The sequence below is a fragment of the Dryobates pubescens genome, chromosome 20, assembly GCF_014839835.1.
Source record: "Dryobates pubescens isolate bDryPub1 chromosome 20, bDryPub1.pri, whole genome shotgun sequence".
Taxonomy (NCBI): Eukaryota; Metazoa; Chordata; class Aves; order Piciformes; family Picidae; genus Dryobates; species Dryobates pubescens.
In genome coordinates, this window is record NC_071631.1 from 2,392,015 (window position 1) to 2,460,554 (window position 68,540).

The 68,540-nt window shown below is 51.7% G+C and overlaps 2 protein-coding genes across 4 annotated transcripts; one reads left to right on the forward strand and one right to left on the reverse strand.

Moving 5' to 3' along the window:
- Positions 1–4,509: 4,509 nt before the first annotated feature.
- On the reverse strand, positions 4,510–23,996 carry KHDRBS1 (KH RNA binding domain containing, signal transduction associated 1). Its single transcript, XM_054170915.1, has 9 exons — positions 23,472–23,996; positions 15,310–15,437; positions 14,584–14,700; positions 12,457–12,603; positions 9,535–9,671; positions 8,427–8,646; positions 7,455–7,522; positions 7,102–7,160; positions 4,510–4,628 (listed from the first exon to the last, which is right to left on the reverse strand). Exons 1-9 carry the CDS (start codon positions 23,794–23,796, stop codon positions 4,531–4,533), a joined length of 1,299 nt encoding a protein of 432 aa, XP_054026890.1. The 5' UTR covers positions 23,797–23,996; the 3' UTR covers positions 4,510–4,530.
- A 1,773-nt stretch (positions 23,997–25,769) lies between these two features.
- PTP4A2 (protein tyrosine phosphatase 4A2) lies at positions 25,770–52,254 on the forward strand. Of its 3 annotated transcripts, none has more exons than XM_054170912.1 (6): positions 25,777–26,038; positions 35,606–36,324; positions 39,477–39,569; positions 47,291–47,421; positions 49,839–49,913; positions 52,126–52,254. In XM_054170912.1, exons 2-6 carry the CDS (start codon positions 36,229–36,231, stop codon positions 52,232–52,234), a joined length of 504 nt encoding a protein of 167 aa, XP_054026887.1. In that variant the 5' UTR covers positions 25,777–26,038; positions 35,606–36,228; the 3' UTR covers positions 52,235–52,254. The 3 variants fall into 3 exon arrangements, with proteins under 3 accessions (XP_054026889.1, XP_054026887.1, XP_054026888.1); XM_054170913.1 differs by lacking the exon at positions 25,777–26,038 and adding an exon at positions 26,178–26,202; XM_054170914.1 differs by lacking the exon at positions 39,477–39,569 and having other exon boundaries at positions 25,770–26,038.
- Positions 52,255–68,540: the final 16,286 nt, after the last annotated feature.

A 68,540-nucleotide genomic window follows, 5' to 3' on the forward strand; every position in this document is an offset into this window, starting at 1 on the left:
CTTTTAAGAAGGACTTCCCCCTCGGAATCGCCCCCTTGCCACAAGCAGTTTGGCTCCTCCAGCTCTGTTTTTCAACCCTCTCCCTCCCCACCCCCCACCCCCCCCCCCCCCTAAAGCAGTTTTAATTCTCTTCCCCCTTTTCCAAATGGCCAGCCAGCTTCAGGAGCAGGTTTGCCCAGGGAGGGGGCAGAAAGCTCCATCCCTGGTGGGTTTTAAAGGCCAGGCTGGATGGTGGGGGGCTCTGAGCGACCTGATCTAGCGTGAGGTGGCCCTGCCTGGGGCAGGGGGGTTGGAACTGGGACCATCATTGAGGCCCCTTCCAACCCTAACAACTCTATGATTAATTTTTGGTGTTTGTTTTGTTCTGTTTTTCCTTTTTTAGTATACAAACCATTGCCCCTCTCCCCCATGTCCTTTCTTAAAAGCAGCAGTTTACTGTAGGAGACTCTTAAGAGCCAGCCACACGCACCCCTCTCAGAAGGATCTGAGGATAGGCAGCACCCTCCTCGAACACAAGAGACATTTTTTAAGTGGCTTTGCCAAAGGGAAAGCTACTGGAAACAAAATAAACCCCAAATATAGGAAAGGGCAGCAATTTAGCCAAAAGGGTTTGTTTTGGGGGGTGGTGGTGTTGGTGCAAGCTTCCTTCTCCTCCGCAGTGGCAGCTAAGCCTTAGATTTGATTTTTGTTTGGGTCTTTTGGTTTCTTTCCTCTCTCAGCCTTCATTTTGTCACCAGCCATTTCAGACTCAAAGCTGGAGCCTGGAATGTTCTGGGAGGCCTCCTGAAATCTGAATAATTCAACACAGAACCATCAACACTTTCCAGCAGGCTCAAGTGAGTAGTTGGCTTTGGTTTTTTTGCCATAGATCAGGGTTTTCTTTTTGCCCCATTCAGGCTGGGTTTTGCCACAGTTAACTTTCTTTATGCCACAGGCTGGGTTTTGACCCTAGATTAGGGTGGATTTTTTTTGGCCACACATCCAAGTTTTTTACCACAGATCAGTTTTTATTTTGCCACAGGTGAGACTTCTTACCATAGATCAAGTTTTTCTTGTGCTAAAACTACCACATTTTGTCACAGGTCAGGATTTGTTCCAATGGATCAGGCTTTTTTTTAACCACAGATCAGGGTTGGTTTTCCCACAGATTAGGTTGGGGGTTTTCTTTTTGCCACAAGTCAAGTTTTTTTTGCCACAGATCAGGGCTATTTTTTTTGCCCACAGAGCAGGACTTTTACCATAGATGAGGTTTTATTTCCCCACAGATGGGAGCTTTTCCCACAGATCAAGTTTTCCTTTTGCCACAGATCAGTTTTTTTTTTAACCATAGATTACTACTTTTTTGGGGCACAAATCAGGGTTTTTCTTTTTGCTTTTGGCCACAGGTCAGCATTTTTTTTACCCTAGATCAAGTTTTCCTTTTGCCACAGATCAGGGTTTTTTTTTTACCATAGAGCAAGTTTTTATTCCAACACAGATCAGGTTTTTAACCATAGATCAGTTTTCATTTTGCCACAGATCAAGTCTTTTTACCATAGATGAGTGTTCATTTTGCCACAGATGAGAGTTTTGACCATAAATCAGCTTTGACTTTGCTACAGATCAGCTTTTTAACCACAGATCAGTTTTGACTTTGCCACAGTGCAGCTTTTTTTTTCCATAGACCATTTTACTTTGCCACAGATCTTTTTTCCATAGGTCAGTTTTGACTTTGCCACAGATCAGCTTTTAAACCACAGTTCAGCTTTTTCCCCCATAAATCACTTTTTACTTTGCCACAGATCAGCTTTTAAACCACAGATCACTTTTGGCTTTGCCACAGATCTGCTTTTTAACCACAGATCACTTTTGGCTTTGCCACAGATCAGCTTTTTAACCACAGATCACTTTTGGCTTTGCCACAGATCAGCTTTTTATCATAGATCACTTTTGGCTTTGCCACAGATCAGCTTTTTATCATAGATCACTTTTGACTTTGCCACAGATCAGCTTTTTATCATAGATCAGTTTTGACCTTGCCACAGATCAGCTTTTTAACCACAGATCAGTTTTGACTTTGCCACAGACCAGCTTTTTAACCACAGATCAGTTTTACTATGCCACAGATCAGCTTTTTATCATAGATCACTTTTTCTTTTGCCACAGATCAGCTTTTTAACCACAAATCACTTTTTACTTTACCACAGGTCAGCTTTTTAACCACAGATCACTTTTTACTTTGCTACAGATAGATTACTACCTTTTTGTTTGTTTTTTTTTTTAGCCACAAATCAGAGGGTTTTGTCTTTTTTTTTTTGCCACAGGTCAGGATCAAACTGCTTGCATAACTTCCAGGGGGTGAAAAAAACCTTAATATCTTTTTCCTCCCCCTTTTTCTTATCTCAAAAGAAAGAAATCAAAATCCAGCTCATGCAGTGAGCTTGGTAGGAATCACCAAAAACCAAATAAAACCCCCACTTTCTGTTTTAACATCATCTTTTAAGAAGACAATTAGCTTTAGCATTAATGTAATAGTTATTTGGATCATACTACTACTACTACAAGTCACTATTTGTTTGGTTTTTTTTTCTTATTGCTCTACCAAATACTAAAAATTCACATAAAAATGACAATTCATCACATTTAATTTGATTAAAAAAGGACTAAACTTTATTGACAAACTGCAGCAGACACCTTTGACAAGTTTTTAGCTACCTATTTAGGCAGGCTTACACATGTAGCATTTAAACAGAGTGGGAGGACAGGGTAACAAATCCAATTAGGCCTTTATCCTATGTACAAAGTGAAGTTTGTTTGTTTGGGGTTTTATTTTTCCCCCCCCTCTATTTTTTTGCTTTGTCTGTCTGGTTTGCTTTTTGTTTTCAGCTGCAGCGTCCCTTTTTTAGGCAGAGCAAGTGTTGAGACACACTTGAACAAGCCAAGGTGGCTGAACAAGTCAAGGTGGGGTTGGTAATCCTGACAGTGCTGGCAAAAAACAGCTGGAAATTTGCACTGTTTTGACCTGCCCCCCTCCTCCCCTCATCCCTCCCCTCCCCCAAAATATTAGCAAAACAACGAAACCATTGAAGAGTTCAAACTTACTCACAGAACACTCTTGTTTTCTCAGAGCAAACATGAGGCTATTAAAGCCACACTTGAAATGTCAATTGATTATTATTGGTTTTTATAGGTTTTTTTTTTTCCCCCCCTTTTCCCCCCTCTCACCTTCCCCCCACATTAAAAAGTCCTTCAGAGAGCACCAACCTCAGACCCCCTCCCCCCCTTTTACAATGGGAACACAAAAGCACAAATCAGCTTCCCAAGCATCTCTCAACACTGCAAGCTCCTGGGCTAGATTTCAAAACCCACGTAAGGAAAAAGTCAATTTTTTTGTTGTTGTTGTTGTTTTGTTTTTTTTTTTTTAACCCCTCTAATTGTTTGGTTTTTAAGTCAATTATTTTTTTTTTTTGTTTTTGTTTTTTTTTTTTTAAAGAAGAAAAACAAAACTATTTAATTTGTTTGGAGGATCCTCTGTATTAAAATTTAAACTGAAGATTTCGCCAGCAATCGGTTTGGTTTGGTTTTGTTTTGGTGGTTTTTTGTTGTTGGTTTTTTTTTTTTCCTTTGTTTAAGGATGGTTTGACACCTTGAGGTTACTTCTAAGCAACTACTGTTAACATTATGATATTTTTTTTTTGGTTGTTTGGTTTTTTGTTTTGCTTTTTAATGCTTATAACCCCCCCCCCCCCCTCCTCCCCCACCACCACCACCCTGAATTTTGAAATGTAGCCTACTTTGGGATTCTGCAACTAGCAACTTTTAAGGGTTCCTCACCAAAAATAAACAAACAAACAAACAAATAAACCAAAAAGTAATAAAACAATATAATATCCAAACTTAAAAAGGTTAACAAACCCCTTAAATTTCTTAAGTGCTAAGCAAAGCATTGGAAACTAACATTTATTATGGTTTGGTTTTGTTGTTTTTGTTTTGTTTTGTTTTGTTTTTTTTAACTGTTTGCTTTTCTATTTTTTTTTTGTGGTTTTTTTTTTGTTTTTTTTGCTTTTTATTAAAAAAGGTACAGTTGATCTTTTGTGGGGTTTTTAGCTCAACAACAGAGAAAGGAGAGGCAAAAAAATAAAATAAGAAAGGCGATCTGCACACTTTAAAAAAAAAACAACAAAAAAAGGGAAAATAAAAAAAAAAGAGAGAAGGTTAAAAAAAAAAAAAAAAAGGAAATGAATTAAAAAGGCTGTCCTCTAAATCTCTATTTAACTCAGTTTTAAAACACTACAGACAAGAAGCCAGAATGCAGGGGGTAGGAGGGGTGAGGGGAGGTGAGGATGGACTGGGAGGGAGGGTGGGAAAAAAGAAAGAAAAGGGCCACAAAGAAAAACAGGGAGACAATTACTTGTCTGGTGTGGGTAAAGCAACAGGAATCCTGGGAGATACAAGAATCAGTAACAACCTGGGGGGTTGGGGTTTTGTTTTTTGCTCATAATTGATAGTTTGGGTTTTTTTTCTCCCCCCCTTCGTGTTATTTTTGTTGGTTCAATAACGTCCGTATGGGTGCTCTCTGTAGGCCCCTTTCACAGGCCGGGCTGGGGGGGCCTTCAGGGAGGGTCTGGTGCCATTCCAGTCATCTTGCCCTGTGGGAATAAGAACACAACAACAACACAAAAAAAAACCAAACCAAACAAACACCAAACCAAGCAAAGAAAGAGGGAAGAGGAGGGCAAAAAAACAGACAGAAAGAAGAGGGGAGAGGAGGGCAAAAAACACAGACAGAAAGAAGAGGGGAGAGGAGGGCAAAAAACACAGACAGAAAGAAGAGGGGAGAGGAGGGCAAAAAACACAGACAGAAAGAAGAGGGGAGAGGAGGGCAAAATCACAGACAGAAAGAAGAGGGGAGAGGAGGGCAAAATCACAGACAGAAAGAAGAGGGGAGAGGAGGGCAAAATCACAGACAGAAAGAAGAGGGAAGAGGAGGGCAAAAAGAAAGAAAGAAGAGAGAAGAGGAGGGCAAAAAAAGAGAAAGAAGAGAGAAGAGCAGAAAAAAAAGAGAAGAGGAGAAAAAAAAAGAAAAGAGAAGAAAAAAAAGAGAGAAAAAAAGACAAAAAGACAAAAGAAAATGAAAAGGGGAAAAAAAAAAAGAAGAGGTGTAGGATGGCAGCATGTCTGACTGGACTTCCAGACACCAGCCTGCTTCCAGATTTTTCTGTTCCTTCCCTTCTACAAGCACAGGAAAATATACAAGCAGACAGCAGCTGCTGCCTCTTCAGAGCAGATGCTGCTGGGGCTGGCCCTGCTGATGGGACACTACACACAACAGGACAACCCAAACCCTTCTGCTGCCACCAAAAGCCAATGAAGTTCAGTCCCCTCTTGACCCCTAGGTAGTTGATGTTCCAAATATCCAAACTCAGCTTTCATTATGGGCTTGTGCTTGCACCACTCATACTTCCACACCTGCCTTTCCCTCCAGGTCCACCAGCTCCTGAAAGCCAAGCCCAGCAGCCAGCCAAGCCTGTTCCTACCACCACAGAGCTCATTCCCATTCTCTCAGACCCAATCTCCAGCCTGGCTCAACAATTTAGTTCTCTAATTCTGTTTCTGTGAAAGCAGAGACCAAAAGGAAATGACTGTGGATAAACAGATTAGCTGTGGCAACTCCATGCCAAGTATACAAGGGAGCATTTTGGCCTTCACATCCCAGACACCACCACCACTCTCCTACCAAGTAGGAGGCACAAAGGCCTCTTTGTGCTGCCTGACGAACGCAGGCAACAAACCAAGCCATTGAAGGCAGGAAAGACAGCCAAGGGGAAAGACAGCAGCTGTCTGCTCCACTGCATCTTGGACTGGAAAAGCATCTCTGGTGAAGCACCTGAATGTGAACTCCTCATGACTTAACTGCTACGAGGACAGGCTGAGGGAGCTGGGGGTGTCCAGCCTGTAGAAGGCTCCAGGGGAACCTCAGAGCTGCCTTCCAGTAGCTGAAGGGATCCTGCAGGAAGGCTGCAGAGAGACTTTTCCTGAGGATGTCTAGAGACAGGAGAAGGGGGAATGGTTTGAAGCTGAGGGAGAGCAGGGTTAGACTGGAGCTTAGGAAGAAGCTCTTCAGTATGAGGGTGGTGAGACTCTGGAACGGGTTGCCCAGGGGGGATGTGGATGTCCCCTCCAAGGAGGTGTTCAGGGCCAGGTTGGATGAGGCCTCGAGCAACCTGGGCTGGTGGAAGGTGCCCCTGCCCATGGCATGGGGGGTGGAACTAGATGACCTTCAAGGTCCCTTCCAACCCAAACCTTTCTATGGATCTATAAAGTGCTCTCTCATAGCCCTAAGTTGACAGCTTCAGGCAATTCCAATCAGCTAAACCTCAGGGACTACTTGCAGATCTTGTTGACCCAAGCTGTTTCCCCCCCAGAGTGAGGCCTTTGTGTGACACTTAAATCCACTTCCCAAGCAAAGGTACAGTGTCAGTGAGCAGGTTCCAGAGCATAAGGAAGCAGATGGAACCATGTGCTCATCCAGCTCAACAAAACACAATCCCTGCAAACCAGATTCCAGCAAAAGCATCACTGTGGGTGGAAATCCAGAGCTCTTAAAATACTCTGAAGCTACAGAGGAAATGAAAAGATATTTCTATAGTGAAACAGGGAATTTGAAAAAGCAGCAACTTTGGACAATCAAGCTAGGTAAGAACCTCAAAACCACAGAGTGCCTTTGGGTGTTCAGACCTGGAGGGCAGATTTAGACTTGCTATTAAGAAATTCTCGACAGTGAGGGTGGGGAGACACCGGCACAGCTTGCCCAGGGAGGCTGTGGATGATGATTCCTCCCTGGAGGTGTTCAAGGCCAGGCTGGATGAGACCTTGAGCAACCTGGGCTGGTGGGAGGTGTCCCTGCCCATGGCAGGGGGGTTGGAATTGGATGACCTTTTAAGGTCCCTTCCAACCCACATCTTTAGGGCATCAATCTTCTACCATGAGAAACCTTTAAGGTTCTCCTCAAGCTTTTGCTCAGGGCATGGAGTGGAAAACACCTGGTAGGCCACAAGCAATTCCCAACCACTGTAGGTAATTCCCAACTATATGCAGCCCCTTCCCAGTCAAGAGACATACCATAAGCGTCATAGGTATCCTGTGCCTCCCCATGTCCATAATCATAGTATTCTGTGTCCCTGGAAGAGTAATTAGGGTGATTACACATGGTGCTGAAATCACATTCCTCAACTGCACACAACCTGCACAAACACTTGGAAAGCAAAAATGCCTCAACATGACTCATGGCCAAGGTGTCCTGGAGTGTTATGGACACTGGGACACCCCCTAAAGGGATTTCCCAGGTAGATTCCAGTAGAATAAGGCACTCTCTGTACAGCTCAAGCTTAGAAATGTGCTTCCATTCCTTTAAAAGAAATAAAAGGAACCAGGATCATGCATAAAGCTCAGTAAAACAGAGACAAGCAACTCACCCCTGGCCCTGGCTGTAGTAACCTTCATAGCCCTCATAGCTCTGGTCTGCATAGGCATCATCATAGCCCTGAAATGGATGATGACATAAACAGGGTGAATGGAAGGACCAAAGGTTGAAGCCTGAGCAAGAGGAATGGCAACACTGAATTCAGGCTACAGCTGCTCCCAGAAGAGCCTGGGAATCCTGGTCTGCCACAGGGAAGGGGCTCCAGGGTGGAGGCACAGGGAAAGGGCTCAATCATAAGACAAAGCTCACCAAGATCTTGTGTCCTGTGGCATGGGGGAATGAGCCACACCAATACTGACTGATCAGAGTCATTTACATGTCCAAGGCTGCAGTTTGTCTGCACTACAAATCCACGTGCCAGGATGTGCCACCCACACCACAAGATCTACAGGTGGACCAATCCCAACCTATTAATTATTGATTGGTTTTGTGAGAGGTTTTTTTCATGAGGGGAAACATCACTATCTGTGAGGATTCCCCAAAATGCTGGTGCATATCCAGCCCAGCTGTCCTGCTTCTCCTTTAGAGCACCAAGAGCAGAGGGGCCAAGAGAGGCTTGGCAGGGGGGTGATGCTTAAACCATCACCAAGCTCATTCACAGATTCCCTTCAAGGATTTGGGGGCCAGGGAGAAACCTTTGGGGCTTCATGCTCAAAGAATTCCTCCTGCAGGAGGAATGTGTGATGTAAACTACCTCAATCCTGGTGATTTTTAGGGCAAGCTGCAGCCTTGGGGGTACATTTCAGCTGAATAAACCCCACCTTTTCCCTTGTATACAGAATATCAGCAGTTCCTATGGGGATTAAAGAGGCAGAGCAGGGCACCCAGCACCACACTAGGGACTGGTGGTCACTTTTCTGATGCCATCTCACTGCTTTTAGGCCTTATTTTAAATGCATGGTCAGGGAGTTGGAATTGAAACAAACAAAAACACCCCAAAGATAAAGAAAAAAGAGTTTCTTACATAGTCATCATAGGACTCTGGAGCAGGAGGAGGAGGAAGTGGTATCCTCTGGATGCCAGCTGCACGTGCTCTGGGTGTAGGAGCACCTCGTACTGCTGGGGGAGGAGGCACTCCGCGGGCTACAGCAGCTCCCCGGCCAATGGTGCCCCTCACTGGGGCTCCTCTCACAAGGGCTCCCCGAGGAGGAGGAGGAGGAGGGGGAGGGCCAACCCCACGCCCCCTGGAAAGGAGACAGAAAGGACTGTGAGGAGCTCTGGCTGTGCTGCTGCTCCAGCTGAGCCCCGAGGGCAGCCCAGGTGCTTCTTACACCCACTTGATAAATAAGAGAGTCCTCATCAGCTGAGCCACGAGCTCTTCATCAAGAGCCAAAGCCCAGGAGCTGTTAATGCTCTTGCACTGCAGGATTCACAGAAACCTCTTCTGGGGAGAGGCCTCTGCTGCATCAGACACTGCACAGATGAAGACATAAATCTGACAGCAACCTCTGGCCAAATCATTTCTCTGAGTTCATTTCAAGCAAGCCCCTGGCCCTAACCTGTAATGACTGCTCCAGCCCAGGCCTGTGAAGATCAGTGCTGAGATGAGCAGGGGCACTTCTGAGCCAAACACTCAGAAGCAAAGACTTTCTCCTTATGAAAGACGTAGTGAAGCAAGAACTACAGCAACAGCTCGATCACCAATTTCTCCCAGTGCCTTGACAGCTATGACAGAATAATGCCAGCCTCTAACTTTCCTGGGGAAGGTCACTTCAAACTGAAATTGCTGCTTCTGCTGCAGGCTCCAGAAGCAAATATGACCCCCATCAATCTACAGCATGGCTTTGCAGGCCAGTTGTTGAAAGGTTACTTCATGAAGCTACTGTCTTCAGGCATCCAAAAGAAGACAGAAGACATCCCACTGCCCCCCAGATTCCACCTCAAAACACACCAAATGCTTGGTGCCAGCTGGCTGAGAGCACTGCAACACACAAGGCTGGAAAAGCCATGGCCAAAAGCCAAGGTCAAGGCCAACAGCTGATGTGTGAGAACAGGGAGTGGGAGCCTCATCTGGCAGCACAAGCCTGAGCAAGATGCAACATTTCCAGGTCTGTGGGGTATGGGAAAGGTACCTTGGAACAGGTGGAGGTGGTGGTGGAGCTGCTCCCCTTCCCCTCACAGGGACTCCTCGGCCGCGAGCTGGCTCTGGGACACCGTTCAGATAGGAGAGCTCCAGGAACTGCTCCTGACAGATATCATCCATCATGTCCTAAAGAAGGGAGAGAGTCAGCTCCAAAGAACAGCTAACTAGCCAGCCTTGGGGCTCCAGGATCTCACCAGCTGCCGCCCAGGGATGTAAAATCACCTGAGAGTCCTAAACTCAAAGCTGCTGGTCAGTGGTACTGGGATCTGCACAGCAGGCAGCAGTGCACAGCTGCCAGCCTCCTCCAAACAGGCCAAGGAGGACACACCACCTGCATGCCCAGGAGCTGCACTGAGCACCACAGCTGGTCCCTGGGCAGAGGACCTCAGAGGGACCTCGACTGACTGGACAGATGGGCAGAGTCTAATGGCATGGCATTTAACAAGTCCAAGTGCCAGGTGCTGCACTTTGGCCACGGCAACCCCAGGCAGAGCTACAGGCTGGGGTCAGAGTGGCTGAGAGCTGCCAAACAGAGAGGGACCTGGGGGTGCTGATTGACAGCCGCCTAAACATGAGCCAGCAGTGTGCCCAGGTGGCCAAGAAGGCCAAGGGCATCCTGGCCTGCATTAAGAATAGTGTGGCCAGCAGGAGCAGGGAGGTCGTTGTGCCCTGTGCTCTGCATTGGTTAGGCCACACCTTGAGTCCTGTGTCCAGTTCTGGGCCCCTCAGTTTAGGAAGGACATCAAAACACTTGAAGGTGTCCAGAGAAGGGCAACAAGGCTGGGGAGAGGCCTTGAGCACAGCCCTGTGAGGAGAGGCTGAGGGAGCTGGGATTGTTTAGCCTGGAGAAGAGAAGGCTCAGGGGTGACCTCATTGCCCTCTACGACTACCTGAAAGGTTGTAGCTGGGAAGGGTTGGTCTCTTCTCCCAGGCAACCAGCACCAGAACAAGAGGACACAGTCTCAAGCTGCACCAGGGGAGGTTTAGACTCGAGGTGAGGAGAAAGTTCTTCACCGAGCGAGTCATTCGTCATTGGGATGTGCTGCCCAGGGAGGTGGTGGAGTCACCATCCCTGGAGGTGTTCAAGAGGGGACTGGATGTGGCACTTGGTGCCATGCTCTAGTCATGAGGTCTGTGGAGACAGGTTGGACTTGAGGATCCTTGGGGTCTCTTCCAACCTTAGTTATACTGTGTGACCTCCCTCACGAGGGTTCTGGGGCTACCTGATGTTCAGCATCCCAGGATGGCAGCAAGATGCCTTCCTTATAGTGGGCATCTCACTCCAAGAGGACATTGAAAGGCTGCAATGTGCCCAGAAAAGGGTAAAAATGCTGGTGAAGGGTCTGGAAAACAGGGCTGAGGGAACTGGGGTTGTAGAGCCTGGAGAAAAGGAGGCTGAGGGGAGACCTCACTGCTCTCTACAGCTCCCTGAAAGGAGGTTGGAGCCAGGTGGGGTTTGGTCTCCTTCCTAGTAACAAGTGATAGAATGAGAGGAAATGGCCTCTAGTTGCACCAGGGGAGGTTTAGATTGGGTATTAGGAGCCATTTCTTCCCTGAAAGGGTTCTCAAAGACTGGCACAGGCTGCTCAGGGAGGCTGTGGAGTCTCCATCCCTGGAAGTACTGAAAAGCTGTGCAGCTGTGGTGCTGAGGGGCATGGCTTAGCAGCAGAGCTGGCAGCGTTAATGGTGATTCAATGACCCAGGCCTTTTCCAGGCTAAATGACTCTGTGGTTCCTTTGAGATTTATTTGCACATGGTGGAGAGTTGAGAGGTGAAGGCAGGCAAGACATCTCTCACCTTCAGCACCTCACAGCTCCCACTTAAAGGTGAGTGGCTGGCAGCGAGCCCACACAGCAGGAAACACTGACACGCTGAAGGAGCAGGGCAGGCAGCAGCCTGCTGAAGAGTACAGCCCCATTTGCAAACCCAGGCTGTCCTTCCCATTTCTTAGGCACTCAGCATGTGTCTGGCTCCACAAGGCTCTCTCCCCTCAGGGGATTTAGCTCTGAGAATCAGCACAGATCCCTGGTGACCCCGCAGGAAGCCACGGGAGCCCACCCGTCCCCTCCGCGCTCAGACGGGCTGGGCCTCGCTCAGAGCATCTCCACGGCGCCATGGCAACGCCACAAAGCAAGCAGGCTCCTGCCAGATGTGTCTTCACAGCACTGCTGGCTTGCAGAGTGACTTCTCTGCCCATTTGCACAAGTTTAACACGCTGCTTGAAGGCAGCCACAGATAAGACACTTTAAATAGCAAGGCTGCACGCTCGCTTTAGCAAGCTGGGGTTTTGTACCTCCCAGGGGCTCCTTGAAGATGACCTCTCTCCTTCAAAGACACTCTGCAGAGCAATTTCTCCTCCTCTCTGTGTCAGACTCTCAGAAATCACACAGTGCCCACATCCTTTTCCACACCTCCCTGCTGCCCACCCCTCCAGGGTTCCGCCCGCCCCTGGGATTTCAGGCGGAGTATTCTCAGCTCCCAGAACGTGGTGCCAGGGTACAGCCAGGTCTCTCCTCCCAGGGGACAAGCAGCAGGGATGAGAGGAAATGGCCTCAAGTTACAACAGGAAAGGTTTAGGTTGGACTTGAAGAATAAAAGGGTTGTCAAGCCCTGGAACAGGCAGCCCAGGGCAGTGGTGGAGGGAGTGAAAACCTGCGGAGACGTGGCACTGAAGGATGTGGTTTAGTGGGGGCTTGGGCAGCTTTGACTGGTTAGACTTCACCTTGGAGATCTTTTCCAGCCTTAGTGATTCTTAAGTATTAAGTATCTTAAGTATTAAACACAGGCTTAATACTCCAGGCCTTCCTCAACCACACCAAGTCCTGCAGCTCCAGCCTCAGGCTCTGCGAATCTTTCCCCATCTCCAACCCCTCAAGCTCCCCCGAGGAGGAAAGGGGATCAAGGTACATACTGGGACGAGGAACTTCTTGACTTCTTCCATGGCATGAGCCATCAGAGCATAAGCTTCACAAGGGGGGCCAAAAACTTCAATGAAGACATGCAAATCCATGTTGAGGTGAGCATATTTGGGGTCCCCCCCCTTCCGCAGCTCCTCCTCCTGAAAGCAAGCAGAGCAGAGGTTCCTCAACCCAGACAAGGTGCAGAGAAACAACTTTCAGCTTTCCTTGTCTTTCCCTCCCCCCAGGAAATGTCTGCCCAAGCATTCTGGCCATGCCTGGACACAGATGATGACAACATCCAGGTGCTACCTACACTTCACAGAATCAGATAATTGTCAGGCTTGGAAGGGAGCTCAAGGTTCAGCCAGTCCCAACCCCCCTGCCACGGCCAGGGACACCTCACACCACAGCAGGTTGCTCACAGCCACCTCCAGCCTGGCTGCAAACACCTCCAGGGCTGAGGCTTCCACCACCTCCCTGGGCAACCTGTGCCAGGCTCTCACCACCCTCCTGGGGAACAACTTCTTCCTGAATCTCCCCATTTCTAGTTTTGCTCCATCCCCCCCAGTCCTATCCCTCCCTGACACCCTCAGAAGTCCCTCCCCAGCTTTCTTGGAGCCCCCTGCAGATCCTGGAAGGCCACAATTAGGTCTCCTGGGAGCCTTCTCCTCTCCAGACTAAACAACCCCAACTCCCTCAGTCTTTCCTCAGAGCAGAGCAGCTCCAGCCCTCTGCTCCTCCTCGTGGCCCTTCTCTGGACACCTTCCAGCACCTCCAGATCTTTCCTCTAACAGAGGCTCCAGAACTGGATGCAGTGCTCCAGGTGAAGTCTCACCAGAGCCGAGCAGAGGAGGAGAATCACCTCCCTGGACCTGCTGCTGGCTATGCTTCCTCCTCTCTCTTCAGAGCTGCCTTCCCAGGTGACTGATATTTCTGCCAAAGCACTGACACCAGGCACTTTTTCTCCCCCCCCCCTAGAAGATTAAGCATCTGCAAGCTGTGCCCTTCCTCCTCAATGGAATGAGCTCGAGGTGCTCATTTCCACCTAGTGAAGTCTGATGCCTCAAAGCAGCTTCCTCTACCTCCACTCTTTGATCCTGGTGTTAATGAGATGGCTTTAAGAATCCCAGAATGGCTCAGGTTGGAAAGGGACCTTAGAATTAATTCCAGCAACTCCTTCAAAGCCCTTCTCTGAAGGACTTTGTTTCCCCTCCAGAACAAAAACTAATAAGGAAAAAAAAAAAAGGATTTCTTTTTTTTTCCCAGCTGCTCCCTCTGAAATCCTGAAATTCTCATGGTTCAGTGAAGATGTTGAAGCAGCATGTTCCTGATAATCTTTAGTGAATCACAAAGTGCCAGGAGGGTTTTGCCCTTTTTTCCCAGCAGGAAAAATGAGAAGAATGTTTCTTCCCCTTCCTGCTTACTCCAAAGACTGTAACAGAGCTGTAACAGTTCAGCTTTTCCCTTCATTGCCATGAAAAGCTTTTGCCCCTCTGGCTTGCTTGGAGCTTCATCAGGAGGACACAGAGCTGTTGGGAGTGAGTTCAGAGGAAGGTCACAAAGATGGGCTGGAGCCCCCCCCCCCTGCTATGAGGATAGGCTGAGGGAGCTGGGGGTGTTCAGTCTGGAGAGGAGAAAACTCCAGAGGGACCTTAGAGCTGCCTTCCAACACCTGAAGGGATCCTCCAGGAAGGCTGCAGAAGGACTTTTCCTGAGGGTGTCTAGAGACAGGACAAGGGGGAATGGTTTGGAGCTGTGAGAGAGCTGAGTTAGACTGGAGCTGAGGAGGAAATTCTTCATATGAAGGTGGTGAGACTGTGGAATAGGTTGCCCAGGCAGGCTGTGAATGTCTCCTCCTCCTCCTCAGGGTTGTTCAAGGTCAGGCTGGGTATGACCTTGGGCAACCAAGTCTGGTTGAGAGGCGTCCCTGCCCATGGCAGGAAGGTTGGAGCAGATGATCTCTGAGGTCCCTTCCAACCTGAGCCATTCTGTGACTCCTGGAGATCATCCAGCCCAATCCTCCTGCCAGAGCAGGTTCACCAAAAGTCCCCTTCCACCCCCCACCATGCTGGGGTTCTGTGGCTCCCCCCAGCACACTGCAAGGCCTCAGGGGCTGCTTTGAAGGGGGCTGCCCTCACCTTTGCCTTGTCTCGCATCGAACCCTTCCCGAGCACAGATATCTTAGCACCAGTTTCTTCCTGCAGCCTCTTGATGGTGTTGCCTTGAGGGCCCAAAATCTTTCCAACAAAGTTGAACTGTGAATGGAGAAAACAAACCAAACCAAACACCAAAGGAAAATGAGCTCCAGAGTTCAGAAGCCTTAAACTTAGCTCTTCTCTGTGCTGTGCTGGCTGACAGAAGAACTGAATCCCTCCCAGCTGCTCTTCAGCTCATCAAAAAGCCAGGGGACCAAAGCAAATGCACCAGAAAACTTAAGTCCCAGAACATTCTTTTTGAGGGGAAGAAACTAAACAAAACCAGCCAACCAACCAACAGATCAGCAAGCTAGATGAACTCCTGCAAAGTGTTTAATCTTAACATCTACTCTCCAGCAAAGCCTGAAGAGTTCAAGGAGTTCTCAACTGTAGAACTCAAAAGCTCTACATCTGGAAGTGCCTCTTCCAGCCATAAAAGAGCCCAGCTATGCTTGCTCCCAAGTGTGATGGATCAAGGAACCAGAGCCCACAAGCTTGCCCAGGAGAGAAAGATTCCATGGAGGCAGTGGGGCAGTGGCACAACTGCTCCTGAGACTTTGCCAGCTGCTACCTCCCAGTCAGCCATCAAAACAAACCCCAACCCAACCAAACCTCCACAGCAAACCAAGCAGATCCCAGAGATTCAGGAAGCCCTTTTCTGGCCCTCACCTTGGGGTACTGTTTGACAGGTATCAGCACTCGCTCTTTCAGTTTCATGTTCTTGTGGGAAAACAAATCCAGGTAGTTCTCTTCCTCCTCCTTCTTGGTTGTCTCACCCTTCTGAATTTTTTCAATCTCTAAACAAGATAAAAATAGGGCTGCTTACATTCCTCAAGCCAGCATCAGTTGGAGGGCTGGAATTAGGAGAGGACACCCCCCCTCATTTCTCTGTCAATAGATAACCACCACTCAGCACTGCATTCATGGGAGTCTGGATAGGCAGAGCCAGCCTCGGCAGTGCCAGCCCACAGCCTGCCTCTTCTCTGCCTCCCTTCACACCTAGGAATTCCAGAAGGCCAAAAAGGGGATACTGAACAAAAAGCAGAACCACCAGCAGAGAATGGCCTGCAGAAAAACTGCAGCAGAGGAAAGGAGGAAATTGCAAACACAGTTTTGCATCTTACTTCTGCTGTGCCTTCCCCTAGCAGTCCCCAGGCTCCTGCCTCCACCACAAAGGCAGTGCCCTTGGGTGGGCTCCTGAAGCTACAACAAAACCAGCCCCAACCCCTCTGACCATTTCAGTATCTGAAGGGGACCTGCAGGCAGGCTGGGGAGGGACTGTTCAGAAGGGTCTGTGGGGATAGGATGAGAGGCAATGGTTTGAAACTGGAGCAGGGCAGGTTTAAGTCGGACATCAGGAGGAAGCTCTACACAATGAGAGTGGTGAGACACTGGAACAGGCTGCTCAGGGTTGTGGTTGAAGCCCCATCCCTGCAGACATTCAAGGTCAGGCTTGCTGGGACCCTGATCTGGGTGGAGATCTCCCTGCTGGCTGCAGGGGGTTGGACAAGATGCCCTCTGAGGGTCCCTTCCAACCTGCTGCATTCTGTGGTGGGAAGGAGGTGATGGGGCAGGGTGCAGCAGGCAGCACTGCAGAGCTGGGTGCAGGAACATGCCCTGCCAGCCTCCAGCTGGGGAAATCCTTCTATGAGGCTGCAAATCTATTTCTCCCACCCCTACATGGGAGGTCCTGAGAAGGTAGAGATTTAACACTGCTCCACGTGGTTGAGGCCTTATCCCTGCAGACATTCAAGATCAGCCTGGGCAGCCTGAGCTAGTTGGAGATGTCCCTGCTGCCTGCAGGGGGGTTGGACAAGATGACCTTTGAGGGTCCCTTCCAACCCTATGCAGTCTGTCACCCAGTGACTGCACACAGTCCTGCTAACACTGTGGCCATCAGCACATCAGGCAAGTTCCCATGGCTGGAGCTGATGAGCTGGTTTAGATCTGTAATTCAGTTAGTGGTGCCAACAGATCTTGCCATCAGGAGCTGTAGATGAGCTGAAAACAATCCCAATAAAGGGAAGGCTGCCTGAGTGCCACTCCAGAGTGCAGTCTGGCTGATGAAAGTCTTATGAGCTTCATTTCATTAGAGGAAATGCACTTTCCTTTCTTTCTAACTGGGCTTCTGGAGTTGTAAGCCTCAGGCACACAGCCATAAAAGCAAGTGTCACAAGTCCTTAACTTGATTCAGGCACTGCAACAACTACACATCCTTTTTTTTTCCCTCCCCCTCTTTTGTCTCTTAAAATAAGATTCTGATTTTTTAATGTATGTTGTGAATTAGAGAGTCCTGGAAGACCAGAGAGGCAGCCTCTGACTTGAAGTGAAGGCATGCTGCAGCCTCAGGAGGATCTGGAACAAAGTCCAAGCAACCTTCTGGAAGTAGGTCATGAAGGTAGGCTAATTAGGAACTGGTACACAAACACCTTCTCCAGCCTGGCTGGAAAGTCAGTGGTCACTGAGGGATGGCTGGAGACAGTCCTCTCCTCACAGCCAGCCCAAATGGATGAGACTCTGTCCCTGGAGACATTCAAGATCAGGCTTGGTGTAGCCCTGGGCAGCCTGACCTGGTTGGAGGTGTCCCTGCTGAGTGCAGGGGGGTTGGACAAGCTGCCCTTTGAGGATCCTTTCCAACCTAAATGCAAGCCCTGAGTGAGTATCTTCAAGGCAGGCACTTTCAGCAGAGGTTCTCAGAGGCATGACTGCACCTCCCTTTGCACAAGGGGAACACTGCACACCTTTCAGAGGAACACAGCCCCCAGCTGACTGGGTTTTATGTTCCAGGAACAGCCCAGCCAGGAATGATTTTTATGTAATGCTCAGCACTAGACAATGATCTCCCCCAGATTTGCAGCCAACCCATTATTAGCCACCTCCAATCACTTGTGAAGCATTTGCACTCTTTGGCCTGAGAAAGAAATTGGTCACACCACGCTCAGCCATCACAAATTACCATTTCCAGATGCTTAGCAGGAGAGGAGCATGACCTTAAAGATTAAATTGTGCCATTTCCCCAGCAAACCCAAGAGCTATAAATATCTCCTCTGAGCTGAAAAAGCTCTGAATGCAACTTCTCACATCTCAGGGGGAAAGAGAGACAGTTAGCCAAGATGATATCCATAAGTGGATTAAAGCTGCAAGACACAGCTGAAACTGAAGACTGCTTTGTCACTGCCAGAATGTAAAGAGGGCAGCTGCAAGATCTGGGTGCTTCCTGTCATGTCTGTCCAGGTCAGGAGCTTTGTGCTGTGGCCACAGTGGTCATGATTTCAGTTTGAGAAGACTGGACTATCAGATGCAACTTGGCACATTATCCACCTGCTGAGCACAAGGATGGCCAGGAGCCAGCAATGTGTCCTTGTGGCCAAGAAGGCCAATGGCATCCTGAGGTGGATTAGAAGGGCTTGTGGTGAGTAGGTCAGGGAGGCTCTCCTGCCACTCTGCTCTGCCCTGCTGAGGCCACAGCTGGAATATTGTGCCCAGGTCTGGGCCCCTCAGCTCAGGAAGGGCCTCAGGGAACTGCTTGAAAGAGTCCAGCATGGAGGCACAGAGCTGCTGCAGGCAGGGGAAGTTTGCTTTAAAAGCAAATGATTCCTCTAAAGACATGATGGGGGGAAAAAAGACACCCCCCCCAAAACAAGAGCAAAGTTCAAGCACTGTAAAATGTGTGAGAGAAGGTTCAGAGCTGGCTGCCCTGGGTGGCTTTAGGGAGGGTTTTGACTTTCAGCTCTAAGAACAGAGCAAAGGATTAAGATTTGGGAGCTGAAGGTTGCCTTGGTGGCTTTGTCCCTGCTCAGGCAGAGAGCTTCAGACTCCCTAATCCAATGTGATCACCTCTCAAATATTTTGGCTCTCTGAACCCAGCAAGTTTATTTCTTCAAGCCCATTTTGAATGTTAACAAGAAATGTTTTCTACACATGGCAGGAATTAAAGCACCCTAAACCCCTTCTTGATGTAAATTAACACTACCCAGAGGCATCTTCTACCTTGCCAAAGCACAATGCAGTCAGAGGTCAGGCTCTGCACACCAGTGACTCACAGCTGACATCAACCACACAGCAGAATTCACTCAGCCTCCTGCAGCAGCTGCACCTGGGAATCACTCTGGGAGGGCAGCAAATAGTTAACCATTTGCTAAACATCAGATCCACTCTCACCAAGCCTTCAGATGAAATCTAAGGCACAGAAGAAACCTTGAAGAGCAGAAAAACTCATTCCCAACCTGCCTGGAGGCTGTCCTGGGCAACCTGCTCTAGGTGAACCTGCCCTGCCAGGGGGGGTGGACTGGATGATCTCCAGAGGTCCCTTGCAGCCCCCAGAACTCTGTGATTCTGTACCTTGAAGCTCTGCAGCTTTGGGGATGGAGCTCAGTGTGGGTGACTTCACAGTCCCCCTTCACACCTTCAGAATGAACTCCAAGTCTGGGGGTTGGAACAAGATGACCTTTGGGAGTCCCTTCCAACCTGAGGCAATCAATGAAATAGGTGTGGAGGAGGACTGCAAACATCTCAGTTGCAACATGTCCTGCCAGCAAGAGGAGCTGGACCAGATAATCTTCAGAGGTCCCTGCCAGAGGTCCCTGCCAGTCTGTGACTCTGTGACTTGAAGTTCTGCAGCTCTGGGGACGGAGCTCAGTGTGGGTGTCCTTGCAGTCCCCTCCATACCTGCAGAAGGAACTCCAAGTCTGGAAAGAGGTGCGGAGGAGGGCTGCAAACATGCCCCTTCCAGCGTGTCCTACTGCTCTGGATTCCAGCCTTATCTGCCCTGCACTCTGGCACATCAGCTTCAGGACCTGAAGCAGCACTGAACCCCCAGGGGTAGCAGTTTGTCAGACCACTTACTGCTAGGAAGGAGCAGCACCCCTCGAGGGGTGAAGCATGCCTCCCAGCAGAGGTGCAGCAGCAGCAGGTTACCTTCTTGCCACGGGGAATGGCAGCAGGCTGGCAGCACTGTGTGGCAGTAGTTTCCAGGGCTTCATGGGGGGCAGTGATTGCATTGTCTCAGAAGAAGTCCTAAGGGGCAGGTAAAGGGGGTTGGTAACGCTGCTGCTTGACCAGGAGGAGACTAAAGCAGCCACAGAGCCACTCCTGAGCTAAGCCCAGGCTCCTCCTTGACAAAAAACCCACTCTCATCAAACCTTGTCCTGCAGCACACTTGTGGCTCTGCAAGCAGTGACACTTTCTGGGGACTCTCAGTACTGAGAGCACTACTTTAGCAGCATGATAATACTGAGCTCATGCCCCCAAACCCAACATAAACCCTCACCTAAAACCCACAAGAATTTGGGGATGGGAGCCTCCTGAAGACAGCAGAGCTCCCTCTTTCCCACACTGCTGCTCCCCAGCTGGTTTGACTCCCAAGGGGAGGAAGCAGGGACCTGTTCCTGGATGGATTTTGGCAGTAGTGGAAGCTGCAGAATTTGGCAAGCCCTAAGCCCAGCCCTTCCCTCCTGCTTTCTGCTGAAATAACTCCCCCCACCCCTCCAGCTTCCACACTGGGATTCATCTGCAGACAGCTCTGCACTGGGAAGGGAGGGGAGTGCCACCAGCACAGGGCATGGGGAAGCAAAGAAACCCTGCTGAAGCATGAGGCAGGGAGGAGAAAGCCTGGAGGTGAGCTGTGAGAAATGGCACAGAGGAGAAAGCCTGGAGGTGAGCTGTGAGAAATGGCACAGAGGAGAAAGCCTGGAGGTGAGCTGTGAGAAATGGCAGGGGCAGGAGAGGCTCTGGGGACAGGAGCAGGAGGAGGCAGGGTCACAGCAGTGCCAGGCACCAGCAGCTCGTGGTGTTGGCATGGCTTAGCAAGGTATACATTGACAAATGCAACAGGGAAAGGTTATTAGCACCTCACAGCCTGTGACAGCTGGGCACGAGTTCAAGGTGGCAGTTACAGCTCCTTTGAGGGGTAGGAAATATGCTCAGAAACACAGAAATTGAGATAATCTTCACCATTTCAGGACAGCCTGAACTCCACACAAAGCAAGCTTCAGGACCTTGTACTGCTCTGGGTTACATCCAGTTTCTCATCACCCCTGTGACCTCAGCCCATCTCTAATCCCACTGCTTGGCTCCTTGGCAAGTCACCCTTGTGAGGCCACCATCCAGCATCTGACATTCCCATACAGCCCATATCCCTTCCTTGGAACACACAACTGGAGGAGCCTGGCCTGAGAACCAGCCCCTCTGGGCAACAGAGAGCTCTGTTGAAGAGGCTTCCAACACCTCCCTGCTTTGCAGTGCTTTGCTCTAACTCCAACTGCTCAGTGCTCCATCCCTTCATGGGTCCTACCTTGTGTTCTCCACATCCAACTCACTGCTCTGAACCCACCCACCTCCACCCCTCCTCATCACCCCACGCTTCTAGGGATGTATAGGGCTGCACTTAACATAAGGACCAACAAGATGTGAGCTACAGAGACCTGCTAGTGGAATGAGAGAGCTCACAGGTCCATCTGCAGCAGAGGAGGCTCAGAGACAATCAGCACCTCACTTGGGCTTCCTCCATTAAATAAAGCCAGTGAAGATTACCCTAAGGATTTGGAAAGGGACCCCTGCACCTAGGTACCACATCAGGGGACATCTCCCATCTCCCCACTGCACACAAGCAGAGAGGATTCTGCCTTTCAAAACATCAGCATTCCCCTCCCCACAGCAGCTGGGAAGGGCACGAATCAAAGGCAGGCGAAGGGACCCCAAAACCAGAGATGAGAAAAACGTGCCCAAGGGTGCCAGAAATGCCAGTCTGCAGTTTGTGTTCAGGCTGCTGAGTAGCACAAGCCTGAAGTGCAGCCACTTCACCGCCTCTCCCTCACAAAGCACATCCTTCAGACTCGGCCTCGCGTCCCTGTGCTGCCCTTCAGCTGGCTCCCAAACAACGCTGATTTTAATCCAGAGCTGCTGAGCAGCTTTAGAGCCACAAAAAGTATCAGGGATTTTTTTTATTTATTTTCTTTAACAGATTGTTGCTAAAGCAGCAGCTGAACCCACACAGGGATCTCTCCCAGAGGCAGGCAGGACGAGCAAATTCCACTCCTGAGGAGGGGCTGGAGCAGGAATACTGCTGACACTCTAGAATCAGTTCTTCCTTTGTCTGGAAGTCATTTTGCTCAAGCTGTGCTGGCCATATGCATGAAAATCTTTGGTCCAGACCTAAATTCCACAGCAAGCCTCACAGCAGCTTCTGCAACACGACATCCCCAAAGGCTATCACAGCAGCAGGGACATTTTGAGCCCTCCAGAGCAGTTTGGAGTCACCTGTGCAAAGGGATTAAGGCACCTAAACAGCCAACATCTAAACTGCAGCTTCTTCCTCACAAGCTTCCTGCTCAGGTCAGTCTGAATTTGGGCTGCTGGTGAAGGCTCCCCAAAGGGCAGAGATTTTTTTTCCACACACCCAAAGTAAGCAGGAAGCATCTGGAACTCTTCCAGTGATCCATCTGGAGTCTCACAAAGCTGCAGGCTACTATCAGTAACGTTGAAAAACGAACGTAAAAACCCCTCATCAATCCTTGCTCCCCCCAAAGCTCTGCTAAGTGGGGCTGAGAACCTCCTCCTTTGTGCAGGAATCAGCCAGCTCCTCAGGTTTCATTGCCCTGGGAAGCATTATCACCGTGCTGTGGAGCATCAGCTGGCTAAAAGGCTTTTGTTAATGAAAAGCATTAAATTCTCAGCAAATCGGATTATAAAACTCATTTATTTAGCTGAAGATGCCCGAGAGTGAAGCCAAGTTCCACCTCCCCCCCCCCCACCCCGCCCGACCCCGCGATGCTATCCCCTCAGCTCCTCACACAATGGGAGGCAGCAATTCCCCAAGGATTCTCCCCTATGGTAGAGGAGGTGCTAATAAAAACCTCTAGCCCCGCACCAGTTGTGGCAACACCACTCATTTCCAAGACCTTAAACCTTCAAATCAGTCAAAAAGCAGAGCACACTCCGCTCCCCTGCCGCTGAAATCCGAGCACAGCCTCACGCCGGGTACCTCCCCAGCTCCTCACTACACTCACGCACAGAAAGCTGGAAGCGGTAGGAAACATTTTAAGTCATTCCCATTTGTTTCAGCTGACTACCGTGTCTGGGGGCAGCTGAAGCTACCCGAGAGAGCGCCACGGAACGCGGGCGCAGCAGCAGCAGCAGCTGCTCCGGGGAGGCAATCAGAACGCCAGGCGGTTGGGCAGGGATGGGGAAGGAGGAGGCTCGGTCTGGGCACAGAACAAAGACTGCCATTTCCATCGCCTCTTTAGGTTCATCAGAAACACCAACCGAGCTCTAATAGAGTTTGCCGGAAGGGAAAACCAAATCAAAGAGATCACAAACCGTGCCGCACAGGGACTCAAGCAGACGCTCAATGGACAATCTCAGGTTCATTTATCGTTCCCCTGCTCCCCCCAGGGATGGAGGGGGCCGGAATGACGGCACGCCGTGTGTTAAAAAGAAACTTCTGGGTCTGCGTTTCTTCTCCCAGCCCAAGCCCTCCATTAAGCACGGGGCTAAACAGAGAAAAATCTCTCGTCTTCCAAACCCCAGGATTTCATCTCGCACCGGGCAGGCCAGTTAGACTGGACCGGCGCAGGGGCCGCCGCCTCCCCACCTCCCCTGCTTCCCCCGGGAGCTGCCCACCGCCGTCCCGGCGACCCGGGGCGTGTGAGGGTCCTTCAATAATCTTGAGGCACAAGGCGTTTAGTAGGAGCTGCCTCCGGTCCTACCGGCCCCACGGAGCTCGTGGGATACAGTGTCCACTCCACCGAGACCGAAGAAAACCTGTCCGTCCCACCGAGCCTGGAAGTGCCCTGCACGGGGCCGTCCCGCCCGCCCTCCCCGGCCCCCGGTACCTGCTGTGAGGAGCTGCATGGCGTGCGTGAAGGACGGGTCGAGGCTGTCCTTCTCGGCCATCAGCTCGGGCAGATACTTGTTCTCGGGCTCCATCTTGGCAGAGGACCCGCTCAGCAGCGGAGCGGGGTTGCCAGAGGAGGCCTGACCGGACGAGCCGCCTGTCGTGGAGCCGGGCGGCAGAAGCGGTGGTGGCTGCGCCCCGCTAGCGTTCCCACGGCCCCCCCCTCCACGGGCCAGTCGCCGCTGCTGAGCACCCCCTTGGCGGGCACCACCGGCGCCCGGCCCGCGGCCCATACGGCCAGCGGGGTCATCGCGGCGCTGCATAACGTGGGGACGGAGCGCTGGTGGCGGCGGTAGGGGCAGCGGGGCGGGCGCAGAGCGGAACGGGCCAAGCAACGGTACCACACCGACCGCCGCAGCGCCACGGCCGGAAATGAGGGGCCGGAAGTCCCGCCCCTCTGTCTCCGTCGTCTCGTTTCCCCTCCCGCCTCCGCCGGCTCCCGCGCGCCGACCCACGCGCAGGGACGCAGCAGCCGCTCGGCTGCCGCTGCGCAGGAGTAGATCTGGCAGCGTGACATTAGTCACAGCCGCGCGAAAATGAGTCCCCAGCGCAGCCACGGCGCATGCGCCGGCGCCGTCCGCGCCAGAACAAAGCGGCTTCGCGCATGCGCCCTCAGCCTTTCCGCCAGGCGGCGGCTCTGAGGCGCGAAGCGCTGCGCGGGCCTGGGCTGTGATGGGGAGAGGCTGCAGGCTGGAGAGGCAGAGGGCTAGCGCAGCAACCCCCGGCGGGCCTCTGCAGCCATGGTAAGCCACCACGGCCTGTCTCAAGAGCTGAGCCTGCAGCCCGCTTGTGCTTGCAGCCTTGGATGGCGGTGTAAGGCCTTGGCAGGGCACGTGTGGGAGTTGAGCCTTTCTCCTGTCTTCACAGACCTGTTTTGTGGTACAAAGCCTTGGCAGTACCCATGGGGGAGCTGAGCCTGCCTACTTTTGCCTTTCCAGCCCTGAGCTGTCTCACAGGACTTTGGCAGGGTCTGTGTGGGAACTGAGTCTTCCTGAACCTGCTTTTGCAGCCCTGCTCTGTGGTACAGTCAGTACGCACTGGGGAGGCAAGCCCTCGGTGTGCTTGTCAGGCTGGCTCCATGCTGTTGTGTGGCTCTTTGCAGAGAACAGTTAACTCCCGTGTGGTATGTCACGTTTTGCTGCGTTGGAGAGAGAAGAGTCTTGTGGGCTATAGTCGTCAAAGAACTCCAGTTAAGGGTGCTAGGGTGGAGCTAGTGGAAAATGGCTTGTCTGCACGGCCTAGAAACCCCTAAAAGTGTCTACCCACTCTCTGGGCCAGACCGGTGGCAGCAACGGCGCCCGCGGGTCCGGTCCGTCTGTCCGGCGGCTCTGTCCTTGCTTAGCTCCCTGGGTTTATCATGGGAAAAGGACGCCTCGGTCCACGGTTACAAGGGATCAATAAACGCTAACCCGGCTATCCTTAGCGATCTCTGAAAGTCATTCTCATCCCGTGGACAACCATTCGCTTCGGAGCGGCCGCAGAGCCAGCTGCGTGCTGCCCCGGTGCTCCCGACGGCCACGGCACCCGTTTTCCAGGCGGGAATGGTAAGCTGCCCCCTGCTCCTGACACGGGACGCAGGTTCTGAAGCAGTTACACAAGCACCATCACACTCTCGCTGACAGCAGCCCGGTGCCGGTGCGGCCGGGGGAAGCGGAAGCGGTGGGAACCGGCGGGTGGGCCGAACCATTGAGCTTGGGCGAAGGGGAACGTGGACTGTACCACTGCGGCTGTGCTCCGGGGGTGGCGGAAGGGCCCGCGTGCACGTGCGGCCGGAGGACCAGTCCAAGAACGGCGGCGGAAGGTGGCGGGTGGGGGGGTCGGGACGTACCAAGGGCCCGGTTCGCTTCGGGCCGCGGGTGAGCGGAGCAGGACGAGCCGCCCCCGGGGCCTCTGGTCGCATGTGGAAGGGCCATACCAACGCTTGAGCAGGGGGAAAAGCAGGCCGTATCAATACTGTTCCAAAGCAGCGGGGGTGGAGGGAGTCGTTTCCCGCCGCACGGGAAGGGGGACCCGGCTGGTCGCAAGGCAGTGAGGAGCGAAGCCCCCTCAGCGCTTCTCGTACAGCGTCACAGTGGCTGGAGCGCACATCCCCCCGACACCCCCGCAGTGTTGCCGGTGGAGGCGGCCGGCACGCTGAAGCGGGGCGGTCCGGATCGTACCACGGCAGGCCGTGGGTGGGTAGGTGTGAGGTGGGCCGGGCTGTGCCAATCAGCGCGCGGGCCGGGCCGTACCACGGGGCACGGGCGGGGAGGGGAGGGAGCGGCCTGTGCGCGAGAAGCCGTCTGGCGGCGCGCGGGCTCTCGCGTCTCTCCGCGCGGACAGGTCGAGCTCGGTTCCAGCCCCGACCAGGGCCCCGCAGCCGCCGCGCCGGGCTCGTCGCTACCGCCGCCGCCTTCCCCCCGCCTCCCTTCTCCCGCCCCTTCTCGCTCCTTCCCGTCCCCCCGGCCCGGTGTGTGGGAGGCGCCGGGCCCGCTCGGAAGAACGCCGACGCGCTCAATGCCCAGGGTGAGGGGGCCGCGGTGGGGAAGAGCTGGGGGCGGGGGTGTGTGTGTGTGAGGAAAGGACCGCGGGAGGCTGCAGCTCCGGCCCCGGGGGCTGCAGGGAGAAGCCTGTGGGGACCCCCTCCACGCTTCCTTGGGGGAATTTGAGGAGGCCCTCCGGCGTGTGGGGTTGGACCGGGGGGGACCTTCCTGGCCTAGAGAGTTGCTTTGGGCCCCTGCGGTCGGTTTGGGGGGGTGGGGGGGTAGTGTCTTTTGTGCTCTGGCGGTGTCGCCTGGGCTGCAGGTCTGGTGTGGGGGGTGGGTCATTGTTGGTCTAGGAGGCTCTCTGGTCTGAGGGGCTGGTTGGGGGGGAGGGGGTTGGGGGGGGGATTTCCTGGCCTCTGGGGCTTGGCTGGGGAATCCTTCCGGGCCTTCGGGGCTCCCTCGGCCTTCGGAGCTCGTTTGGGAGCAGCTTGCTGGTTTGTGGGGTCCCCTTGGTTCTACTTTGGGTCTGGTTTTGGAGGGTCCCTTCCGCCGGCGGAGGGACCCCCGTGGCCGGTAGGTTCGAGGTGGGAGACGTTGGGCTGCATTGTGAGGTGTCCCTTCTGCCTGTGAGGTCCTCCCCTCGCGTGTGGGACGAGGGCGACTCAGTGCCCGCTCCCCAGGTCCCTGTGGCTGGTTTGTGCGGGTCCCCCCCTCAGCTGAGGGGCTGGGGTGAGTGGACCCCAGAGAGAGAGTCTGTCGTGTGCCCGAGCTTGAGGGGGACGTGCAAGAGGGAAGGTAGGACTGTAGCCTGTAGGACTGCAACAGTGGAGGATAAGGAGTCTGCAGAGGGGTTGGTGTGGGTGACTTGGGGGGGTTGTGCCTCGCTTGTACCTGGCATAGAGGGCATTGGAGGGGTTTTGTTTGAGGGGAGGGAGTGTCACTTATTGCTCTGTATGCATGGAAAAGTTAGAGAAGGATGGGAGGGTTGTTTGGGGGGAAGAGAGGCCCTGCCTTGTGTTTTTGGCCTGGAGAAGGTCTGCAAAGGGTCAAGACTGGGCTGGAAAATGGAGGGGAAAGGCTGGGAGCAATGTTGGTGGGGGAGGCTGAATCTTTCTCAGGCTGGCTGGGGGCACGTGGAGCTGGAAAGGAAGGGTGTCCAGGATGTGGTGGTTTTCCTGGGGTTTGAGTGGGGGCAGGGTTGTGAATGCTGAGGCTAATTTGTGTGGAGGGCTGCCCTGTGGGATCCGGAGCTGCTGGGGCTGGAGGTGGGGAGTTGGGGAAGTCTGGGCTGGACAGGGCAGCGGCTGAAGAAAAAAACTGAGGGTGCTGAGAGTGACCTGCAGGATGGCCTGAGACAGGGAGTGGTGTGCTTGCTGGGAATGGCTGTGGTTTGCTGCTTAGGGTGTGCTGTGGTGGGAGAGCTGGAGGTTTGGGATGTGGAGCACGGGTGAGGTTGCAAGCTGGGAGGTGTTATGGGACAGGGGTGATGGTGAAGCAGCCTCCACTCAGCTGCAGCCACGGTTCCTTGTGGTTCCCGGGTGTGATTAGTCACGATCTGCTTTTTCTCTCGGGGCAGATGTGTTCTTGTTGGTTTCAGCGTGAGGAGGAGTGAGGCAGAAAGTTGGCTTTGAAAGGCTACTGTAAAAATGGAAACTCGCTTCAAAACTCCTAAAATGAACCAGGGAGGGTCTGACTCAGAACTGCAGTTAGTATTTAAAGGAGGAAAAAAAGAAAAAGAAGGAAAAACCCACCACTAGCAGCAGCCAGAAAACTCTATCTCCTTATGACTCAACTCAGTGTAGAACTAAGATTTAATAACTCAGCTCTTGGAAAGGAAAGATCAGTTGGAGTTCAAGTAGGAGAACAGATCTGCATACATGGGGATGCACAGAGAGGAATGTCAGGCTTGCATCGGCTCTAACTGTGATGTTTTTCCATGCATAACGTAGCTGGTTGACTTCAGGTGGAATTTCCTGCAGCCATCCCTGGGTTTGTTCCACACAGCAGAACTCAGATGCTCTTTCTCTATCAGAGCAGGGCTGAACTGTGATCACAGCTCCCTGCTGCTGGACTTTGCCCCATGGTGGAATGCTGTGGTGGTTAACTGTTGTGAGGCCTGGGAGGGAGAGCTGGGAGCTGCCTGGCTCTTGGAAAGACAGAACCCTGTCCTCCCTTTAAGGAAGATGCTGCACAGCTAAAAATGTAGCTCTTGAGATGCTGGAGTGATAGCAGAGAATTCTGTACGTGGTGTAAATTGTGTCTTTTGATAGTATCTTGGGAGGAGAAAATGTGTTGTCAGTGAGGCACCGTTGCTGAACGAGCTCCGTGTTGCCTCCTGGATTAGTTTGACAGCTCCTTTGCCCCTTAAAGAGTTGGAGATTTAAACCAGCTCTGCCTCAACGTTGAAAAATAGCCTTAATGGCTTGAGAAGCTGGGCTAAAAGTTGTTTTTTTTTTTTATGCATGTGAATTGCAGGGCACTGAGTCAGGCTGGTATCTGGCTGATGCATATCATAATAGGAGCATAAAATCCCTTTAGAGTGGCTATTGACTTTGGTATCATCTGATGGCTCAATTTGCTAATTGTGAAGGGGTAAAGGAGTCTGAAACCTTCTTATTTTTTTTCAGGTGTAACAGTTGAGACACTGGGTTCTGTCTCTATTCAGGTCACTGTTAGGTGTTTCTTTTTGTTGCTCCTTGTTTCACTCTGTTCTCTGCTAAAAAGTTGAATTCTTTGTGGTCTCTTACACTGAAAGTCTAACCCTGCTCCAAATAATGAACTGTGGATGTTAACAATGGAGACTTTGTGGAAGGGCAGTGAAATTTATCAGTGAGCTTCAGTTTCAGTTGTCAGACTGAATTTAACTGCCACAGGAGCAGGGGAAAAGGAGCCAGCTCTCCACTAAGTCATTTTTCCGGCGGAGGTAAATGGCAAATTCAAAGTGAGATGAGTAAGATGCAAGTAATTCAACTCTCTAACTTCACAGAGTAATATTCCTGTGGCTGCCTGATTTGAAAGTGCTTTTAAGTCCTGCCTGACTTGTTAATGGCTTTTTGGTGGGTTGTTTTATGGGCTTTGCAACGCTTCATCTTAAAGTGTGAGACTATCTAGCCTGAGTTGTTGGGGTGCTGATGATCTATCAGGACCCTGTTGTCAATGACCCACAGCTGCTAGCTACAGGGTGATGATGGTGTTTACCCTGGAGAAGGGAAGGCTCCAGGGAGATGGCAGAGCAGCCTTCCAGTACTTGAAAGGGGTTACATGAGAGCTGGAGAAGGACTTTTTGCAAAGGCATGGAGTGGCAGGATGAGGGGTGATGGCTTCAAACTGGCAGAAGCTGGGTTGAGATGAGACATTAGGAAGAAATTCTTCCCCATGAGGCTGGTGAGGCACTGGGGCAGGTTGGCTGTGGAGGCTCCAATCCTGGAACTGGTCAAAGCCAGGTTGGATGAGGCCTTGAGCAAGCTGGGCTGGTAGGAGGTGTCCCTGCCCTTGGCAGGGTGGTTGGAACTAGATGAGCTTTAAAGTCCCTTCCAAGCCAAACCAGTCTGTGATGATCTCTGTGTATCAAGGCCCGTGGTGGCTGCAGTGGTTTGACCTCCCCCGAATGGAGGGGCGGCAGCGGAACTTTTTCTGCCCGCTACTCAACTTGGAGCTTTGCTGCAGGACTGTTCTCTCCGAGTAGCCTTGCACAGCACACTTTGACAATGCTTACTGTTTCCTGAGGTGTCACTTGGAGGCTGAGCCTTCTTCAGTCTGGACTGTGGTGTTGGTTTTTTTTCTCTCCTCTCCTTTGCTAAGGCAGATCTCTATCTGCTGCTGTGGGTTTTACGGCCTGGGACGGAGCGACTGGGTTAGTGCAAAAGGAAACGAATGAGTCACCCGCAGAACTTGTCAGCAGGCTGGGAGGGAGCTCCTCAGCGGGGGTGGATAGGGTGGAACACGAAAAGTTTTGACCTCACCCCTCTCCAGGCACGTGTCGCTCTGAGCCTGCTTCCTTCACAGGAGTTTCTTCCAAGAATGTCCGTTCCAGAGTCGCTTTTCCCTGCGCTAGGAGGGGGTACTTTAGAAAAGGTGGTTGTTTTGGTGCCTGCTGACGTAGTTCCCCCAGTTTAAGGCTCTTTTTGGAGGCCTTGAAGAATTCCTTCCCTTGAGGAGCACCTTGTGCTCCAGGCAGAACAGGACATGTTGATAGTGCGTGGACAGAACGTGGGTCGTTATTTTGGGGGCAGCGCGGGAAGGGGGGAGGTGAACTGTGACGTACACAGAGTGTCAGGAAAAGCTTGGCTGGGCTGCAGTGTCCTGCAGGGGTGGTGGTTTATGGGATCAGGCTGTGCACCCTGGTGTTGATCTCACATGTGAAACCTGCAAACTGCAGGAATGAGGCTTTAGAGACGAGGAAACAGAGGAAAAATTCAGCAGCTCGTAACCAAAGTTGGTTACCGTCGAGTTTGGATTCCCACTGAAAGGAGCAAAATGAGTTGAGGTGGTTGGAAAATGCTGGTTTTCAAAACACTGAAGTATTCTTTTAATTCCACCTGACAAATTAGCAGGCTCTGCTGTGCATCCTGTGTACAGAGTTATTTGGAAAGGTGATCCAAGTGACCTTTCCAAAGGTTTCCCTCTTTTGAAATCCCTGGAGGCTGCAGCTGTTGCAGGCTGTTTCCTTGTCTCAGTGTAGCTAGGGCAGCACTCTTCCCAGCGTATTTCGAAGGAGATGGTGGAAACAGGCATTGTTTACAGTCTTATCACTTGGTTTTCATTAGACCTGTCTCCCTGAGCTTGTGGAGGCTCAGTGCAGAAGAACCAGCAACTTGCCCTGGTGAAGTACCTAGTTCAGGAGTCAAGAGAGCAGCAGACAGGGCAGCCGCTGGAGATGAGTGGTGTAGAGATGTTGGATTTTTACTTAAGATAATCTCAAGTGAAGCTTCTACCAAGTCAGGAATTTGTTTAACTGTTCTCTCTCAGAAGCACAGAATCATTTAGATTGGAAAAGACCTGTAAGATCAAGTCCAGCCATTAACTTAGCACAGCCTAAACCTGAGCTCTGAGAGAAAATCAGAGCTCTGTGACTGCCAGGGGAGCTCAAGTTGCCATTGCTGTGGCCCTCTTGAATGGCCTTTTCTTGTGTGCAGGAAGCGTGGCTGCCACCACCACTATGCTCTTGATGAATTGATCACCCTGATTTATCTGTACTAGTCGATGAAACTCTGCCTTGCTTACTTTTTGAGCATATTCCTGCGTGTTTATAGTATGTTGAAAGCCATTTTTCTCCAGCTGGCCTCATTAGGCTTTATCAAGCTCTCGGCGTGCGGCCGTGTGAGAGGTGCGGAGCTCACAGTGCTCTTAGTTGTAGCTTAAATTAGTCCTGGCTGTGGGTGCAGCGAGTGTCACAGCTCACTGAACTTGCTTGTATAGATAGGCATCTTGATTGATGATTATTCCCTGATAATTAAGTTAGACAACACCAGGAGCTGCCTTCTAAGCATATCTGGTGGTTACTGCTCTGTTTGTCCTCCTGCCTCTGCCTTTTCTCCTCCTCGGATTCCTGATGGAGCTGTTGTGCCTCACTCCCAGCGTCCACGTGTCCTTCTGCTCCCTTTCTGAGGCCAGCCACATAAAACATGTTGTAATTTCTTGGTCTCTCTCCATGTTCTATCTCACTTTGAGTATAAAAAGTTGAAGGGTAATTGGCTGAAAAATGATGTCTTGTTTTATGTTGTGCAGAGACCTGGTGACTCTTTATTGTCGTCGGTTTGATGGGGCTTAGTTCTCTCGGGGTTTTGAAGTGCAGATTTGCTTGCTAACACAGGGAGAAAGAAATTGGAAAGGATTTACTTGGGGAGATGAGAAGTTGTAGGCAATGGGGGCTTTCCTGGTTTTCATTTTCTTAATTAGAAGCCTGGTTTTTCTTTTTGAGCTTTAGCAGTAGGAAGGCATGAGAGGAAGGGCTCCGTGTCAGGAACCAAGCTGGTAGAGGTAGGGCTGTGTGCTGCATAAACTTCTTATCCTTCTGGAAATCATTTTTTTCCAGACTTAAATACAGTGCTTTACATTTTTAATCACTCCTTAGCTATTAGCTAATTAAATACTTCAGTAATACTCCTTTGGGGGAAGGTAAGGTGGTGTCATTCCTGTTCTGCAGATGAGTTGAGCTTTTGAAAGCAGCTTGGCCAAGGTCAGACCGCAAGTGGCTGCAGATCTGAGAGCAGGACATGCTTTGGTGGCTCCCCCTGCCATGCTTAATTCATTGGAACATGTCATCTCCACGTGTCCTCTCTTAATGACTTGCTAACTTGCTTTTACAAAGGACTTTTAAAATAATTGGGTTGAAATCCTCTCTTTGATTTGCTGGAGGGAGGAGAAGTCTAACCATAATGACCTGATTTGATGCACCTCGCAGGGCACGTAGCACCGGATGAGGCTCCTTCAACCAAATGATTGGTGCTGAAAAGAAAAAATGTTTGAAGGAGCTGTTTAACTGTGATGCAATAGGTCTCCCCCTTGTGATGGTGTTCTTTGTAATGCTGTCACCCTCTGGGACTCTGGATCTGGGGTCGTGATTTGCACCAAGAGCTGCTGGCCACTAGCTTCGTTTGAATGACCTTTGGGGAGGGTGTCTCGCAGCCTTAACAGTGTTTGAAGTGGGCTACAGGACAGCTGGAGAGGGACTTTGTACAAAGGCAAAGGCAGGGTGAGAGGTGATGGCTTCAGACTGGAAGAAGCTGGCTTGAGATGAGACACTAGGAAGAAATTCTTCCCCATCGGGGTGCTGAAGTACCTAGGACAGGTTGCCCAAAGAAGTTGTGGAGGCTCCAATCCTGGCAGTGTTCAAAACCAGGCTGGATGTGACCTTGAGCAAGCTGGGCTGGTAGGAGGTATCCCTGCCCATGGCAGGGTGGCTGGAACTGGATGATTTTAAGGTCTTTTCCAATCCAAACCACTCTATGACCCTGTTAGGTCCTCAAAAGTTAGTTTTGAAACTGTTCCTGCAATGTGAGTCTGCAGGTCACTCTCCAGCTCATGTCAGGTGATGGGGGTGTATGTTCAAGTTGGGGGAAGTCAGGCCAGTTTGGGCTTGAAAAAAGGCCTTTCTTGTACCAAGTTTTACAGCTGTTGGGCACACGTGGATGCTGCAACTTGAGTCCTCCTGTTCCTGGAACACCACTGCTGTAGCAGACTGTAATACATTTTAAGAACTCCTTTGCTTTGAGGTTGGGTGGCGTACATGAGAGAGTTGTGACAAATGTGCAAGAATTGGCAAGTGTGGGGACTTGAGCATGATGTGTTTAGATGGGGCTCTTCCATCTGGGGTGAGACTCATTCCTGGAGTCATTACACTGATCAAATATTCCAGCATTCATTTCTGAAATCTGTATTTCAGTCACTCAGAGCAAGAACGGCGTTAGGGTCAGGGGAGGTTATTGAAAACATCTTTGTTCTTGCCTCTGGCAACCTAATTAATGTGGGGTTTTTTTGGCATTGAGAGCTGTTCTGTAAGGAAATAATTGCTGTTCTTGGGGTGATTTTTTGAATCTGTGTCAGTGGAAAAACTAAAAAAAAAAAGGTAATTTTGTGGGACTTAATTTGCCTGGTTTAAAGTGAGGCTCTCATTAAGAACACTGAAGGCACCAGAGCTTTCGGGGTGTGAACTTCCACACGTGTGTGTTTCTCCCTAATGGTGTTCACTTGAGTGTGGCCATGTTGACCTTTCAGCTGGAGCTGCAGGATTGTGACTGCTGGCTGCTAGTTTGCATTCTGTTCAAGTGATTTAAAACCTCCTCCTCCTTGAAGTGTCAGTTGTGATTCTTGGGCTCAGTGCTTCTTAATGAGTGAGAAGCCACGTTGCTGATGTAGTATTTCAGCCTCAAATGAGTTGAACTAGTTTAGGTTAACTCCATTTCCACCCCCCTGAACTTCATGGTAAAATGTCATGGTTCCATCTCTTGCTGAAACACCAGTATTTTGAATCCTGTGTCTTAGCTGCTGCTCTCTTAATGCCCTGCTCTGTAACTGCAGATGGAACTGAGAGTAACTGGCAGTTATCACTGCAAAATGATCCTTTGGATACTTTGGAAATGGGTAACTTCTGGAGAGAATACAAGGCAGAGCTCAAGGGAGGCTATGAGGATGATGAAGGGACTGGAACGTTTGTCTTGTGAGGAAAGGGTGAGAGACCTGGGGCTGTTTAGCCTGGAGAAGAGAAGGCTGAGAGGAGATCTTATTAATGCTTACAGATACCTGAAGGATGAGTGCCAGTCTTTTTTCACTGATGCCCTGGGATAGGGCTGAGGGGCAATGGGCACAAACTGGAATCCAGGAAGTTCCACCTCAATATGAGGAGAAACTTCTTAGCTGTGAGGGTGCTGGAGCCCTGAAGCAGGCTGCCCAGAGAGGTTGTGGAGTCTCCTTCCCCAGACTCTCAAAACCTGCCTAGATGTGTTCCCGTGTGACCTGCCCTGGGTGATCCTCTTTGGCAGGGGGAATTTGGACTGGATGAGATCCAGAGGTCCTTTCCAACCCTGACCATTCTGTTGTATCTCCCCACTTCTGTTGGGAGTTTCATCCAACCACGTTGATGGAATTTATCTGCTAGCAGAAGCTTGGCTATACAGCAGTTTGGTTGCACTCCTGTTTCTGCTCCTATGGCTTATTTTGTTCAGAAAACAAAGCCATGCCAACAGTGTATTTACATATTTGGACTCAAACCAAACAGGCATGACTGTACCAACAGCCACTTTGAAACGTGTACTTAGCTTTGTGCTATTTTCTCCTCTTCTAGAACACCTGGTTGGGTGGGAGGGGGTGTGGAGAGCGCAGAAAGGTTTCCTTGTTCCCTGTTCTGGTGCCTGGCTGCCAGGAACAGTGCTGTGTCACTGGGCTTGAGCGTGCTCAGAGCTGGAGGAACATTTGGGTTTGCAGCTGTTGGGACTCCAGTAAAGACTGAGTTGTGTTTGTCTAGCCTAATTAGAGTTTTGCTGAAGGGGTTCATCGTTGGCATTTCTGGAAGTAGAAGAGATTCTGCCCTCTCTGGTCTGGAGTGCTGTGTCCAGCTCTGGGGCTCCCCAAACAAAGAAGGACATGGACCTGCTGGAGCAGGTCTGGGGGAGGCCACAAAGATGATCAGAGGGCTGGAGCAGCTTTGATGTGAGGAGAGGCTGGGAGAGTTGGGGCTGTTGAGCCTAGAGAAAACTCCAGCAGGACCTTAGAGCTGCATTTCGGTATCTGGAGGGGACCTACGGGAAGGCTGGAGAGGGACTGTTTAGGAAGGGCTTGCAGCAGTAGGATGAAGGGCAATGGTTTGAAACTGGAGGAGGGGAAATTGAGGTTGGACATCAGGAGGAAGTTCTTCACAATGAGAATGGTGCAACACTGGAACAGTTTGCCCAGAGGGTTGGTTGATGCCTCATCCCTGGAGACATTCAAGGTCAGGCCCGATGTGGCCCTGAGCAAAGAGGTCGAGTTGAAGACGGCAGGGGGTTTGGAACTAGATTGATCTTTAAGATCTCTCCCAACCCATTCTCTGATCTTTCAGGTCCCTTCCAGGCTGGTGCATGCTGTGACTCTGTGAGCCCCTGATGACATGCTGTGTTTTCCTTCTCTTCAGGTCTTCTGTTGGAATATACGTCGCACATTTATGGCGATTCTGAGCGTGAGGGCAGACTTCTGCCAGGCCCAGCACAGCATCCTGGCTGACAAGTGAGCTGAGTGCAAGGGGCTTCTGCGTGCCATAATTCTTTTGCCTTGAAGACTCCAGACACAGCGAACCCACTCAAATATATGGGATATCTTCTGCCCATTGGAAGCATATTCCTTTTACTGACTCTAGCAAAACTAAGCCTCAAGAAAACAAAGTGGAGAGAAAATCTGCCCTTACTTTTTTTTGCCTCACCAGTGCCTAAATGTAGAGCAGGCTGCCTAGTCTTGCATGTAGTCAGAGCTGTTGGGAGTCTGAAGGATACCACCTGCAGTAACTGAGGCTGAAGTTGAGCTCAAGAGGATCCTGAAGCAAACCTGCTTTTCTGGAAGCAAATTCTTTAAGGAACAAACACGTCAAAGCAAGCTCTGATCAATCCCAGGCATTTTAGTGGTCTCTCTCTCTCCTTTTTTTTTTTTGATGTTTTCTGCTGTGAAACGTTTCTAAGGTTATTGATTTTTATTTTTTTCCCCTTTTTTTCATATTTTTTTCCTTTTTTTGGGCCCCTTTACACATTTTTTTCCTTTGCCATTATGAACCGTCCAGCCCCCGTGGAAATTACTTACGAGAATATGCGTTTCCTGATCACTCACAACCCAACCAATGCAACCCTCAGCAAGTTCATAGAGGTAAGGCAGTCAGACACCCTGGGATCAGCCTCCTCAAGTTGTGCCAGGGGAGGTTCAGGCTGGGTATTGGGAGGAAGTTCTTCACAGAGAGAGTGGTTTGCTGTTGGAATGTGCTGCCCAGGGAGGTGGTGGAGCTGCCGTCCCTGGAGATCTCCAAGGGAAGTGTGGATGAGGCACTTAGTGCCATGGTCTGGTTGATTGCACAAGGCTGGGTGATAGGTTGATCTGGATGATCTTGGAGGTCTCTTCCAACCTGCTTGATTCTCTGGTTCCTTCCTTATGTGCTCCTCGTCTCTCTGGCAGCTCCGAACAGTCATCCTTCACACCTGCTGCTCCGTGCTGTGCCTTTATGTAACAGGAAACTTGAGGTGTTTTTATCTTTTAATATATCACTCAGGTTCTCTTGACAGGATGAGAAGAGGATCCACTGGTTGCTTTATCCAAAGTTCTGCATTGCTGTAATTGCAGGAGGCTGGGTGAGCTTCCAATCTGGAACACACACCCCTCCTCTCTTTTTGTTCTGGTTTCTGAAGGACTGCATGTTCATAGAATCATAGAATGGTTTGGGTTGGAAGGGACCTTGAAGATCATCCAGTTCCAACCCCCTGCCATGGGCAGGGACACTTCCTGCCAGACCAAGTTCCTCAGAGCCCTATCCAGCCTGGCTTTGAACACTGCCAGGATTGGAGCCTCCACAACTTCCCTGAGCAACCTGTTCCAGTGCCTCACCCCCATGATGGGAAAGAATTTCTCCCTAATGTCTCATCTAAATCCAGCTTCTTCCAGTGTGAAGCCCTCACCCTCATCCTGTCACTCCATGCCTTTGTAAAAAGTCCCTCTCCAGCTCTCCCATAGCCCCCTTCAAATCCTGGAAGGCTGCTCTGAGGTCTCCTTGGAGCTTTCTCCTCTTCAGGCTGAACAACCCAAACTCTCTCAGCCTGGCCTCACAGAAGAGGTGCTCTAGCCCTGTGATCATCTTTGTGGTCTCCTCTGGACCCTCTTTAACAGGTCCAAGCCCTTGTGCTGGGGACTTCAGAGCTGCCCCAGCACTGCAGGTTGGGTCTCAGCAGAGTGGGGCAGAGGGGCAAGAATCCCCTCCCTCCCCTGCTGCCCATCTAAATGTTATTTTTCATTGAACCATGCAGTGCTTCCAATATATTGATCTATTGCTCATCTTCTGGCTTTTAAAGGAGCAGCTCACAGAACTGGAGCTGCTTCCTGACCTTTCTTCTCCCTTGGAGAAGGATTAAGTGCAATACTTGAGCTGCTGTTCTAGTTTGCACGCTGTGTTATCAAGCTGCCCTGCCAATCCCAGAACTGTCAGGGATTTCAGGTGCCAGAATTTATCTCTGTAAACTGACATTGCCTGGGTTGAGCTGTGGGAAGAGTCAGCTGTGAGGGGCAGTGGGTCACCCCCACTCCTGGCATTATAAGATCTTAGATACAACCAAATTTAATACTCAGTTTTCTGGGAGAGCAGCAGATGGGCTCAGCAGAGGAGCAGCAGCAGAGTGTATCTCTGCACCAAACCTGCTGGATCTTTGTGCCCTTCTGTCTTCCATCTAGAGGAGTTTTATCTTGCACATGCAGGGCTTTGTCATTCCAGAGAGATTCTGTCATCTAATACTGATGTCTGACTGGGGCTATTAAGAGAGTCCCATCATGTAGCAGTGTGCTCTTCAATGTGAGTCTTCTCTGTGCTTCATTTTGCCTGAAAGCCACATTCCTTTGGTCTGTATATATCTATAAAATACATATATATTAAAAAAGCCCCATATGTATTATAAATACACACACACACATCTGTATAAAGGGTAGGTGTCAGGAGGATGGGATCAGCCTTTTTTCAGTGTTGCCCAGTGACAGGACAAGGAGCAATGGGCACAAACTTGGCCATAAGAAATTCCATCCAAACATGAGGAGGAACTTTAAGGGTGATGGAGTACTGGAATACGCTGCCTGGAGATGTGGTGCAGTCTCCTTCTCTGGAGACATTCGAAACCCACCTGGATGTGTTCCTCTGTGACCTTCTCTAAGTGAACCTGCCTTAGCAGGGGGGTTGGAGTGGATGATCTGCAGAGGTCCCTTCCAAACCCTACCATCCCATACTGTGATACTTTCCCCCTCCTCCCCCTGTTGTTGTGGATTGTCTTCCTCGTTCAGGAGTCTTGACTCTGGAATAGGAAAATGATTTGCTAATTACTAGAGGCTGGAGTGTTTCAGTGCAAACATGAGAGGAAATTCTGCTTGCTGTATGAACCTTCAAAGTGAACTGGAACAGCTTTTGTTTGATCTTCTGATTATTTATCTAGCACAATGTGCTACTTATAGTTCATTACAAGGAAGCTGGAGTATGGTGGGGTGTGTGTTCTGTTCCTCCCTGCCTCAAAATGTCAACACTGGATGAAGCAAACAGTTCCAGGCTTCTATTTAAAGAGAAGAAGAAGCTGCTTGGAGTATATAAGCAGCTATTTTAATTTTGCTCTCTTATATGCAATTTTTATTCCACCTTGGCATTTTCTCAGTGAAGAGGAATTGAGAAGTGGTTGAGGTTTATTCCTGTCCCTTGTAACCCTTGTCCTAACACAGGCCATAAACCTTCCTGTCTGCCTTGGCCCTTGCTCCTTTGCTGTGGAGTCACCTTGGAGCTGGGCCATAGTTGTGGTACCACTGTCTAACACTTGTGGTTCTGGACTGGAACATCTCTCTCAGGAGGCAAGGCTGAGAGGGCTGTTTGGTCTGGAGAAGAGAAGACAGAGGAGATCTTTATAGGTATCCGAAGGGTGGGTGTCAAAAAGAAGGTGCCAGTCTCTCGTCAGTGATGCCCAGTGACAGGACAAAGGGCAATGGACACAAACTGGAACCCACCTCAACATGAGGAGAAACTTCTTTGCTGTGAGGGTGCTGGAGGCCTGGAGCAGGCTGCTCAGGGAGCTTGTGGAATCTCCATCTCTGGAAACTTTCAAACCCCTCCTGGGTGTGTTCCAGTGTGGCCTGCCCTGGGCGCGCTCCTGCTCCGGCAGGGGGTTTGGACTGGGTGATCTCCAGAGGCCCCTTCCAACCCTTACTATTTTGTGGTTGTGGAGCTGGTGAGAAAGTTCTCCAGTTCCTCACTCTGTTGGTGTGCTCATGTCTTTCCTCTTTTCTTTAAGGAGCTGAAGAAGTACGGAGTGAGAACCTTGGTGCGAGTTTGCGATGCCACTTACGATAAAGCCCCTATCGAAAAAGAAGGAATCCAGGTTCTAGTGAGTTGCCTTTAAAGCTGAAAAACTTCATGTCTGGGAGTGGTGGGGATGCTCCTCACATGTTGGGCAAGAGCTTGTGACTCTTTAAGGTTGGCCAAAACCAATGTGATCCCCAGCATCAGGTGAAGCTGGTTTGGAGAATCCCCCCAGTGGAAGGTACTTGCTGTTGCCCCAGCACTTTAGTTGGGGTAGAAATGGCTGTTCCTGGGTTTCTGCATTGGTTGAGATATTTTGGTGTTCTTTTTGTGACTCATTTGGTATTGATCCAAATGTTCAGCCCTTGGGATTCACACAGCTTGGTTTGGTCCTTTCCTCTAGCTGCGGTGCTTCTCGGCTTTGCCATTGGCCTTCCCGGGAGGGAGATTAAACTCCCTTCTCTCAAAACTGCCACCTTTTGACACACTGATGGAGACTTAGAGGCTCTAGCAGGATATTGATCCATTGCAGAGCACCTCAAAATGGAGCCTGGCTGCTGCTGGTTCCCCCCTGGTCAGCAGGTGGAATTCCTTCCCTGCTCCTCGTGGCTCACGTTATGCAATGACTGTCTGAGGAGATTGCCTGCTCTTGCTCTGTGTTTCAGGGGAGGTTTTTTTAAGAGGTGTGTGCTCACTCTAAGCTTGCAGGCAGTATTTTTCCAGGCAATACTTGTGAATTATTATACTGTGTCAGATATAATCAGTTTATTTTATTGGAGTGAGTAATACCCTGTTGTGAGGCCAGCAACTGCATCTTCCCTTCTTGTTACAGGTAGTCAGTCTTCTATTGCCTCTTGATTTTTATGGTTCAGGCAGAGGAAAACTTCTGCAGTTTTCCATTAGGAGGGAGAGAAAAAAAAAAAACCCAAACCCAAACCAAAACAAGTTGTATCCTGGCATGGCTGTGAAAACTCCACGTACAGGTCAGTCAGGTTTCTTGGCTTCTGGCCCTGGTAAGCATTTACTCCAGTTCCAGGCAGCCATGTGTGCCTCAGTGTTGCTGGAAAAAGCAGTCATTACAGGGCTAGCAGTGCTCCTAGGGCTGTACTCTGGTTGAGTATTTTTGTTCACTCTGGAGCTGTCTTGGACTTGGAACATCACAGTGTTTGCAGGCACGCTGCTGTGAAACCTCTGCCTGCCATCCTCCCAGGGTTGCCAGAGAATGGAAGGATTAAACTTCTGATGTAGAAGCCATCAGAGCTCTGATGTAAGCTGGGGCTCCAGAGATGTGAGCAAAATCCACCTTCTCCAGCTGGGGCTTAAGAGTAATTCTCTGTTTCTGTGCCAGAACAGAGAGTGGAGTTCTTCTTGGAAGACTCAGGAGAGTGTTGCTGGTGAGACCCAGCTGACCTTGCCTCCCCCTTCTCCAGCCCATGGGCAGGCCCTCAGGGCAGCTGCAGGTTCTGGGGAGTTCTCTGGAGTCTCTGCTTCCCAAACAGTTTGGGGATTTTTGGTTCTCAAGACACTTAAAACAGTTGCTGCTGGCTAGGTTTGAGCTGAAAGCAGGTTTTTTGAGGAAGCTGCTGTAGAAAGTGGAAATGCTGAGCAGAGTTCTTTGGGTACCACATGACAGAGCCTTGTGTCTGCACTCCTGTGCCTCAGCTGAGGAGCCTCTCCGCCGTTGGTACCCACCACCCGCTGTTCCGCTGCTGCAGGAGGCAAAAGGAGAGCACCGACCCACCAGGCATCTGTGAAGGGTGACAGAGAGCAGGAGATGACATGAAGGGTTTGCTGCTAATGCCACCAGTGATCCTGATCATCCCAGCCATGAGCTTGTCTTAATAGTTTAGCGCAGCGCAGTAGTGTTGGGCTGGTTGAGATAAGCTTAACTAGTTCCCGACGTGACCGCCTCCTGCGTGGCTTTTCCTTCCTGTGAGCTTTCCCTGAGCAGAGCCCTGGGGCTCTCCAGAGCTGGTATTGAATTACCAGCTGGCTGAGAAAATAACACGTCACTATTTAAAGCTAATATTTGCTTGCAAAGATAACATTCAGATTAAAAGCACTGCCTGAGAGAGATTAGTGTCTATTTTAAAGCTGTTGAGGTCAAAAGCATGGAGTGAAGCCCCTGCAAAGGAGAGCAAAGCCTGCTCTCCTGCTGTGCTCTGCAGGCTGGGGGTGTGCTGGTGAGGGATGGGCAGAATGTGGCAGCTACAGAGTTTCTCTGGCAGATGGCAGAGTGAGAAAGTAGAGAATTAGATGTTCCGTGGTTGCAGTAGTACTATTGCATGTGTGTGTTTATCAACAGAGATTAAATCCAGGAGACAGGGGGAGGGGATGGCTTGGGTTTCTGTGGGCTCCTGCAGCTCCTCCAGCTCTGCTCATGTGTGAGGTCTGGTGACACACAAATGGTACAGCAGAGGAACCTGGCAGGACTTGACTTTTCTGCCAGTAGTTTCTTTTTTTCCACTGGCTGACAGCCAAGGAAGCTGCAGTGGTTTGGTTCATCTTCAGGTTCTAAGACACATTTCATTGTTCTCCTTCTATCAGTCCTTTGTTTCCTCTTCATCCCTGGACCAGATTTTCTTTATCCTCTGTGCCCTCCAAAGTGGCCACAACCTAGAGAGCAGCAGGCAGCCAGGGGTGCCCATGATTGAGATGGTTCCATCTGGTATTTACTGCATCTTCCTGGGCATGGTGTTGAGGGTGGGACAGCTTCATGCTGGGGATGCAGCCTCATGCCCCTAGATACCAACAGCTCTGGGAGTGTTTTGCTGCCCCAACTTCAGTGTGAGTTGTACCTGGGCTTTGAAGAAACATCTTGGCCGTCCCTAAAGCCCTCTCAGTGCCCCTTGGCCGTCCCTAAAGCCCTCTCAGTGCCCCTTGGTCATCTCAGGCCCGCAGCCCCTGAACAGTTCTGCTGAGCAAGGCTGCTCCAGAGGAAGGGTGAAGAAGAGCCACCCTTGCCAGCTGCTGTAGGGTGGCACAGAAGAGCTGTATTTGCTGTTTGTGCAGTCTCAGTGCATCATTTTGCTTATTAATGACTGCTTTGGTCCTGGAGCTTAGCAATTTGTTTTCTGTCCTGTCTGACAGGAACTTGGAGGTGATGCTGGCAGAACTCATAATTAGGGGAGGGGGGGAAACCTGCCAAACTTTGCTGGAATCACTCCTGTAGTCCCTGAATTGTTCTTGTTCCTCACTCTGGGCAGTGTCCCATGCATTTTATCAGTGCTGATGGAATGTCAGTGGTGTTCCTTTCCTGGGAAGGTGATACTTGGTGGGCACATGATGATGGGGATGAATTGAGGCCAGCACAAGAGCTGAGTGGATGTGATGGCTCACCTGTGAGCTGAAGCACTGTAGGAGCCTCCTGTAGTTGGGTTGAGGGAAATAATTTAGTTTAATGTGCAACTGGGACACAGAACTGCTGTGCAGATCCTGCCCTTTCCTAAGGGAAGCATCTTGCAGGGGGCAATGCCTCTTCTCTTGGCAGCCCCTGCATCTCTTCTGGGACAGTGGGTGACACTAGGCCTCAAATGCTATAGCAAGCAGCATGTGCTTGAGAGGGAAATAGTCTCATAGTATCAGTCAGGGTTGGAAGGGACCACAAGGATCATCTAGTTCCAACCCCCCTGCCATGGGCAGGGACACCCCACACTAGATCAGGCTGGCCAGAGCCTCATCCAGCCTGGGCTTAAACACCTCCAGGGACAGGGCCTCAACCACCTCCCTGGACAACCCATTCCAGGGCTTCACCACTCTCATGGGGAAGAACTTCCTCCTCACATCCACCTTCAGCTTCAGTCCATTGCCCCTAGCCCTATCACTGCCTGAGATCCTGAGAAGTCCCTAAAAGCCTTTTCTGAGAGAGGAGGAGTTTGACTTCATGCTTTTGTTTCTATAGCCTTGTATTTTGCTGCTTTGTCCCAGGTATTTGGACTTCCCATTTGCTTTTGAGCTCTCTGCACTCTTCAGACTTTGCCCATTTTTTTGATCACACATCCAATTATGTCAGTAACTGCAAGCTTTTTGGGGTTTTGCAGTTCCAAGGCAAATCTCCACCTTGCAGCTTTAAGTGCTGGCCTGTTCACAAGGCTTTCTTGGGCTGAGGGCTGTGCTAAGCTCCTTCAGGAGGTGTTAGGGAAGCCACAAAGGCTTTGCAAAAGGAAAAGTTTGGAGTTTTACCTTTTTGGTTGTGCTTGTGCAGAGTTTCCAAGTACTTCTTTCAGGCTTCAAAGGCTCTTACTTTACCAGCTCTCTGGAGGTGCCTCTCTTTCTCTGCCAAGTGTAAAGGGAGACTCAGGACAACTACTCTGCTAGTTCAGATGCTTCAGTTGGGTGACTGTGTTAACCTGTTCTCCAAGTCCTGCATGAAAGACTTACTGCTACCAATGAGGGAAGGAGAGGGCTTCTCTCAAAGCCTCTCACTTGGAGAGGGGGTTGAATAATAAACCCTGGCTGTGAATCTCTTCTGAATGCTTTGCAGTTGTCTGAAGCATACCCAGCGTCATTTTTTCCCTTACACCTGGGAGTGTTCTTCCTACAGCACTCCCTGGGGGCTGAGAAGATTATAAAGCATGTGATGTTGTGCTTGGTCCTGAAATGTAGGACATGAAGTTCTCCACTTGGCACAAGCTGCAGGAGAGACCTCAGGAAAATGGGAAGCTCCTCATGTGTCATTGTGATTGACAGCCACGTTGGGGATTCTAAAGGTGGCCTTAGGTAGTTTAAGTGTTGGCTGCACCTTTAGTAGGCAGAGATTCATAACATGGGGTGGGTTGGAAGGGAACTTTTAATTCCAACCCCCCTGCCATGGGCAGGGACACCTCCCACTAGCCCAGGTTGCTCAAGGCCTCATCCAACCCAGCCTTGAACACCTCCAGGGAGGGGGCATCCACAGCCTCCCTGGGCAAAACCTGTCCCAGTGTCTCCCCACCCTTGCTTCAGATTGATCCAAATCAGTGCGAGTTCCCATGTGGATCAGAAGGCTTCCAGCTGCTGGCTCCTGTGTGAGCTGAAGGATGATCTTAATCCCACACAGGGCAGTGCCCCACATCGTGGGGCCTGAAATTGCACCAGGGGAGGTTGAGGTTGGATGTCAGGAAGAATTTCTTTGCTGCAAGAGCGGTCAGGCATTGGCACAGGCTGCCCAGGGAGGTGGTGGAGTCCCCAGCCCTGAAGGTGTTCAAGAAACCCGTGGCCATGGCAGGCAGCTGTGACTTTCTGACTGGATTCCTGGCAGCTGGACAAACTGATCCATTTGAGTTGTTCTTAAAATACCTTCTCTGCTGATCCCCTCATAATTGTTCTGAAGCAGCTTCTCCTCTCTACAGAGCCTGCAGTACAAATGGGGTTTTAAAAGGTTGGCACAAGCTCAGTCTACAGAGTTCTCATCTTTCAGATGTTTATTTGAAAAGCCTATTGATTTTTACATATTTTTAATAAAACAACATTTCAAGGGCAGCTCTTTCTCTCCCCATTCCACACTCCAAAGGAGGTAGTGGAGGGGGTTTAATCGAAATGGTATTGAGAAGTGCAATTAAGTGATTGTTAAACGTTTAGTTTCACATTATGCTATCGACTCAAACGTCTCTGCCACCAGAAAAATGCCCCCAGAAGTGCTGGTGTAACACCTGCTTCGTGCTAAACACAATGTTTGCCTTCTCCCAGTTGTTATTAGAATAGAATAGAGTAGAATGAACCAGGTTGGAAGAGACCTTCAAGATCATCGTGTCCAACCCATCGTCCAACACCACCTAATCAGCTACCCCATGGCACCGAGCATCCTGTCGCCCTGAACACCCCCAGCGACCCCACCACCTCCCCAGGCAGCCCATCCCAGTGGGCAATCACTCTCTCTGTGCAAAACTTCCTCCTAACCTCCAGCCTAAACCTCCCCTGGCACAGCTTGAGACTGTGTCCTCTTGTTCTGGTGCTGCTTGCCTGGGAGAGGAGACCAACCTCTGCCTGACTACAACCCCCCTTCAGGTAGTCGTAGACAGCAAGAAGGTCACCCCTGAGTCTCCTCCTCTCCAGGCTAAGCAACCCCAGCTCCCTCAGCCTCTCCTCACAGGGCTGTGCTCCAAGCCCCTCATCAACTTTGTTGCCCTTCTCTGGACTCGTTCCAGCAAGTCAACCTCCTTCCTAACCTGAGGGGCCCAGAACTGGACACAGGACTCAAGGTGAGGCCTAACCAGTGCAGTGTACAGGGGCAGAATGACCTCCCTGCTCCTGCTGGCCACACTGTTCCTGGTGCAGGCCAGGATGCCATTGGCCCTCCTGGCTGCCTGGGCACACTGCAGGCTCATGTTCAGCTTACTATCAACCAGCACCCCCAGGTCCCTCTCTGGCTGGCTGCTCTCCAGGCACTCTGACCCCAGCCTGTAGCACTGCATGGGGTGGTTGTGGCCAAAGTGCAGAACCTGGCACTTGGATGTGTTCAATCTCCTGCCCTTGGCCTCTGCCCATCTGCCCAGCCTGCCCAGGTCCCTCTGCAGAGCCTCTCTACCCTCCAGCAGATCAACTCCTGCCCCCAGCTTGGTGTCATCAGCAAATTTACTGCTGATGGACTCAGTGGATTCCAGAAGGACGTGGACAGGCTCGGGAGGTGGGCCCAAGCCAACCTCCTGAAGTTCAACAAAGGCCAAGGGCAAGGTCCTGCACCTGGGTTGGGGCAATCCCAAGCACAAGTGCAGGCTGGGTGAGGAGTGGCTTGAAAGCAGGCTGGAGGAGAAGGACTTGGGGGGGGGGTCAGCTGATGAAAAAGTCAACATGAGCCAGCAGTGGTTGCTGGCAGCCCTATGAGGAGAGGCTGAGGGAGCTGGGATTGTTCAGCCTGGAGAAGAGGAGGCTCAGGGGAGACCTCATTGCTCTCTACAACTACCTGAAAGGTGGTTGTAGCCAGGAAGGGGTTGGTCTCTTCTCTCGAGCAACCAGCACCAGAACAAGAGGACACAGTCTCAAGCTGTGCCAGGGCAGGTTTAGGCTGGAGGTGAGGAGAAAGTTCTTCACTGAGAGAGTTGTTTGCCATTGGAATGTGCTGCCCAGGGAGGTGGTGGAGTCACCATCCCTGGAGGTGTTAAGAGGGGATTGGATGTGGCACTAGGTGCCATGGTCTAGTCATGAAGTCTGTGGTGACAGCTTGGACCTGATGATCTTTGAGGTCTCTTCCAACTGTGGTGATACTGTGATGTGCTGTGCTGCATCCAAAGCAGTGACAGCAGGAGGACAGGGAGGGGATTCTGCCCCTCTGCTCTGCTGAGACCACACCTGCAGCACTGTATCCTGTTTTGGGGCCCTCATCATAAGAGGGACATGGAACTGTTGGAGGGGGTCCAGAGGAGGCAACAAAGATGATCAGAGGACTGGAGCACCTCCTCTGTGGGGACAGGCTGGGAGAGTTGGGGCTGTTCAGCCTGGGGGAGACCTTAGAGCAGCCTTCAGTACCTGATGGGGGCTACAAGAGAGCTGGGGAGGGACTTTGGGCAAGGGCTTGGAGTGGTAGGATGAGGGGGAAGAGACTGAAACTTGAGGAGGGGGGATTTAGACTGGATATTAGAAAGAAATTGCCTGGAGTGAGGGTGGGGAGACACTGGCACAGGTTGCCCAGGGAGGCTGTGGATGCCCTCTCCCTGGAGGCGTTCAAGGCCAGGTCAGGCGAGGCCTCGAGCAACCTGGGCTGGTGGGACACATCCCTGCCCACGGCAGGGGCTTTGGAACTAGCTGGTGTTGAAGGTCCTTTCCAAGCCAAGCCATTCTGTGATGCTGTGAAAATCTGTGTAGCTAACAGCCTTTTTTTGCCCTCCCAAGGACTGGCCCTTTGATGATGGAGCACCACCCCCCAATCAGATAGTTGATGACTGGCTAAACCTGCTGAAAACCAAATTCCGCGAAGAGCCTGGAAGCTGCGTGGCTGTGCACTGTGTGGCAGGGTTGGGAAGGTCAGTACCCACCAGCTCCTCCCCTCCTGCATTCCCAGCTGGTTTCTTGGTGTGGGAGGTAGGTCATGGAAGGTGTTCAGTAACTGCCAGTTTCTCTCTGTTCTCCCAAATAACGCCTCGGCAGCGGCGGCGAGTTTCTGTTGTTAGAGTGAGGGAGGCTTGGCTTCAGCTTAAAAACCTTCAGTCAGATCACAACTGCTGGAGGATGAGAGATTGTTCAGAGCACTTCTGTCAGTCATGAACCACAGCAGCAGTTTGAGAGAAGTTACTCATCTGCAAGCACAGTTCTTCCTATGAAAACAGTAACTTCTCTGGTGCTTCTTGACAGCTGCTGTAGAAACACACGACTTGTGAGGCTGTGCACTTTGGGCTTCTTCATTTCCTCCCATTTTCCTCTGGTGTTCTGTGGTAGTAATAAAAAGGGCATTTGGCAAACCCAGCTCAGTTCCTGAAGTGGCATCACTTCAGTTTTCAGGAAGAGTTGGGCTTGTGTTCCTGGCTCACATGCAAATTGTTGCTCTCCTCACCGCTCAAAATGTAACTCCCTTCTTTGAGAGGAGCTTCCTTTCAAGATGGAATGATCCAGAGTGGTCTGGGAAGGCTAAATGCTGCATACACATTCCCTAATGTAATCCCTGGATGTTGTGTTTATCCAGTGGGCTAGGAGGAAATGGGACTGAAGTGTGAATGTTCTTCCAGTGACCATCCAGTGTGGATAGGAGTGAGTGGGGAGGGAAAGTGGCTCAAAGAAAATAATTGAGCCAAGAGCAGGAGTGCCTCAAGTTCCTCAATGCTCACCTCTAGAGAGGAAGAGATGGGGAAATGAAGAGGCTGAAGGGGAAACAGCCAGTATTTAAAGCCCCAGGAGCCCCAAGGCAATTAACATTTGTTTATCCATTTCTGTTCTGTTATCTGAAGAGCACCTTTAGGAAGGTGGCCATGTGGAGCTCCAGGGATTTTAAGCTCTCCTGTTTCTTGCAGAATGTCAGGCCAAAGGGTAGCAGAAGCCTCTCATCCTCTGTGTGTCACACAAACTGCTGCTGTGTGTCTGCTCCTTGCAGAGAAGGACCTTTCTGCTGTTCTCAGACTGCTGCTGGCAAAGGGGAAAGCAAGAGCTTGACAGATTTTGCTTTAATCTGGAAAACTGTCTGTCTGCAGAAGGGAATTGAGCTTCAGCTGCACTGAAGAGAGACAGCTTGTTTTTTCTTGTGTGTGTGTGTTGTTGTTCAAGTGACTTCTGAAGGTTCAAATTGTTGCCTTTTGGAAAGGGAAAGATTCTGTTGCTGCAGGTGCAGTGATAGTGCAGGGAGAGTCTGACTCCCTTCTCCTGAGGGCTGTTTGTTTAGCCAGCAGTACAACTTGTCCACTTGCCAGTACCTGCTTAACCCTTTGCTCCTCTGCTGCCAGAGGGGCCTGATGCAGCTCTGTGTGTTTGGTGGGGTGAAGATCAGTCCAGGAGAGTCACTGTGTGCTGTGATACATAGAATTGTTTAGGCTGGAAGAGGCTTTTAAGGTCATCCAGTCCAGCCACTAACCCAATGCTACCAAGTCTGCTGCTAGACTGTGGCCCTCAGCACCGTTTCTACGCTGCTTTGGAACCCCTCCAGGGATGGGGGACTCCACCCCTGCCCTGGGCAGCCTGGCTCAGGGCTTGACAACACTTTTGGGCAAGAAGTTGTTCCTCATGTACGACCTAAACCTCCCCTGGTACAACTTTGAGACCATTTTCTCTTGTCCTCTCACTTGTTCCTTGGGAGAAGAGACCACCCCCCACCTGGCTCCAGCCTCCTGTAGAGAGCCAGAAGGTTGCCCCTCAACCTCCTTCCCTCCAGGCTAAACAACCCCACTTCCCTCAGCTGCTCCTCACCAGCTCTTCAGTAGCCCTGTTCTCCAGACCCTTCCCCAGCTCTGTTGCCCTTCTCCATCCCCTCAACATCCTTCTTGGAGTGTGGGGCCCAAAACTGAAGTCAGGATTGAAGGTGTGGCCTCAGCAGTGCTGCCTGCAGGGCAGCACTGCCATAAATCTCCCAAGTCATCTGCTCAGTGTCCTCCCAGAGCTGCCTCACGTGCAGCTAAACCCACAGAGCCCTGGGAAGCAAAAGGCATGAAGGAGATATCACACACTTAAGCAAAGCAGAAAATTAAGTTATAGTGAAATGAGTAAGTGTTAAAAAAAAAAGCTGGAATCATTATTTCATGCCCAAAACACTGAGGAGCTATTGATTGTCTGTGTGTGCAGGCAGCAGAGCTGTCTGCTAGGAGAAATTTTACCTTAGCTACTCAGCAGGCAAATGCCTTCCTGTAGATAATGCTTAAATACTTCAGCTATCTGCTTATAGATTAATTTGATGGATTTTGAAGGGGTTCAATATATTGTTCTCTAGATCTTCCTTTTTAAATATTGATTTCTCCTTTAGGGCTCCTGTACTGGTTGCACTTGCTCTCATTGAATGTGGAATGAAGTACGAAGATGCAGTTCAGTTTATAAGGCAGTAAGTTCCATTTCCCCACCCTTCAGAGCCCTCCTGCTTGCTGTGGTGGTTGAGCAGTGTGGCTGCAGCACAGCCTGGGAGATTAGTTGGCTGCTTGCTGTATCCTGACAGTAATGGTCATGGCTGTGATGTTAATGCTGAGGTTTGGGCCCTTTCCTCTTTAGAGGTGAGGATTAAAAGGTTTCTTTTATTTCCTTATTAAGTAATTCTTTTCTCTTTTTAAAGCCTGGAACCATAGAGTCACAGCTTGGATTAGGTTAGAAGGGACCTTTAAAGCTCCTTCTAGTCCAACCCACCTCCACTGAACAGGGACATCTTCAGCTACAGCAGGCTGCTCAGAGCCCCAGCCAACCTAACTTGGAATGGTCCCAGGGATATGGCATCTCCTACCTCTCTGGGCAACCTGGGCCAGGCTCTCACCACCCTCACTCTAAGCAATTCCTTCCTTCTCTCCAGCCTGACTCTCCCTCTTTTGTTTCAAACCATCACCCCTTGTCCTGCTACAACAGGCCCTGCTCAAAAGTGTCCCCAGCTTCCTTATCATCCCCTTTACTGAAATCAGAACTGTTTGGGTTGGAAAGGACCTTAAAGATCATCCAGTTCCAACCTCCTCCTTGGCCTGGATACCTCCTTACTAGACCAGGTTGACTCAAGGCCCCATCCAGGCTGGCTTTCAGCACTGCCAGGCTTGGAGCCCAACTTTTCTGGGCACTCACATCTGAGTTGTTGACCTGAAACTGAAACATCTTGAACTGGGAAGCTAAAACCCACCTAGGCTGGGGCTGTAGAAATCATGGATCAATCGAACAGGAACTAATTGCTCCTGATGAAGGCATTCTAGTGCCCCCAAGCAAGCAGGTGAGCACCACCAAACCTCTGGGCAGTGTGGCTGGGGGTCACCCCCCCAGGAAATGTCAGCAAGCTTCCCCTTCCCTGTCTGGAAGACAACACAAGTGGAGCAGGATGAGACTGCAGAGCTCTGTTGGTTTAGTGATAAGATCAGATCTTGAAATGAAGCCCAGCAGGTAAGATTATGTTGGATGAGCTTTGCCAAGAAAGCAATTCCTCCCTTTATGGATTCCCAGGGTCTTCAGTTATCTTTGTAAACTGTCAACAGAGTTCTCTGAATGCTTTTTTCCTGCTTCAATTCATTTTTTGCCCCTCCCCTCCCCTCTTCTCTTTTTTTTTTTCTCATCCTGAGAAGTTATTTTCTGAGAGCCTCTTAGATATTTGTGTCAGGCTGTCACATCTTCCTTAGCTAACATATAATAAGCAGCCCATGCATCTGCATGGAAAGGGTGACCTTGGTGTTCAATGTTTGCTGCTGGCAGTGGAAAATAAACTTCCCCCAATCCAAGAAAACCTTCTGAAATTCGCTGACTTGGGGTTTTTGGTTTGAATATTGGCAGCGTAGGCACCGAACCCTCGAGAGCGTCACTGGGGGTAGAACCCAGCACCAAATGCTTGGCTTGGGGGTGCTGGGGGGGTGAGAAGCTTAGCAGGAGCCAGCAGGGAGCACTTGCAACCCAGAGAGCCAAGCAGAGCCCGGGCTGCAGCAAGAGAAGTGTGGCCAGCAGGGCCAGGGAGGTGATTCTCCCCCTCTGCTCCACTCTGGTGAGAGCCCACCTGGAGCACTGCATCCAGATCTGGAGCCTCTGTGCCAGGAAGGATCTGGAGGTGCTGGAAGGTGTCCAGAGAAGGGCCATGAGGAGGAGCAGAGGGCTGGAGCTGCTCTGCTGTGAGGACAGACTGAGGGAGTTGGGGTTGTTCAGTCTGGAGAAGAGAAGGCTCTAAGGAGATGTAATTGTGGCCTTCCAGGATCTGCAGGGGAGGGACTTTGGAGGGAGGGATAGGACTGGGGGGAGTGGAGCAGAACTAGAAATGGGGAGATTCAGATTGGATGTTAGGAAGAAGTTGTTCCCCAGGAGGGTGGTGAGACACTGGCACAAGTTGGTAGAAGCCTCATCCCTGGAGGTTTTTGCATCCAGGCTGGATGTGGCTGTGAGCAACCTGCTGTGGTGTGAGGTGTCCCTGGCCAGGGCAGGGGGCTTGGGACCGGCTGAGCCTTGAGCTCCCTTCCAGCCCTAACGACTCTCTGATTCTAGGCTGCTTGCAAAGCTTTGGAGCCAGGACTGCCAGGCACATGGTGATGGAAGTTTGCCTTTTCTTTTTTGCCCCATTGATATTAGCCTTCCTTTTTCTTTGTTTTTAGGAAGAGGAGGGGAGCTTTCAATTCCAAACAGCTGCTTTACCTTGAGAAATACCGGCCCAAGATGCGATTACGCTTCAAAGACGCCAACGGTCACTGCTGTGTTCAATAAAACAAACACAACCCCCCCCCCACCCCCCCCTCCCCCAAACACCACACACACAGAGAGAAAAATAAAAACAAAAGCAACCCCAAACCAATAATAAATCTCAGAGGAAGGCAGAAGTTTAGCATGGGCTCTTTTCTGGACTTCTTGGCACCTGGAAATGTGAATCTGGAAGCCAAAAAAAAAACACCCAACCCCCTGCCGGCGTCCCAAAGGAGCGGTGGAGCGGAGGCTCCTCCACCTCTCTGTCCCTGATGGTGGTGATGATTGAAAGGGGTGAGGGGGGGTGGGGGGGGGGGAAAACCCAACAGCCACCACCAAACTAAACTTAAAAAAAAAAAAATCCCTTGAAAGATAAAAAATGATGATGATGATGATGATGATGATGCTGAGTGAGCCCCCTTGGAGTGAAGGATTTGTGTTCTCCCTTGAGCGGCGGTTGGAGCACCTGCGAGGAGAGCGAGGAAGCAGTTTCTGAACCTTCTGTATTTTTAACTTTTTAAGAGGAGAAAAAAAAAAGAAAAGAAATAAAGTGAAATTTTATGTCTTAAGGAAAACCAGCAGAGCATTGGGTTGTGCAGAAGCTGTTTTCTTGATGTGAGGAGAGTACCTCCCTCCCTTCCCCTCCCCTCCCCTCCAGTGAGGGCCTGAATTCCCCGTGAGACCCTTACCTGGAGTTGCCTTTTTGGTTTGGTTTGGGGTTTGTGGTTTTTTTTGCCTTCCCTTTGTTTTGGTTAACCCTTGCTGGGACTTGGCAGAGAGACATGAGGTGGGGGGTGGGGGGGAGCCTTAGTTGCTGTTTGGGAGCAGCCTGACAGCCTTAAGCCCAAACTGGGCACGGAGTAGAGATTCGGTGAGGTCTGTGGTGTGTGTCAGCCTCTGCAGGTGTGGAGAAGCTTCCTGGTGGGCTTTAACAGAAGACTCACTGCCTCCTGTCTTTTTGGTGAACCTGCTAAAGGCCTTTTCTGGTTGGTGGGAGATGGTGCTTTTAACTGTGTGAGTGTGTGTGTGTGTGATTTTAATGTGTGCCTGTGTCTTGTTTTTCCAAAGAATTGGGCTGAAAGGTTAATTCTTGTCTTTTCTGTTGTTAGAAGAATCCATCCCAGCAGCAGAGGGGTGTGCAAAGTTGTCCTAGGTGAGCAAGGGGCAATTCAGACAAGGGTTTCGTTTGCCTGTCATAAGGAAGAAGAAAAGGGCTTTTTGCTGCTGTCCAGATCCTCTGCCTTGCTGAACACAGCAAACACTTGGGGGGGGGTAGGGGGGGAGGGTATCACCTGAAACAGATCTGAGGTGAAAATGAGGGCACAGAGAAAGGTGGTCCCTGAAGAGATGCCTGCTGGGGGAGTTCTCCCAGGCTAGCCCTCGTGTCCAGTCATTTAACCACTGATTGCCTTGCTACCTTTTTTTCATGAGGCCCCCTTGGAGGGAGGATCTCTCATTCCACACCAACATGCCTCTCCTGGAGTCACTGCTGGCCAACCAGAAAGAGGCAGGGGGTTGGAGTGTGGACTGGGCTCCACGTTCCCTTTGCAGGGCCCTCGGTGTTGTCTGGGAATTAATCCAGACAAGTCACTTAATGGCCTCTAATAAGCAGTTTCAGCCAGGCTGCTTCTACCAAACACATTACCTTAACCCCACTGATGACCTCAAAAGCTTCAACTTGACATGGTGTCTAATACTCAGCTGTTGAAGGCTTTGAATACAGGTTTAAGGTCATACTCTCCTGTGATGTTTTTTTACGCTGCTGGAGCACCAAAGGCTTTCCTTGGTCTGTGCCTGAAGTAGGTGTAGCCTGGTACCCATCTTTCACCCACACCTCGGCTGCTGGCAATGCAAACTGCCCTCACAGGATCCCTTCCTCTTCTAGACCTGCTGTTTAGTTGTTAGATGTGTTCAGAATGCAGGTGATGCATCAGAGGTCTCTTCCTGGAAGTGGTTTAGAAATTGAAGCAAAATAGGAATGGTACTTGTCAAGCCCTTGATGTGCCAGCAGGACCTGGCTGAGGTCCATGGCTGGAAAACACTCCCCAGGACTCAGTCTGTACCCCAGCTCCAGCTGTGGTGGTGTAATGAGTTCCTTCCTTCCTCCCTCCCTCCCTTTAAGATGTGTAACCTTTCTGATTTCTTTGATAGCTAAAGGAGATGCAAAAAGTGTTTGTGGTGTCAGTGCAAGGGCAGTGACCTCTCTGGTCGTGTTTGACCCCCTGGGGAAGGTAGATGATGCTGAAATGAAATGACCTGAATGTGGCCTCTGCCTTCCCCTCACAAACTAGCAGCCTGGTGTTCTGACTGTTTCTGCAAGTCCAAATGGATGGGTTTTTAGTGACATGGAACTTCAGTTTGACAAATGATGGAAGTTAGGCTGGAGGTGGGGTGGGGGTGGGGGGAAGGTGTTGAGCTGGATTAAACCCAACCCCCAAGCCCCTGAAGCCCTTCTGGAGCCAAGTTTTACATTCTCTTCTGTATAACTTTGCCTTCTCCCCCCACCCCCAGTTTTCCTCTGATTTATAATGTACTAATGACCACATGCTATGACTCTGCAGCCTTAATTGAGGACAATTAGTGAAAAGTGCAGAGTGTCATAGAGCTTAGACACCATCTGGGGGTGGGGAGGGGGGGTGTGTGTGTGATTGTGACCCCTGTCCAGTAGGCACAATACTTGGTTCAGCACTTGAACGTAGTGCAATAAAGTTCTTGCAGTAAAATGTCTTCCCTCTGGCTCTTGATGAATTTATTGCAGCTCATTAATGTTAAATGCTCTTTAATCTGATTTGGAAAGGCCTTGGGGACAGGTCTGGGCATGCCTCTCGTGTTACTCATCACCCTTGGGTGCTGCGTGGCTTGGATGTGCTGGTGGGGAAGGTTGGTCCGGCTTGGAGAGGGAGGAATGGGGCTGCAGGCAGGAGCAGTCCTCTGCCTTTCACATTACCTCTTTAACAACCTGGAAACTTAGAGATCAGAAAGGTTGGAAGAGACTTTTGAGATCATCAGGTCCAGCCTTCTGCCTACCACCTCCATGACCACGTTCCCAAAGTGCCACAGCTGCTTGTCTTTTGAACCCCTCCAGGGATGGCGACTCCCCCACCGCCCTGGGCAGCCTCCTCCAGTGCCTGAGTGCTCCTGGAGCAAAGAAATCCTTCTTAATACCCAACCTGAGCCTCCCCTGGTGCAGCTTGAGGCCATTTCCTCTTGTCCTGCCCTTAGTTACTTGGGAAAAAGAGGCCAACACCAGCCTCACTCCAACCTCCTCTCAGGCAGCTGTAGAGAGCCAGAAGGTCTCCTCTCAGCCTCTTCTTCCTCAGGCTAAACCAATCCCAGCTCCCTCAGCCTCTCCTCATAAAACATCCTCTCCAGACAGGCTGAAACTTCCCTTTAACCAGCCCCCCCCTTTCCCTCCCCCCAACCCAAACAACAGCTCTGAACTTTCCCAAGAGCCCTCAAAGATGTGTTGCAAAACGTTTCTGCCGTGCCCTGGACAGGACCAGACACCGTGGCCCTGGCAGAGCCTGAAGGGGGTCATTGTTTGGGGGAACAATGAGCAGAGCTGCTGGATCCCAATCAGTTCCCTTTCCCTGGCAGTGGAATGCTGCTGCCTGGAGCCCTGTGCTGTGTTTCAGAGAGCACCAAGGTGCTGTTTTCTGGGCTTCACAGATAACAATGCAATCAGCTTGGCTTTGCTGCCATCAGAGGAAGCATGGCCCTGGCAAGTGGGTGTCCTGTTTCTAGTATTTATCAGGGCTTTTTTTTTTCCCCCCCACTAGTTTCACTAGGGCAAATTTTCAGTCCCTGTTGGCAAGGAGATAATAAAACCACTCTGGCTGGGAGGCTGGCAGCAGGAGCTGTGAAGTTCCAGCTCCTTTTTCTGGTGGTGGAGTTCAGGCTCTTGGGGTTTTGGGGGTTTTTTTGTGTGTTTGTGTTTTTTTTCCTCTCTCTCCTCCTTGCTAACCACAGACTGGGTTGGTTTGGGTTGGGTTTTGAGAGTTTCTACCTTTTTGGTTGCCATGCACAGCAGTGAAATCTCTCTCGTTAAAGGCCACTGGGGATAAAAATATCCTGTGCTCAAGTGGAGCTCAGCTGTGCCTGTGTGAGCTGAGCTGCTTGTTCCTCTTGCTCAGTGTTTTCACTAACCTCTAGGGATCTGCAGGTGCTGGCACTGGAGATGACAAGCCCACCTGTGTTTCTGGCTCTTAGAATGCTACTTTGGGAGCATTGAAGAGTCACAGAATAGCTCAGGTTGGAAGGGACCTCAGAGATCATCTGCCTCAAGCTCCCCACCGTGGCCAGGGCTGCCTCTCAGCCAGATTCAGCTGCTCAAGGCCTCATCCAGCCTGGCCTTCAACACCCCCCCAGGGAGGAGGCAGCCACAGCCTCCCTGGGTAGCCTGTGCTAAAGTCTCACCACCCTCCTGCTGAAGAGCTTCTTCCTCATCTCCAGTCTAACCCTGCTCTCCCTCAGCTTCAAACCATTCCCCCTTGTCCTGTCTCCAGACACCCTCAGCAGTCCCTCTGCAGCCTTCCTGGAGGATCCCTTCAGGTACTGGATTGAAAACCAGCAGCAGGGTGGAGTAACTCTGCATGAGCAAAGAAACTGCAGGCGCTGCTGGGGTCTCCTTTTAGCTAGCAAATGAGAAATGGTTTAACTCTTCACCCTTGTAGATCATTAAGGCTGGGAAAGAAAGACCTTGAAGGTCACTTCTAGAGAGCATTTTAAGTACTAGTCTCTTGGGAGAGAAGGGAAATCATTTGGTCAGTGAAGAGGATCTTCAACCTTTTCCCTCAAGCTCTCCCAAACCTGGCTTTGTGTAGTGTCACCACTTCACACAACAAAGTTCCAGAGCCTTGGCCCTGCTTTGTGATGGCCCCAAACAAAGACTTGGAGGTGCTTGGAGCACGCAGGGATTTGCTGCTGAGCTCTGCATCACGGAATCACAGCATGGCAGGGGTTGGAAGGGACCTCCAGAGATCACTGAACCCAAGCAGGATCACCTCAGGCAGGTGACAAAGGAATGCATCCAGGTGGGTTTTGAAGATGTCTTAGAGGAGACTCCACAACCTCTCTGGTCCTGGGCTCTGGTATCTGGCCTGGCCTGCTGGTCAGTGTGTCCTGGAGACTGGCTTGGCTGGATTCCTAGAGGTATGAAGCTGGGACATTGGGTAGGCCCTCAGCTCCTGGATGAAAGTGGAGCTGTTGAGAAATCCACCTTAGAACTGGGTTTGCATCTGACTCAATCCTGAAGGGACCTAGCAGGCCATGCTCTTCATGGCTCTATCTGAGCACCACTTCAGGCTCTCCAAGGGCTTTGTAGACATCACTGCCTTGACAGCCCTGTGCTAAATGTTTTTGCCAGCCCCCAAACCTTTGGTGTGGAGCTAAACTTTATGGCCTTCCCTTGTTCATAGAACCATAGAATGGTTTGGGTTGGAAGAGACCTTAAAGACCATCCAGTCCCAAACCCCTGCCATGGGCAGGGACACTTCCCACTAGCCCAGGTTGCTCAAGGCCTCATCCAGCCTGGCCTTTGAACACCTCCAGGGAGGAGGCAGCCACAGCCTCCCTGGGCAACCTGCTCCAAAGTCTCCTCACCCTTGCTGTCAAGAATTTCTTCCTCATCTCCAGTCTAATTCTGCCTTCTTGGTTGCTTGTTTCCCCAGAATTTAAATCCCCACCAGCAAGCAGTGAATGAGGTGAAGTCTAAACTGTTTTTCATGCCATAGATTTGGTCTAGATCCTGCTACTGCTGCTGGGTAGGACAAGACCCAGAAGAGAACTGGGCTGGCTGGCTGGCTGCTGAGGTTATGGGCTGTCTGACAAAGCTGGTGCAGCTGCACACAGGAGAGCAGCTCCACTTCTCTTCCTCTGGGCAGCTCCTCAGGGATGTGCTTGGTACCAGGTAACTGAGGGCTTTGTGGGGGTAGTGGTGTGGCTGGTGAGCAGCTTGAAGAAGCAGCTCTGGGTGAGGTCTGGAGGCTGCTGGAGAAGCTGCTGTGCTCTGGCAGTGGCTGCAGTGATACTGGCAGGGGAGCTAGAATTTGAGGTGGCTTTGTGCCCTTTCTTACAGGGCTGAACTCTGTAGCTGGAGACAGACAAGGGACGCTGGGAGGCAAGACCAAAGGGAAATCCCTAAGCCAAGCCTGGATAGATTGGAGAAGCTCAAGGAGGGGAAAAGAACCAGGTAAGGACTCACTTCCTCTCTGTCCAGCAAAGGGAATCCGAAAGCACCGAGTCCTGAGTCCTCCTGGGCTGCACAAAGTCAAGAGAGGGAAGCAGAGCTGCTCCCAGGATGTGGCTGCCGAAGGCAGTTTGCTGGGAAGGGAGGCGGAATGCCGATGCGTGGAATCCTTCAGCGAAACGATTCTCCCCCGGACAAGCACCCTGAGGGGATGTGCTGGAGGATAGGATGTTGTGAAAGGCCTCCTGCGCCCGGGCGGGAGGGGAGGGCTGGGGCTGCGACCCTCTGCAGAGGAAGGAGAGCGCGGTGTGCCCCCCTGGCCGCAGTGATCCTCTGCCAGCCCTGCGGTCGCCTGTGGCACGGCCCGTGCGGTGCGGGGCTTGTGACCTTCCCGGCCTACTGTCTTGTTTCCGAGGGGGCTGATTTCTGTTGTCCTCGCTGTTCCCCGGAGGGCCGGGGGCTCATTAGCTGGCCCTGCTGAGCTGCTTATTCCGACTGAGTGGACTCAGCGCTTCGGGGGTCCCCTCGGCTCGGCCGCAGCGTGTGCGGGGCTGGCTCGGGTGCTGCTCTCGGATTCATTGCCGGGTCGAGTTCGCGTCCCTCTGAAAGGGAAAGGGATGTTCTGGCACGGAACACAGATGGCTTTGGGACCGAAAGAAGAAATTTTCCCGGAGGGGAAAAAAAAATCCCAACAAAAAAAGGGCAGCAGAAACCCCCTCAGGCTGGCACCGAGTGTGGAAGGGAGGGAGGGAGCGGGGGGGAATGTTAAAATAGCAGCAGCTTGTTGACATCTAATCCCTGAGCTGCTGCTCAGCCCTGCTGCCTGCGAGCTTGAAGTGCTGGAGTGCAGGCAGAGCCTCCTGCTCTGCTGAGAGCTGTGATGGGATTGATCTGCTCCCACAGAACGCTTCAGAGTCCCTTCAATCCCATCATTTCCGTGTCTGGCAGGGAGGGGAGCATCTGTTTTGCTGGAAGATCTTTGGCTAGTCCTAATAATAATGAGATGTGCTCTTTTTTGTCACTCTTGCTTGGGGGCAGCCAGCGAGTCCGAGGCTTTCCTGCTGTCTGATCAGGCACAGGGGAGATAAAACACGGCTTTGATGGACACCCTGGACGTGGAGGGGTTGGCTAGGGAGTTGGAGGGGCTGGCTGGGGGCTGAAGGGGTTGTCTGAGTGTCAGACAGGATGAATGGGGGCAGGAGGGGCTGGCTGGGGGGTTGGAGGGGTTGGCTGGGGGGTTAGAGGGGTTGGCTGGGGGCTGGAGGGGTTGGCTGAGGATTGGAAGGGCTGGCTGGGGGTTGGAGGGGTTAGTTGAGTGTTGGAGGGGTTGGAAGGGCTGGCTGGGGGCTGGAGGGGTTAGTTGAGTGTTGGAAGGGTTGGCTGGGGGCTGGAGGGGCTGGCTGGGGGTTGGAGGGGTTAGTTGAGTGTTGGAAGGGTTGGCTGGGGGCTGGAGGGGCTGGCTGGGGGTTGGAGGGGTTGGAAGGGCTGGCTGGGGGCTGGAGGGGCTGGAGGGGCTGGCTGGGGGCTGGAGGGGTTGGAAGGGCTGGCTGGGGGCTGGAGGGGTTGGAAGGGCTGGCTGGGGGCTGGAGGGGCTGGCTGGGGGTTGGAGGGGTCAGCTGGAGTGTACTGTGCTGCAGAGCACCCAGGGCAGAGCAGCTCATGGTGGGGTGGGTGTAAGGCAGAGATTTCTTGCCTTTTCTCTTCCTTAGACACCAAAAGCAAGATGAAGGGGAGCAAAATGTTGTCAGACTGGGAGGCATTAAAAAAACACACACACAGAGAAAGATCTGGAGGAAGAAGTGTGTGTTGCACAACTTAATGATAATCATTATCTTCCCAACTGTTCCTTCAGCTCCTCCACTGCTGGTCACGCTGCAAACTGGGAGGGGGGACACACACACAAAAGGCCTTTGCTTTGTGGAGAGGCTTTTTGGGGGTGTTGCTTTTGGCTGGAACACTCAGCTGTGATATTAGTTGTGATCTCTCTTGGAACTAGGATTCAAAGTCAAGCCCTGATCTTGCAGCTCTGGAGTGGGGCAAGAGAGGGGAGGGGGGCAGGGGGGAAAAGAGAGAAGATTAAGATTGGAGGAGGGGAAAAAAAAATGCAAAGGAAGAAAGAGAAATGTTGTCAAGGAAACTGCTGTGGCAGTACCACTGTGTGCAGCCAATAAGGCACAAAGAAAAGTCTCCCCACAGCAGAGCTGCAGCACAGGGTAGGCTCCACAAACGTAATTGAGCCAGCAGGAATTCGGTGCTAAACTACAAAGCGGTGTTGTGATTACCATGTGGACTCCATCCCAACCTGCCCCTGCTTCTTCTCTCTGCCTCCTCTAATGAGCCAGCTCTGCTTGCCTTTGCTGTAAAGCTAGCCAGACAGACTGTGGGGGTTTTTTAAGTAGGGAGAGTGGGGGAAAAAAAGCAAAAGGGGGTCAGGAAGGAGGTGACCAAGACGCCAGCAGGCTGGGCTTGGGTGGCAATATTCTTCCCCTGCAAGGATAATTACTTAAAGCAAGACAAATGCTCTGGGCTTCAGTTAACTCCTCTCCAGCCTCTGTTAAACCCATTACTGGTGTCTTGCAGTTGACATTTGTGTCTTTCTCCTTAATGGTGACAGGAAATTTAAACACCCCAGGAGGGCTGGGGGGTGAGGGGGAGCTGCTAGGGCCTGGGATGCTCCTCCTGCTGCTGCGACTCCTTCCATCCCCCCACGGGTGAGGAGCTTTGCTCCTCAGCTTTGCCCCTGCAGCATCACTCCTGCTTCACCCAGGAGTCATGAATGAGTTGCTGTCTTCCTGCAAGTGTTTAAGACCAGGCTGGATGAGGCCTTGAGCAACCTGAGCTAGTGGGAGGTGTCCCTGCCCATGGCAGGGGGTTGGGACTGGATGGTCTTTAAGGTCTCTTCCAACCCAAACCATTCTATGGTTCTATGAACGAGGGAAGGCCATAAAGTTTAGCTCCACACCAAAGGTTTGGGGGCTGGCAAAAACATTTAGCACAGGGCTGTCAAGGCAGTGATGTCTACAAAGCCCTTGGAGAGCCTGAAGTGGTGCTCAGATAGAGCCATGAAGAGCATGGCCTGCCAGGTCCCTTCAGGACTGAGTCCGAGTCTCTGAAGTCCAAGGTCTTGAAGGTCCCTTCCAACCCAGCCCATTCCATGAATCTCTGTGGCCCTGGCACCACAACACCAAGTCTCTGTGGTGCCAGGCTGCTTCCCTCCCCAGCCCCATCCCTGCTGAGGCTCCAGCTTCACTCCCCCTGAGCTGGGTGGTCTGCAGGGCACCAGCTGCTGGCAGTTATGCCCTTGGATGCCAGCGGGGCAATGCCAGAGCCGTGCTGTGAATCTGGGCTGTTGTCACTCTGAAACAAAGCAGCTCTCTGAGCCAGGCCTGCAGGGCTGGGAGCTGAAATGCCATCTTCCCCCCCTCCTCCCCACCCCCCCCAGCTCTCATGTTTATGTATTTGTGCTGTGTGTGTGTGTGCTGTACCCAGTGCCATTCTCCCACCTGTTTGCTGATAGTGGCTGTTTGGGATGGAGCAGCTGCTGAAGTGGCACTTGGGGCTGGATCACATCAGCAGGTGACATTTTTCACTGGGTTTATCTTTGGGAGCAAGCTGGGCCTGCAATAAACTGCCTGCTCCTGCCTTTCCTAAAGGACAAAGCTGCCATTATTCAGGGGCAGGAGAAAATGAAACCCCAGGGGGATGAGCTGAGTGCGTGTGTGATAGCCCTGCTCTGGCTGCGTGCAGGCATTAATGCAAGGGCTCAAGGTCAAAGGCTGCCCAGCTCTGAGAGTTGGAGGCAAGAAAGAGGCCTCCAGAAGGCAGAATGGTTGATTTCTTTGTCTGCTGGAGTCGTGTATCAATTATCCATGGCGTCTAACAGCCTAGGAGAGGGAATAGGTTTTGCTGCTCTTCGAGAGAGGTTGCTGCCTGCACCATTCATTTGCTGGGCAGTGGATTGAAGAGCTCTGGGAGGGCAGGAGGCTAAAAGCAGAGCCGTGGGGACAGCCTGGGAGAGGGGAGAACCCAAAGGGCAGCAGCTTCCCTTTGAGTCTCAGGTGGTCCCTCCCCTGCCCTTGTCGAGGCAAATGGGGCTGGTAATGTGAATTAGGGAAATGTGCTGTGCTCTGTGCTGCAGGGATTGCTGAGGGCTTGGAGAGGAAATTGCCAGCCCTGTGCAGCAGAGGATTGCAGCAGGGTTTCAACAAAAAAGGGAAAGGAAATCTCAAAATCAGATCAGCTCAAACCCAGAGAGGTTTAAAAAGCAATTTTGTCACCCTTTAGTGACAAGGAACTGCTACCAGCCCTGCTCTGCTGCAGTCCCCGGTGGGGATGTGCCCAGCTGTCAGCCTCCTGATCCCAGCCTGCTGCCCAGCTGCCTCCGAGCCCCTGGCCTTTCCAGTCTGCAGAGCGGTGCCACGGCCTCTGGGGAGGATGCTCCTGCACCTCCCTGCTGCTGAATCTCCCTCAGACCCTGCCCTCCACAGCCAGACAAACCCCTGCTGTGGCAGAGGCCCTCCTCAGCAGGAGGCTGTAGCTGCAGCAGCTCGAATAGAAAGAGCATTTCTGCTGAGCAGAGCAAGAGCTGAGCCTTCATCCCCAGCCTCAGCTTCTGAGGGGACTAACAGGCAGAGGAGAGGAGCCTGTGGCACACAAATGGAGCCTGGCCTTCAGCATGGGCATCCTGCAGCACCCCTGGCACTTGCCCTTGCACCCAGCCAGGGCTCTGCTCACTCAGCGAGTCCTGAGCCAGCTTTGCCCTCCGGCAGTGCCTCCTTGGACCAGAATCAGGGGGGCTAGGGAAAGGTGACCCTGAGCCCCTCAGGGGGGCTCCTGGCAGTTCATAGCCATAGGATGGCTTGGGTTAGAAAGGACCTTAAAGCTCATCCAGTTTCAACCTCCCTCCCACTAGAGCAGGTTGCTCAAAGCCTCATCCAGCCTGGCCTGGAGCACTTCCAGGGAGGGGAAATCCACCACCTCCAGTGTCTCACTTCTCTCACTGTGAAGAGTTTCCTCCTAGCAGCAAATCTAAATCTAACCTCTTTCAGTTTAAAACTGGACCCCCACCTTGTTCTAGCACTTCACTGCCTGGGGCAGAGTCCTTCCTCATCTTTCCTGTGGGCCCCCTTTGAGTATTGAGAGGCTGCAGGGAAGTCTACCCAGAGATCTTGTGGAGTCTCCTGCTCTGCAGAGTTTCAAACCCCACCTGGATGTGCTCCTGTGTGGCCTGCCCTGGGTGACCCTGCTTTGGCAGGGGGGGTTGGACTGGATGATCTTCAGAGGTCTCTTCCAACCCCTAACATCCTATGCTTCTATGGTTTTATGGTTCTATGGCTCTCTGGTTCTATGACTCTCTTCTCCAGGCTGAGCATCCCCACAGTCCTGGCTTCTCTGGGGTAACAGGGAAGCTGCTTCTACCTTTAGATCAATTGAACTGGAACTCCTTGTTTGGGGGTGGAGGAAAACCATGTTCCCTTGTCTCATGGCCTGAGCAGTGAATTGCTTCCAGGAAGCACTTGCTGGAGCATGAAGGAGATGCCTCTTAGCTAGACAGCAACCAGCAGATTAGTTTCAGTGTCTCTGTGCATGCTCCATGCCTCAGGAGATCAGGGAAGGCATCAGAAAGCACTCCAGCAGATTTCAACCCTGCCTGCTTGGAGCCCTGCTCCTTCCAGCTCAGCTCTTTGAGCTCTGGAAAGGGCTTTGTGTGGCAGCATGGAGAGATTCCTTCCCTCTGGGGCACAGCAAGCCATGAGCTGTTCTGTCCTCTGCTCTTGTCTTGATGGCCTCAGCTTGGGTCCAGTTTCCAAGCTTGAAGGCAAGTGGGAGTGATTCAGGTCAGAGAGAGGATCTGGGCAGTGCCACAGGGCATCAGGGTGTCCCTGACCGATGGAGGTGATAGTGCCCAGGTCTCTTGCAGCTGCTGAGCACAGGGCAGTGAGCTGTGGGGCAGGGCTGGTGCCAGCCTGGCTCAGGGTGTCCCTGACCGATGGAGGTGATAGTGCCCAGGTCTCTTGCAGCTGCTGAGCACAGGGCAGTGAGCTGTGGGGCAGGGCTGGTGCCAGCCTGGCTCAGGGTGTCCCTGACCGATGGAGGTGATAGTGCCCAGGTCTCTTGCAGCTGCTGAGCACAGTGCAGTGAGCTGTGGGGCAGGGCTGGTGCCAGCCTGGCTCATCTGAGGAGCATCCACACCACCTCTGCAGCCGGTGGAGCTGTGGTCTGTGCTGGCAGCAAGGTGGTAACAGCGAGCTGTGAGACAGAGAGAGGAGCAGCTCAGCCTTCCTCCAGCAGCTCTGCCTGGCTGCACCTCCTCCTCTCACCCAGCCAGACCTCACTTTTGTTTTCCTGCTTTCCCACTGACAACCTGAGCTGGGCTGTGGGATCTGCAGCTGTCCCTTTTGCTCAGAAAGGAGATGAATTGCTGCCTTTGGCACTTCCCAGGCTCTGGGGTTTCTTGCCCTGTGTCTCAGGACACTTCCCTCTCAGCCACTTTGCTGAGGGCCATGGTTTTAGCAGTGGATTTGGTAGTGCTGGGTTAATGGTTGGACCTGGTGATCTGCAGGCTTTGGTTTCTTTTCCACCCTAAATATTCTGTGAATGACAGCCTCCTCCTCTTCTTCACACCTCTCCTTTCCCCAGGCTTTCTTCTTTTCCACTTTTGCTCCTTGCAGGAAGCCTGCAAACCCCCAGGTGATGGGGAAATCATCAGCCCAGGCAGATGGAGGCCTTGGATCATAAATCTTTGTATTTCCACTGCCTGAGCACTGTGATGGGAAGCAGCACCCTCCCCAGGTCTGAAACTGGTGTGAGTGAGGTGGGAGTGGGTTTGGGGGAGGATGGTCTCTGCCTGGAGCTGCTCACAGAATCACAGAATTGTTTGGATTGGCAGAGACCTTTAAGCTCAGCCAGTCTGACATTCTCCAACTCTGCCAAGGCTGGTGCTAAGCCATGGCCCTCAGCACCACAGCTCTGTGGCTTTTAAACACCTCCAGGGGTGGGGATTCAGCCACCCCCCTGGGCAGCCTGGGCCAGGCTTTCAGAACCCTTCCAGTGAGGAATTTTATTCTAATGTCCAACCTAACCCTCCCCTGGTACAACTTGAGACCACTTCCTCTTGCCCTCTCACTTGTTCCTTGGGAGCAGAGCCCAGCCCCCACCTGGCTCCAGCCTCCTCTCAGGGAGCTGCAGAGAGCCAGGAGGTCTCCCCTCAGCCTCCTTTGCTCCAGGCTGCAACCCCCAGCTCCCTCAGCTGCTCCTCCCCAGCCCTGCTCTCCAGGCCCTTCCCCAGCTGTGCTGCCCTTCTCTGGACCCTCTCCAGCTCCTCAATGTCCTCCTTGGAGTGAGGGGCCCAGAACTGAGCCCAGGACTCAAGGTGTGGCCTCAGCAGTGCTGAGTACAGGGGGGGGACAATCCCTGCCCTGCTCCTGCTGGTCACAGTCTTGTGGCCTCGTTGGCCATCCCAGCACCCCTGAGAAGCAGCCCAGGATGTGAGAGCTTCCTTCAGTCCTCTTTGTTCTCTTCAGCAATTATCAGCTGGCTGGGGCTGGGTTTATCCTGTGCTTTGTCACTTAAGAGGCTGGCAGCTCCCTGGAGGGAGCCTCTCCCCTCCTGTGTGAAGAGTCCTTGTGGCACCCCAAGGCTCTCCCTGCTGCTCTGTTCCATTTTGCTGGGGTTATCTGCAGCTCTCCCCACCGTGCCCTGGCTGGCTGACTGCCAGGGCTGTTGTTTCATCCAGTTAGCAATTTTTTGATGATGGGAATGAATGTAACCTCTTAGAGATCAGTCTCCTATTGAAAATGCAATAATACAGAGAGTGATTGCTCTTTGAGGCAGCCTTTGAGGGCTTCTGACTGCTGTCTGCAGGGCTCAATGCAGCAGGGAGTTGCTTTCTAATTGATGAGAGCTGTCTGCTGCTCCAGAACACCAATACCTGATCAATACGTGGTAGAAATGGAGCAGTGTTAAATCTCTACCTTCTCAGGACCTCCCATGAGGGGTGGGAGAAATAGATTTGCAGCCTCATAGAAGGATTTCCCCAGCAGGAGGCTGGCAGGGCATGTTCCTGCACCCAGCTCTGCAGTGCTGCCTGCTGCACCCTGCCCCATCACCTCCTTCCCACCACAGAGTGCAGCAGGTTGGAAGGGACCCTCAGAGGGCATCTTGTCCAACCCCCTGCAGCCAGCAGGGAGATCTCCACCCAGATCAGGGTCCCAGCAAGCCTGACCTTGGATGTCTGCAGGGATGGGGCCTCAGCCACCTCTCTTGGCAGCCTGTTCCAGTGTCTCCCCACCAGAGCTTCCTCCTGGTGTCCAACCTAAATCTCCCCTGCTCCAGTTTCAAACCATTGCCTCTCATCCTATCCCCACAGGCCCTGCTAAACAGTCCCTCCTCAGCCTTCCTCCAGGTCACCTTCAGACACTGACATGCAGCTCTAAGGTCTCCCTGGAGCCTTCTCTTCTCCAGGCTGAGCAACCCCAACTCCCTCAGCCTGTCCTTGCAGGAGAGGTGCTCCAGCCCTCTGCCCATCTTTGTGTGTCCAACCTCCATGCTCCATAAAGCCTGCAGCACCAGCTCAGGTCTCCCCCAGGCTTGCAGAGCAGGGAGGAGGGTTGGCTGTGGGAGCTAAGAGCTGGGGGATGTCTCCTGCTCTCCTGGAGTCCAGCCCTGCCTCTGGTGAGAAAAGGGTCATAAAACCCCAGGGCTGTTGATTTAATGCCTGGTTTGCATTTGCTGGGAGACAAAGAAGGGATTTCAGATGGATGCCTTGGCAGAATCCAGACATGATTCTTGTTCCCTTCACAAGGATGCTTCAAGGGCAAACACTCTGTGAGGCTGGGGACAGAGACCTTCTAAGTCTGCACTAAACACAGGCAGAGAGTCCAGCCCTTGGGCTACACACGACTGACACTCAGGAGGGGCTCTGGCTCCTGGCTCTCTGCAGTGAGGAGAGAGCCTCCTGCTGCTGCTGTGCTGAGGTCATCAACCTGCTGCATGTGGGGACTCAAAGCATGGCAGGGTGAGCTCACAGATTCATGGAGTGGTTTGTGTTGGAAGGACCTTAAAGATCATCCAGTTCCAATCCCCCTGCCATGGGCAGGGACCCCTCCCACTAGCCCTCATCCAGCCTGGCCTTGAGCACCTCCAGAGAGGAGGCACCCACAGCCTCCCTGGGCAGCCTGTGCCAGGGTCTCCCCACCCTCACTGGGGAGAATTTCTTCCTCATCTCCAGCCTCAGTCTCCCCTCTTCCAGCTCAAAGCCATTGCTTCTCATCCTATCACTAAAAGCCCCTCCTGTAGCCCCCTTCAGGCACTGAAAGGCTGCTCTCAGGTCTCCCTGGAGCCTTCTCTCTCCTGCAGAGATGCTCTGCTGGTGCCAGGCTGTGTGTGGCCAGGCCCTTTGGTAGGGGAGGAAGAGTCCTGGGGAGAAGTGGGGAGAAGGCATTTCCTAGCAGTGGAGGCAGTGGGACCCTCAGCTGCAGAATCCCCCTTGCAGAAGCTTGCAAAATGGGAACAAAATGAAGCTTTCCTTGTTAAGCTGGCACCAGCTGACTCCTGGGTTGCTGAGATGGTCCTAGGCTGACCCTAGAGCCAAATCTCCTTGCTGCCAGAGGAGAGATTTGGGAAGCAATCTTCTCATTGCACTGAGCTGCTGACTCCTTCATGGCTTGATCTTTGTAAAGCTCCCCTTATGAGCCACAGGAGAGGTGTCACAGCTGAGGAGGTGTCTTCCCTTGGCTGCCTTTGCTGCCCTGGGACTCGGAGCTGCAGTCCCTGCGGGCCGGGTGCCGTCCTGGCCCCGCTGAGCCGGGCAGGGCAGCTCCGTCCTCTGCTCACCAGCCTCGGGGCTGCTACTCCTGCTTCAGCTGCAGCCTGACTCCCCCATCTGCTGTCTGCCTGGCACAAGCTGAGTGCAGTCCCAGAGGGCAGCAGGACAGATTTGTCACCTGGCTGAGCACGACAGGTCCAGACCACCGAGGGCTCTGGGTGCCCCTCGGCTGTCTTTGGCCAACTGAGAGCGGTGAGGTGGAGGCAGGGGGAGGTAAAGCCCGGCCTGGGTGGGTTCCTGGCCAGAAAGAGCATGTCCTTAAGTAACTTCCCTTCTTGGTTGTGGTCCAAAATGATGTCTGTCAAATGGTGAGGCTT

Excerpts from the sequence above, each read along its gene's own strand:
- PTP4A2 (XM_054170912.1), top strand. The coding sequence starts at position 36,229 with ATGAACCGTCCAGCCCCCGTGGAAATTACTTACGAGAATATGCGTTTC. Across the intron at positions 36,325-39,476 it reads CCCTCAGCAAGTTCATAGAG|GAGCTGAAGAAGTACGGAGT; the intron begins GTAAGGCAGTCA and ends CTTTTCTTTAAG. Across the intron at positions 39,570-47,290 it reads AAGAAGGAATCCAGGTTCTA|GACTGGCCCTTTGATGATGG; the intron begins GTGAGTTGCCTT and ends TGCCCTCCCAAG.
- KHDRBS1 (XM_054170915.1), bottom strand. The coding sequence starts at position 23,796 with ATGCAGCGCCGCGATGACCCCGCTGGCCGTATGGGCCGCGGGCCGGGC. Across the intron at positions 8,647-9,534 it reads CCACCTCCACCTGTTCCAAG|GGGGCGTGGGGTTGGCCCTC; the intron begins GTACCTTTCCCA and ends TCTCCTTTCCAG. Across the intron at positions 7,161-7,454 it reads TACTACAGCCAGGGCCAGGG|GGACACAGAATACTATGATT; the intron begins GTGAGTTGCTTG and ends TTACTCTTCCAG.